A 70,708-nucleotide genomic window follows, 5' to 3' on the forward strand; every position below is an offset into this window, starting at 1 on the left:
ACAAACAAAACCAAAGGCTCGGAAAACATAGAAGTCTGGGGCCATTTAGTGCAGGGCAAGCTGTCTTACAGGCTTCTGTGGGCACCCCGATTTTCACACGTCAGTGAAATATGGCAAATGGTAACAACTATGACTTACTGCCAGATACCACCCCACGTGCTCCGGGTACGGCTCCCAGCCACCCTGCGCGACTCGAAGTTCCCCACCCTGCAGCTGGAGGACGGCCCCCTAGCAATGCAGCCTCATGGCAGCCCCCAACCCCCCGCTGGCTGGTGTCAGGTCAGAATTTGAGCCCAGGTCGATCTCTTTTTCCACCTGTCCCCAAAGGGATGTCCATGGTTATAAACCAAAGGCACATGAGAGTTGGCAGGGAGACCCTCATTTGGCAGAGGAGGAAATGAAAGGGAATGTCTCTCCAAATATGCACAACTATATTTATTAAGGGTATTTGCTTAAAAAGGCAAAGAAGGGTGTTACATTTCGGATGAATTTCCACCATATATGGTCCCCATAACACTGTCACGGGCTGGGTCCCTGGGGCACAGAGCCTGAGACAGGCTCTTGGGGTCTATGACTTGTTAAAAGGAGTGTTCTTCAGGGGGTGCCTGGATGGCTCAGTCAGGGAAGCATCCGCCTTTGGCTCAGGTCATGATCCTGGGGTCCTGGGATTGAGACCCTGCAGCGGGCTCCGTGCTTAGGAGGAAGTCTGCCTCTCCCTCTGCTCCTCCCCCTGCTCCGGCTCTCTCTCTCAAATAAATAAATAAAATCTTGAAAAAAAGAAAAAAGAAGGGTTCTTCAGAGGTTGCCTGGGTGGCTCAGTTGAGTGGCCAACTCCTGGTTTTGGCTTAGGTCGTGAACCCAGGGTTGTAGGATCAAGCCTTGCCCTGGGCTCTGGGCTTGGTGCCCAATCTGCTTGTCCCTCTCCCTCTGCTCCTCCCCCCACCACTCGCTTTCTCTCTCTCAAATAAATAAATAAAATCTTAAAAAAAAAAAAAAAAAGAAGAATCTCTCCCCACCTCTCCCTCTGCCCCTCCCCTCTCTAAAAAGAAAAAAGAAGTGTTCTTCGGAAAGACCTGTAATGCTCCGAAGCAGGATAAAGGGAAAGAGCCACATGGAGCTTTGGTCCCAGGCAAATTGGAGCCCTGGCTGGATTCACGGTAGAGGGGTGGGCAGGCAGGGTCCTCTGGATCGTAAATAACATTGCAGAGTCACCTGGGTGGCTCAGTCATTGAGTGTCTGCCCTTGACTAGGGTCGTGATCCCAGGGTCCTGGGATGGAACCCTACCTCGGGCTTCCTGCTTGGCGGAAAGTCTGCTTTGCCTCTCCCGCTTCTCCTGCTTATGTTCCTGCTCTCGCTGTCTCTCTCTCTGTTAAATAAATAAGTAAAATCTTAAAAATGGATACAAAAATAACATTGCAGAGTTGTCCTCTCCCCATCTTGATGTCAAGGGGCTGCCCGTTCATTTATCTGTATCAGTTAGTCTTTGGCTGTGGGCTGCTCAAGGGGGGTATAAACTGAGCAGGAGAAGTGGCCCTTAGCCGCTGAGGATGACTCTCAGAAAGAGGGGTCCTCCACGAGCTTTTGCAGCCAACCCGCACAGCAGGGCTGGGTACGCTGGGCCAGGGAAAGAAATCTGGGCAGAGCGCCAAAACAGCGTCCACGGACATACTCTGGACAAGGTGTAAGCCTCGGTCTGTGTCTTTGCTTTCCCTGCTGGATTGTCTGCTTTTGTGTCATCAGATCGCAGTTCCCAGCACAGGCCTGGGCACCTGATAGGCTCTCTGTAAAGATCAACAGAATGATTCACAGGAGGAAAATTGCCACTGCTTTCAAAGAAGCAAACTCTAGTGGTCTGGAAAAAACTGCCAGCTAGGTGAGGTATCACTGGGGTTAGGGCCACGCTGGAGCTCAAGAGAGACTCATTGAATACGGGGGCCACAAACTCCCCTCGGCGGCCGGGTTTGCTGAGAATGCAGGTCTTTTCATCAAAGCAATACGGCTTTCCCACTTTGGGAGAGCATATCCCATCAAAAAGAACCTTTTGATGGCTTCTCACAAGCAGGAGACATATGTGCTGTCACTGAGAATTAATTGTCGAAAGCCTAGCCTAAGGAAATGCCCAATTTTCTCCTTTTTGCTACCAGATTTGGTATAAGCAAGAAGTAGACTGGCAGATGATTACTGATGTGTTCTCTACACCTCTCCAAATGGCCTACTTTTGCAAGCAACATCCCACCTTTAAATAAAGCTGCTAGCAAATGCAGAAAGCTGTCTATGTTCTCTTGCCAAGTTGCAGTATTGGAGTTATAAGTGAAATACAGGAAACCTCTAGAATCCACAAGGCTGCTGCCACTCTGATAAGGAAAAATCCCTCAACCCCGGGGATCTTACATACTGGGATGTACTCTCGTTTTCCACGCTTGTCCAAAATGAAGAAGGAAGCACAATGTTGTCTGACCTCTGGACACGGATACAGGAACGGAGACCAGATACAGTGGGGAAGTGGACTGGTTTCAAAACAAAACCCGGGGGATGGAAGGCATCACATGAGACGGGGCTGTTAAAGAGCTATTTCACTAGGCCTCCATTAAAACCAAACAAAATAATGGTAAGCATTAGTGGAACTTGGGGGGGAGAAAGTGACTTTGGGGCTAGAAAATGCATATGAGCACCACAGATCCCAGATGGGCTCTACTAGAACCACCCCAAGGTTGATGTCCACACACCCACCTGTTACAGTACCTACACAGACCCTTCCTGTTACAGTACCTATGTGGACCCTTCCTGTTCTGGCACATTCTGGTGGGGTTCCCACGGGCACAACGTGGAAAGTCGAGGGCTTATCCAGATTCAGTTCATCTGGGGTGGGATGCTGGCAAGGAAAGAAGAAAAGGACAGCCATTGTGATACAAAGCAGCATTTACACAGAGGGAGAACACTGGAGGTCTGGAAGCGGAATGTAAACTGTGGATGTATTTTGTTTGGCCCAGAGGGTTTTTTTTTTTTTAATGTTTTTTACAAATTTTGAGTCAGTTGCCAATTTGAAGAATTCAGAGATTTCACCCAAACATCCAGAATTTTTGCTTTTCTGGAAGAATCTACCCACATGACTACTCAGGGAACGTCCTGGTTGGGCTGGGGAGCTCCTGCCCCCTCTGGTGTACCGTGCGCCCTGCAAGTCGCTGGGCTCGTGCCTCCTTTACACTAGCCTTGCATGGCCCTTGCGAGTGTGTGAGTTTGAGACCCCCTGATGCTGTAAGCAAATGCTGTGCATAATTGTTTGGTTTCTTTTTTTTTTTTAAGTGTAATAAAAGGTACACAGAATTTACCATTTTAACCATTTTTCAGTGTACAGTTCCATGACGAAGCACACTCACGCTACTGTGCCACCATTGGCACTGTTCGTCTCCAGAATGCCCTTCATCCTGCAAAATGGGAACTCCGTGTCTCTTCAACCCTCCACGCCCCTGTCGGCAACCAGCATTCTACTTTCTGTCTCTCGGATTCGGCCTCTTCTAGGTCTCTCGTAGCAGGGAAGTCCTACAGCACGTGTTCTTTTACGACAGGCTCGCTTCACCTAGCACAATGTCTTCAAGACTCCTCATGGCTTTGTTTCTGACTCAGAATTCTGGGGCTGAGTTTACGGATGAAACTGAGACCCCAAGAAAGTCCTCCATTCCTATAAGCATCAAAGGGCCCAGTTGGAATGGGGACCTGGATCCTCTCAGTCCCTGCTCAGGGCACTTTCCTCCTTGTCACTCTTCTTCCTTCTCTTTCTCCTTCTTCTTCTTCTTTAAAGATTTTACTTATTTGAGAGAGAAAGAGAGAGCACAAGCAGGGAAAGCAGCAGAGGGAAAGGGCTCAGTCCCAGGCCCCTGGGATCAGAACCTGAGCAGAAGGCAGCTGCCTAACCCGCTGAGCTGCCCAGTCGCCCCACGCTGCTCTTCTTAGACCAGATTTCGACTCCGCAGCAGGATAAGTAGGAAAGACGTGTTCTTCACAGCAGCAGAGTCATCCTTGTTCATAAGGGTCGTGAACCTGCCCTTCTCCTGGTCGGCCCCTTGGAGGGGTTGCCCAACATCAGTCTCATGAAAGGGGAAAGAGGTGCCCTCGGAGGAGGACGGTCATGCACATTAATAACGTTTTCCCCTCCTAAGGGCCCAAACACAGTTGCAACCAAAAAAAAAGACAAAAGACAAAACTCACTCTGTCCTCTCCACATACTTTTAGTGAATCCTTGAACTCCAAAGAGGATTTTAACAATGGCTCTCTAGGAAATTGTAGCTGTCACACCGTTCTTATTGCCAGGAAATGAAGAGAGCCGCCCTCATTCATGTCTGAGTGTTTCTAGAATAACCCCCTTCTGGCTCTTCTGGGATTGATTCGCAAGGTTACATACCCCCCACCCCCCCACACATGAGAATGTTTGCAGGAACCATTATATGGCAGTGAATGTGGTCATTGAAGGCTGAGAAGGAGCTTGCGGTAACCAGGCTGATGAGCACGCACATGTCCTCCCTGCTGCCCCCCGGTACCCCCTCACCACCCCCATCTGCCCCTGCTCGGCACCCACCCACCTGCTTTGCCAGAACGCCCCAGAAGGACGTGGGAGCGGGCTGCCTACCCAGGCGGGCAGGGGAGCCAGGGGTGACAGCGGCGCTGGCATTCTGTACTCTCTTAACGGGTTCATTCCTTCTGGAGCAAGCTTGTTAAAAGTTAGAGGGGCTTCACACCAGCTAACTGGCTCGCGTCTCATTTTCTGCCACGCTGGTTTCTACGGGAGTCTTTCTCCCGAAGCACGGGCTACGGTTGTTACGCACTTTCTCATTTTAGCCTTGAGATCATTTCTTGCTTCAGGCAAGAGTGAAGTTTAATTTTACTCCACGTCAGCCCCTTCCCATTACTCTAATCAACAAGGCTTTTCTTGGCTGGGGGTGGGGGTGGGGTTTGGGGAGAGAAGGAAAAAGGGAGGAAAAAAAAAGGCAAGAAAAGGCAACCTCCCCAACGTCAATAATCCTTTTCCTTGAGTGAAGAATAATCATCAGCTACTATAGATATGAATAATGTGGTCTAGCACTTCTTTATTTATGACTGTGGCAATGAAAATAACTTGGTACTTAACCAATTATTTTTAAGAGGCGGTAGCACAGTGTTTCTTTGAATGTTAAAAACCAGAAATAGAGCCTTTAAGAATTTCTCCCATCTGCCAGCCTGGATGTTGGCTGGGTAGAGATTTTAACAGCACACATGTGATAGGCCGGGCCTTCTCGCCCCCTATGTAGAACACAGGCCCATGAAACCCAGCGCCCCTCTGTGACACGCAATTAGCTGAAGTCCGCTTCGCCAGCCAGTGCTCCACCAACTGAACCGTTGGGCAATCGGGGGAGACAGAGCCCCCGTCTGGGTGGCAGGTCCTCCCCGGAGGTAAGTAGTGACATTTACGGGAATGAACGCTGTGCTGCTCTGGGAATGACAGCCTGTTACCAGGGTAAACACTGCATAATGAGGTTGATTGGGAATGCCTTTCGGCAGTGCCTTGCTCATTTCAGGAACTTCTCCTCACAGGGATGAAAAGGAGGCAAAATCTGGGGTATTGGTTTTGTGGTTTCGCATGTGTATTTGGGTTGGAATCCACTTAAAAATGAAGTGGGCTCATTCTGCATAGAGGGAAGCCGGCGCTTTGAGAAGAGATCCAGACACGATGAAGATCCAGTCCCCAAGCCAAGGAGCTCCAGGAGTTGTAGGGGAAGGCAGATGAGTAGTTAGTACTGGAAAAATACCACAGCCTGATGGCTGGGAGTTTGCTCTGGACAAGAGGAGAATAAACCTCTATACAGATTCTCTTTCTATTACTGAGACTAGTGGGAGAGGGAGCCCTGCCTGGAAATTTGATTTGGCCCAAGGTAAGAAAATCTCAGTGTCATGGCTTCTGCCCGATCGGTGTGGAGCCGGAGGTGGAGTGGGGGCGGGTAGGGGACTCTTTGGGAAGACCACCCAAATAGGCTCGTTCTCTCCTGCCCACGTTTTAGCTTCTTTGTTATGTCTGAGATTTCAGAAAAGTGTCTTCTGCAGCTCGTGTTATACTGTGAAGAATTAGGGCAGTGGCGGAAGTGGCCTCCTCTCCTCCGGCCCTCTGTTGAGGTCAGCTGGGTTACCTCACCTTGGCGGCCGTTTCCTATGGAGGACGCTGCTCTTGGGGTGGAGGGGACAGTCAGCCCCACTCCCCACACACACTTTCCCCACTTGACGTGGGGAGGGAGAGCCCTGGAAGAGAGGCTCCTGGAATACTTGGGTCCAACCCACATCACCAATATTCACACAACAGGACAAGTGCATTTTGGGGGCGTTTAACGGTTTCCTTTCATCCCCCACCCTATTTGCTCTGGACAACCGTGGCCAGTCCTCCTCTCCCTGGGCGACCTGGGGAGGTGCCCCAAGGCCGCTCTTCCAGTGGATGTCTTCTCTGCCACCCTGGTTCTCACCGCGTTGCTGCATTTGCCGGCACACACGATGGAGAGTGTGTCACGGTGCGCTGCCTCCCATAAGTGCTGGGCTCCCGCTCCTGTGGCTGCAGGGCTCGACACACCAAGAACTGCGGTGCCCTCCCAACATCCCTGGGGGATTTGACCAATGACTCCTTTGGTTTGACAGCTCTTTAAGAAGCCTTCTCTGCCTTGCTCTCCTGGGAAGCCAGGGAAGCCGCGAGAACCAACAGAGAAGACAATAAGGGAGGCAGGGAATGTTAGCTCTTTTTCTCTTTTTTTAAAAAGATTTTACCTATTTATTTGACACACACAGAGAGAGAGAGAGAGGCAGGCAGAGGGAGAGGGAGAAGCAGGCTCCCCGCTGAGCACAGAGACCGTGGGTTCATAACCAGAGCCCAGGGCAGATGCCCAACCCACTGAGCCACCCAGGCGCCCTGGGAAGGTTAGTTCTTAGAGGTGTTCCTCTTCTCAAGTTTCTGCCTCTGAATCAAGTTCAGACTCCTTAACCTGGTTCCTAAGACCGTGATCTGAATCCTGCCTTCCTTCTGGCCCCATTTCTCACCACTTCCCCTTCCTTTTCCCTTGCGGTTCCCCAAACGTGCCTGCTAGCTCTCATATACTCATCTCCATAAATACTGTGCCCTTGACCTGAAGATGGTTCCCATAGCCTCATCCACTTTTCTCCCCCTTCTTTTGACTGCCTCCTGCTCATCATGCGGGATTTCGCGATGATAATTTCTCCCACGTGTGCTCCCAACACCTGTGAAAGTTGTCCTCTTCTGCGCTCCCAGAACACCCTGTCCTACCATCTCAAAGGTACCGCTGAACACTGTGATGTCTGTTGGCATCCCTATCTCCCTGCTCAGATGGCATAGTCCTTGAGAACAGGGACTATACTTTATATAGATTTTATTTGATTAATCTGATTGATTTGATTTGAATATCTGATTTGTTTGATTTGAATTAAATCATTCGATGAGTATTTCATTTGAAAATCTGATTTATTTGATTACATCAAAAATATTGATTTTATTTGCTCTTCTTTTGAGAGTGTGCAGGAGGTATTAAATAATTTATTGGATGAGTGAATAGTGAAACATTTCCTGGAATCAAACCTGTATGCTTGAGTCTCTTCCTTTTAGATATGTTTTTCCCAAAGGGGGACCCTTTCTGCAGAGTTCATAGACTCCGATGGACCTACCCCATTGGTCCTCTGGCCTGACTCTGGATCAGCCTGGCTGAGGCTTGAGCTAGGACTCTTCCTACATAAGCATCTGATGGTGGCGGGCTGCTCAGGGCTTTTTAAACCTTAGTATGTGTGGACATCCTGGGGTCCCGTGAAAGGCAGGTTCCAGCCTAGTCGATGAGGGTAGGTCCTGAGACGTTAATGCTGCCGGCTGGGGACTCACACTTGGAGTGGAAAGGCACTGACCAGGTGCCTGTGCAGTCGCTTTCACTGATTCCAAGATTCCAATTTATAAAAATTAATTGGCAAAAGTAGAAAGTACTGAAGCAGCCTTTCTAGGAGACACTTGGGTTTTTCAATTCTTAATTATATTAAGAACAGAAGTGTCCTTTTTAAAGAACATGTAATCATCGCTGTAGGTTGCTTCCTCCTATTCTTATACCAAACCTTCTTCTCCCTTGTCTGTCTCAGACAGAGATTGCTAAAGCGCAAATGCTCACATCCCCAGTCTCCCTTAAACTGTTCTTTTTTTTTTGTAAGATTTTATTTATTTTGACAGAGAAAGAGAGAGAGAGAGAGAGAGAGCACAAGCAGGGGGAGCAGCAGAGGGAGAGGGAGAAGCAGGCTCTCTGATGAGCAGGGAGCCTAATGCGGGGCTCAATCCCAGGACTCTGGGATCACGACCCAAGCCAAAGGGAGATGCTTAACCGAAGCGCCCCTCTTCCTACTGTTCTTGTGGAAAGGGATGTGGTTAGCCCTTGTGTTCTGCCTTAAATGCTAATGTGCTAGCCTGAGCTGCAGCACTAATTTCAGCAGTTCAAAGAAAACAGGCTAGAGTCTTTGTGATTCTCTCAGCCTTTCTCATATGCTTTTTACCTCATGGTCACAGAATAGCTGCTGCTGCTCACTAAGATCTAACATCTCTCTCTCTCCTTTTAAGGAATCTCTACACCCAGTCTGGGGCTCAAACTCATGACCCTAAAATCAAGGGTTACATGGTCTACCATCTGAGCCAACCAGGAAGCCTCCAACATCTCTTATTATCACTGAGTATCTAGTCCAGATTTTTTTTATCTTAATTTTTTCTACAGCTGACTTACTTGAATCATTATGTTTGGTTATTTTTACCAATGTTATATGTCTTAACCTCCAAATTTCTTATGAGATAAAAATAAATTCTTACTTAAGTTCCCTTATCAGAGTTTTATGTTTCTTACAGTCAAACTGTAATACAGTATTACCATTTTTAATATTAAAATGTATTCTCTCTCATTAGCAAATTAACATACACTGCTTATAGAAATCTTTAAAAATGTGGAAAAGTAGGAACAAGGAAAAGAAAATTAGGGAATCTCATCATGGAAGTACTATTAACATTTTTGTGTATTTTCTTCTGGTGTTGCTTGTACAGTTGGGATAACATATTTTAAAAATACCATTTTTGGGGTGCCTGGGTGGCTCAGTGGGTTAAAGCCTCTGCCTTTGCCTCCGGTCATGATCCCAGGGTCCTGGGATCTAGCCCTGCATCGGGCTCTCTGCTCGGCAGGGAGCCTCAAGTAACACTGCTTGAGTATTTCTCGAAGGCTTACTCCCCATCAGGTGGGGACCAGGCTAAGTAGTTTGCATGGATTATTTCTTCAAATTCTTCATCCCCTAAGAGGTCTATTCTATCTCTAATTTTCAGAAGTTGAAACTGACACACAGAGAACAAGGATTCCCCCCCCAAAGCCCGAGGAGCCAGGCGACTCCCCAGCTCTGCCTACTCCCAGAGTCCACGATGCCAACATTCCCTCATCAGGCACTAATTTATTCAAACCTTCTAGTTTCAAAGGCAAAATTGCTATCTTGCTCTGAATTGCTTCCCTTTCACTACTGGTGATGCTGGATATGGCTTTGTGTTTGCTGAACTAGACACATTCCTTTTTTGTTAATTACGGGTCGGGGGCCTTTCCCATAGTTGACTCTACCACTGGAAGAGGGAATAAAGTGGGACCTACGGGCTTAGCCCTGTAGTTCAAAAGAAAAACGCAAGGCACGGTTTTCTTTTTGGAAGTATGCTCAAATGTGGTGGTGGTTTTATTGATGGCCAGCACGACCCAGGGGACTCCTTATGCCCAAGCTCCTCGACAGGAGTGCCCCGTTCTGACCCTCGTTTCTGCCACAGTGGATGTTGGTTTTTGTTCATTTCGACTTTTGGCATTGTCCTCTACCTCCCCAGCGTAGTTCCTTATTCTGAAACACGAGTGGTGAACCAGACAGCACGTAAGTCCCCTTCGGCTTTGAAATCCTGAGCCTGGGTACAGATTTGTGAGAGCCGCAGCACATTGGAAAGCAACCTGGCTGTGGGGCTGGGCGTCTGGTTGGAGCAGTCTTTCTGTTCTTTCCTGCAGCTGGAGGGCTTCGAGCTGCGCTCAGCTGCTCCCTCCCTGCTCTGTTCCTAAAGCACTTAGCCGAAGAACGGCTTCCTTTCCACCGTTAGGTAGACAAAGAGGACAATGATGAAGATACCAAGCACAGCGAGCTTCAAGCCCACGGGAAGAATTTCTAGGTTCCCGTACTCAAAACTCCTGTTCACGGGGCAGTTGTCAGTCTCTCGGGTGCTCCGTCCTCTGCATCTGGTGTTTGATGCTCTCGTGGGTAACCTGTGAAAACATTAGTGGTTCTTAGGGCTGTGGACAGCTATGACTTGAGCACCCCTTTAACGTATGTGGACCTTGGGCCCCAAGGGAGCAACCGACGTGAGGCTACAATTTAGGGAGCAGCCCTCTACTGGTTTAAAACCTATGCTGATTTCAACAAGTGAGACTAACTAGGGATCACAGGGATGTGAGATCCCTAAAATCCCCAAAGGCATTTTTTAGGAGTACCACCCACTTGCACACCGTCTCCCTATGTTGGCCCAAGGCCTGCCGCAGGGACCCGCACACCCGTCAGCCCCCATTGGAAACGGGCCCAGGTGGATGGGGGATGCCAGGACCCACACTCTCTCCTTTCTCCCTCCACATGTGTGAGTAAGGACTGCCCCTCAGGAGTAGGATGGGAAGTGCTTTCGAAATCTGCTAATGTTGATTTAAAAGGACAAGTGGGTACGGTCTGAAATCTCTTAGTGAGAGTTTATGTATGGACCCACTTGTCTAATCCTGGAAATCTGCCTAACTTTATTCAGAAGTTCTGGAATTTTCCGGAAGACTTTTCTTTCTGAACAACAACAAAAAGATGGCCTGTCTTGAGCTCTTATTTCAACTACCTGCTCCTTCCCACCCCCTCCCTATTTTCCAGGACATAAATAGGAATAAATATCTTCAAAGACTACAGATCAAGACACACGGATTCTAGTCTCAGTTTGTAGTGACTTTCAGTATCCAGCCTCTCCGGCCTATTTCCTTATCTCCAAACTTAAGTGGTGAACTAGATAGTTCACGCAAAGTCCCTTCAGTCTTGAAATGATGAGCTACAGGGATGCCTGGGTGGCTCCGTGGATTAAGCGTCTGCCTTTGGCTCAGGTCATGATCCTGGTGTCCTGGGATTGAGCCCCACATCGGGCTCCTTGCTTAGTGGGGAGCCTGCTTCTCCCTCCGCCTGCTGCCTCCCTGCTGGTGCTCTCTTTCTCTCCCTCTCTGACAAATACATCAAAACTTAAAAAAGAAAAAGAAATGATGAGATACGATGAATCTTTTCTTTCTCAACAGATTCTTTTCAGCCTCAAGCCCTTCACAGAAATTTGAATAACAAATTTGTCCCCAGGAGTTATATAAGACAACAATATCCTCTCACATGCTAAGAAAAGCATTACCTTATTCCCTCGGAATGCTTATAAACCAGGCAGTTGATATCTAGGGCTTTTGGTTTGGTGATGGAAGTCTCGAGTCTCTAATGAACAGAAAGAAAAGAATTTATTGTTTCGCAGGTCTGGTACAAAGGACTTTATTTTTTTTATTCTAGAAAAAGCCATATACTCTGAGGACTGATCGATGTTTCTGGTACATCAGGTCTTTAGCCACCTCATAACACAAACTTCCAGTTTGCCTTTACTCAATAATTAGCAAAAACTTTCCCATGTCATGGAGTAATATTTTACTGCAGTGACTCATGCCTTAACAATAGACACTCTGGTAATGAACTCTTTATTTTGCTCTTCTTTGTGCCTTATTGCTTGGAGGTTTTTTTTTGGTTTTTTTTTTGAGCAGGCATCATTTGTTTATAAGTTATTGCAGTCAGTTGAGCGACCGACCCTTGGTTTTGGTTCAGGTCATGGTCTCAGGGTCGTGAGATCGAGCCCCGCGCGGGGCTTCATGCTCAGAGGGAAATCTGCTTGAGGATTCCCTGTCCCTCGGCACCCAACCCCACCCCAATTTGCTCACTCATGTACACGCTCTCTCTCTCTCTCACTCTCAAGAAATAAAGAACTCTTTTAAAAATTAAATAAATTAATTAATAATAAAAATAAAAATAAAATGAAAAGCAAGCTGGCCATGGACAAAAACTGGAAAGTATGGGGTGCCTGGGTTGCTCAGTCATTAAGCATCTGCCTTGGGCTCAGGTCATGATCCCAGGGTCCTGGGATTGTGCCCCGTATCAGGCTCCCTGCTCAGTAGAAGCTGCCTCTCCTTCTGACTCCCCACCCCCATTCCCACCCCCCAACCCACTTGTGTTCCCTCTCTCTCTCCCTATGTCTCTCTCTGTCAAATAAAAAAATAAAATCTTAAAAACAAAACAAAACAGAAAAGTAATTTCAGAAAATGAAAATGCTGTCCTGTAAAAGGTATAGAAGTCAGGACAATCACATTTTCTGTTCTTTTCCCAAAACTTCCTTTCATTTTGTTATTTTTCCAATAAAGTGAAAAGGTACAGCTCTCTATGCTTTTGTTTCCTCCCTGTGAAATAGAGTTGTAAAGATGGAGCGACTTACCATATGCAAAGTGAGGGGCCCCTGGGTGGCTCAATCAGTTAAGCAACTGCCTTCAGCTCAGGTCATGATCCTAGGGTCCTGGGATCGAGCCCCACATTGGGCTCCCTGCTTAGTAGGGAGTGTGCTTCTCCCTCTACCCCTCCCCCTGCTCATGTGTGCTCTCTATCTCTCCTCTTTCTCTCTGAAATAAAGTCTAAAATATATATATATATATATATATATATATATATATATATATGCAAAATGATTAAAACATCTCCTGGCCCATAGTCAGCATTCAATGCACGTTAGCAATAATAATTGTGATTCTGATCATTATTATTAATTGCATGTTGCTGTTTTTCCTCATGCGTCTAGTTCAGCTGACTGTCCATTCATGGTTATGATGTGGGCCTCATCATCCTCAAACATCTGCAATGTCCCAGTCAGGTGTTGTGTCTGCAGGACCGATGGTCTCAGCCCAAGGTAGGCTGGGGGGAGAGCATGGCTTGGTGTACCATCATTTATGACTGGTCACCCCCTTCCCGGTACTGGCCATGGATGCCCAAGCAGCCTCCCCTTCTCACTTCCACTCCCTTGCCTTGCCTTCTTAAAGAAGATTTTTTTTTTTTTAATTTGACAGACAGAGATCACAAGTAGGCAGAGAGGCAAACAGAGAGAGAGGAAGGGAAGCAGGCTCCCCGCTGAGCAGAGAGCCCCATTGGGGCTTGATCCCAGGACACTGGCATCATGACCTGAGCTGAAGGTAGAGGCTTTAACCCACTGAGCCACCCAGGCGCCCCAGAGAGGTTCTTAACAATTGCTTAGTGATACCCAAGCCAGGCCTCTGCTGATGATGGGAAGCTATGCCCAGCACAGGAAGGGCACATCAAGAAAGCAGCCCAGTGCAGACACTACACATGTGCACACACCTACGATTTCCCAGAAGAGGGGGACACTTGCAGAAAACGGACTTTGAAAATCCTCAAGGATCCACATGGGCTAGTGGTGGTTTGCTACCGAGAGACGCTTCAAACTCTTTCCAAGGGTGTAGGAAAAATCGTTTATAAGCACATTTTTTTTCAACCTTTTTAATTACAGAAAGTTTCAAGCAGACACAAAAGTAGACAACAGGATAATGAGCCTCCACGTACCCATCACATGCAACTTCTTTTAAATTCTCCTGCATGCAAAAATAGGTCTGCTCAACAGAACATTGGGGGTAGAAGTCTTTTGCACAATCAAATTATAGGATTTCACAGCTCTTAGGCGATCCAGTACTCCCTCCCTCCTCTTCCCTCCTGCCACAAGGAGGTTTAGGTCTTTGATTGCCTCTCCTTTTCTCATTTCTGTCCTTGACTATCATTCACACGTAGCGTTCCCCCTATAGCATATGAAATGTGGACATTTGGGTTTTCAAAAAAGGAGTAATTATGGCTTATCAACTTGACTGTTCAGCCATCAATAATAATAATGATTATAAAGTCAGGGTTATTGATCATGGCAAACAGAGTAGAGAATTGTACACACACAGTGATGACAACTGGCTAAACTTTCACCATGCGGTGCCCATAAACAACAGCTAGAGGGAAACAGAAACAATGAAACGGTTTTTGTGTCAGGTGGCGTGTTTAGAGTTGATTCATTTTTCATTTAAAAAAAAATTCCTTTAATGTTGTTAAAATACGGTTTTCACTATAAATGCCATTTGCAATGGAACTAAAAAATATTGGTGTTCATTAAAGCAATGGTTTAGTGAGGATGAAATCGCCCCCCTGGGGGAGTGTAATGCTCCTTTCTCCCTATGCCCGGAGCTAAAATTTGAAAAAAAAGGAAAAAAAGTCTGGCTGTTTTCAAAGCATTCACAGCTAAAGTTGTGGCCGCCTCTGCTTCCCCACCCTCTTCATTAACCCCCTGGCATTCAAGTCAGAAAATGTCACCCAGGGGCGCCTGGGTGGTTCAGTGGGTTAAAGCTTCTGCCTTCAGTTCAGATCATGATCCCAGGGTCCTGGGATCGAGCCCCACATTGGGCTCTCGGCTCAGCAGGGAGCCTGCTTCCCTTCCTCTCTCTCTGCCTGCCTCTCTGCCTACTTGTGATCTCTGTCTGTCAAATAAATAAATAAAATCTTTAAAAAAAATAATATCTGTAAAAAAAGAAAATGTCACCCATCCACATGTTATTGATCACAGCTGTAGTGACAGATGTAATTATCCTGAGATATGCCAATTCAATAAACGAGTGTCTTAATATAATCTTGACACCTATGTAGTTATTTCCTGTGTGCCAAGCACCACTCTAAGCATCTTACATAAATAAATCCATTTAATTCTCAATACCAACACCCTGTGAGGAAGTTGCTTTTATGGTGCCCATTTCACAGACGACAAAACCGAGGCACGGAGAGTTTAAATCGCGTGCCCTTGGCCACACAGCTGGTGAGATGGCAGAGCCAGGAGTTAACCCAGGTGGCGTAGTCTCAGAGCCCCTGCAATGCTCACTCTGCTATCCTGCAGAAGATGGATAGTGAGGCTTTACTAGAAGAGAATTAGAAATATCATGTTTTGAGCATCCGTTGTCTTGGGCATTCAACATGCCCCCAGCCACATATTCTTTCTAATAACTCTGTAGTGGCCATTTTATTTTATTTTATCTTAAAGATTATATTTATTTATTTGACAGAGAGAGACAGCCAGAGAGGAAACACAAGCAGGGGAGTGGGAGAGGGAGAAGCAGGCTTCCTGCAGGAAGCCCTGTGCAGGGTTTAATTCCGAGAACTTGGGATCACAACCTGAGCCAAAGGCAGATGCTTAGTGACTGAGCCACCCAGACGCCCCATGTAGTGGCCATTTTATAAATGAGAAAATTGAGGTTTACAGGATTGAAACTATTTGCCTGGGTTACATGATTAGGAGAAAGCACAACTGTAACCGAACCCCCATATTCTGGACCCAGTGCTTTGTGTTCTTGTTTTGTAATATTTCTATTGGGGAAACTCATCATGAAAAACAGAGCAGAACATGTTTGTAAAAACCGTTCTCACTAACTGATAAATGATCAAATCATTAATTCATTTCCCATAGAAATGAAACTTGTAGCCATCTGATTTCTTCTTAATTATCTTCGATGAGTTGTTCTTTTTTTAAGGAAGAATTTTCTAGATAAACTAATTTTGTGCTAATTCTGGCTTACTTACTATATCCATGGAATCCGCAACCACAGTGTGTATGAGATATTATGTCCTACTGTATTATAGGGAACTACAAAATCCTGGGCTAATATCCAGAACTAGATGAAAAAGAATCATTTTGTTTTCCTCATTCAATCCTTACTCATCAAAAAATGTATTTGATTTTTGAAAATGATCTACTGTGACTTAAAACAATTCATTTTGGGGAATGAGGAAATAGAAGTATGTTTGCAAATCCACGAGACATGTATTTGACAAGGTAGACCCTCCAAACCTAGCCAGAGATGTCATACCCTGACCCCTGCAGTTACAGGCAATCAAGGGAGGGGGTGAGGGCACCGCGTCTAACTGTGCCAACTTCTTCCCCGCTCCTTTCTCTTACTCTCCCAGGACAACAACGGCGATTACTACTGCTACTTCTTTCTAAGATTTTATTTATTCATTTAGCGGAGTGAGAGAGAGAGAGAGCACAAGCAGGGGGAGAGGCAGGCAGAGGGAGAAGCAGACTCCCCGCTGAGCGAGGAGCCCAGTGCGGGACTCGATCGCAGGACCCTGAGATCATGACCTGAGCTGAAAGGCAGATGCTCAACCAACCGAGCCCCCCAGGTGCCCCTTACCCAGGATTTCTTACTGCTGGCCTCTGGGCGTGTCAGGAGGCGGTGCTAGTCCAGGGTCGGGGATGAAACCCTTTCCTAACTACAATGTGTTATACTTTCCAATCACACTAGTTCATGGATGGCAGTTTTTCAAAAACAACTTATACTATAAAACCAGACATTTTTACCAATAGCTTGACAAACTGGCCGTTGTGAACCTGCTCCCAGCCAGGAAAAAACCTTTTGATTTAGAGCTCTTTAATATTGAGTTAACCTCAAAGTCCTTTATTGACTAAAAATGATTCCATTAATAACAGATCCTACAGTAATTTCAGACTTTTACTTCATTGTTTTTACCTCAGCCCTGATTTAATAAAGCTCTCATTTTCAACACTGTGCTCTGTTAACCTAAGTCATGATTTTGAATTAATTAAAATCCTTCTAAAATAATCTCTACCACATTAAACAAAGAAAGGTTGAAAACATTATGATCGTCATGATTCCTGGTTTGTTTATTTTTTTAAAGGGACTCTTCTAGCAAACCAGGAATAGAACAGGAACTTCTTTAACTTGACAAAAAGTGTCTTCCAATACCTACACCAAAAAATCATCTCAAAGGCAAAATGCTAAATGTATTTCCTTTTTTTTTTAAATGATTTTATTTATTTATTTGACAGACAGAGATCACAAGTAGGCAGAGAGGGAGGCAGAAAAGAGAGGAGGAAGCAGGATCCCTGCGGACCAGAGAGCCCAATATGGGGTTTGATCCCAGAACTCTGAGATAATGACCTGAGCCAAAGGCAGAGAGAGGCTTTAACCCACTGAGCCACCCAGCGCTCCTGTATTTCCTTTAAAATCAGAACCAAGGAAAGAATTTTTATTACCATTCTTATTTAATGATGTAACAAAGGAGACTTAGCCAGTCCAGTAAAACAAACAAATAAACAAAGAAAGATATACAAACTGCACCAAAAAAAATCTACAGAAAAATTATAATTGCAGAGGGTCATTGTTATAAGATCAATACGCAAAAGTCAATTCTATTTCTATAAACTAGCAACAAACCATTTAAACATGATTTTTAAAAGAGCAACAAAAATTAAAAACCTAAAACAGCTACCTGCTAAATCTAATAAAAGATGAACATGATCTACACTGAGAAAATTATAAAATCTTACTAAAGGACATTAGAGAAAATTTAAATTAATGTAAAGAACAGGAACAGGAAGAGTCAACAAACAGAATAAAGATTTTGCTCTTTCCAAATTAATTCATAAAGTCAATAAAATTTCAATCAAAATTCTAGTCTGAATTTTTCATGGAACTTGATAAGCTTATTCTAAAATCTTTATGGAAGGACAAAAGGACAAATCAAATAGAGAATCTAATTTAAAACAAAAAGGAGGATGGGGGCTTGTTAAGGTAATTAAAACATTCTGCTGTTGGCACAGGCCAGACAAACTGATGAGAATAGAGACCCTGTTGAATTAATCACAGCTTTTGTTATCTGTGGTTTATGATGCTTTGACATCTTGAATCTTGCTAATCCTAGAGAGAAGGCATGTGAGCAAGCCTTTCAGAGGCAAGTCAACCAACCCCAAACCCATATCCCCAACTACCTCCTTTGCCTTTCATACACCAAGCCAATATTTCCCCTGCTATAATTCAGCCCGGGGCCAGATACTGGCCAATTAGGAACCAGTCCTGTGGCCTGGAGTCCACTGAAATTGTTAAAACTAGCCAATTCTAAAATGCTTACCTTACCTGACCAATTTCTTCCTACAAAAACCACGATGAATTCGGTGCCCATATCTTTCTCTCACTGCCCCCAGCCCCCATCCCCCACCACATCCATTGACCCTAGTCCTTCCCCACGTGGCCCTGCGTGCCACAAACCCTTTCAATGGCCGCTCTCTCCACGTCTGTCCCCTTACCATGCGTGGTTAAAACAAATCCTGGGTACATTTTGAAACAACCATGTATGTATGGAAATTTGATATAGGACAAAAGCTAACAGTGCAGATCAGAAGAAAAAGGGCAGACTTCAGAAATGGGATTGGGAACAAGATGGGATAGATATGCTTTTCTCAATTTCTTCTACTGAGTATTGCTCCTGGACATTACATATAAAGCAAATATAAGATGCTGAAAGGTGGACAGAAGCAGAGGGACTAGGGACCTCGGTACCTAGGAATGACACAGGGTCAGTGTCCTGAGTTGTGCTTTTACCCCCAGAGGGAGTACTGGAGAAGGGCAACCTGAAAACCATAATGGGTGCAAATGGAAAAGCCCCCAGAAAAGCCAAAGGACAGGAAGGGAGAAAGGGGCAACCAAGCATGATGGAAGACTTTTTGACAATCACTGTCATAGCCCAGCCACAGAGCCCACCCCCGTCCCCACCAGCCAAGGTGCAGGGGGGAAGCTTGGACCACCAGCCCCAGGTGTCAAATCCTCCCCCTCCCCACAGGGGTGGGGTCAATGGAGGCCACACAGGAGCCCCCACCCCAACAGTAGCCCAGCAACAAGGTGCCCCCCACCCAGACCAGGGTGGCACTGGAGGCCCGGAGGGGGACCTGGATATATTCTTTTTTTTTTTTTTTTTTTCCCAAAGATTCCATTCATCCATTTGACAGGCAGAGATTCCAAGCAGGCAGAGGCAGACAGAGAGAGAGATGAGGAAGTAGGCTCCCCGCCGAGCAGAGAGCCTGATGCGGGGCCCAATCCCAGGACCCTGAGATCATGACCTGAGCTGAAGGCAGAGGCTTTAACCCGCTGAGACACCCAGGCACCCCGGGACCTGGACTTCTATCCCCACCTGACAGCAAAGAGCTGGGGCCCCTCTTCCCCCACTTCCCCACAGTTCTTCAGTGTGGAGTCTGAGGAGGCCTGCTGAAACAAAAGATTTAACTGAGATCCGGAGTCTCATAAACATCAGCCGATGGAGATGACACAGATGTTGGAATTATCTGATCAGGATTTTAAAGCGGCCACCATAAAATGCTTTTCATAGGCAATATGAGCAATAGGAAATGTTTTGTAACAAAAAAAAAATTAACTCCTTGCAAAAAAGTAGAATATATATACAGAAGAGCCCCATGTAAATTTAGAAGTGAAAAAAAAATGCAACCACCGAAATTAAAAACTCACTAGATGGGCTTGACAGAAGAATGAGGAACACAGAGGAAAGAATCAATCTACGTGAAGATAGAACTGTATAAATCACCCACAACAAAACACAGAGAGAAAACAGGAAAAGAAATAAAAGCACACACACACACACACACACACACACACACACACAAAACCCCCCAGATAAATAGAGTCTAGGGGGATTACTATAGAAGACTGAGCATTTGTGTCATCAGAGTCCCTGAAGGAGAGGAGAATGAGGTCAGGCTGAAAAAGATATTTGAAGAAATAATGGCTGAAAATGTCCCAAATTTGGCCAAAGACATAAATGTACAGATTCAAGAAACTTAGTGAATTTCTGAGGACAGAGCAGACACAAAGAAATCTATACCGAATACACATCATAATCAAACTTCTGAAGACCTTTGAGACATCACCAAGAAAATAAAAAGGCAACCCACAGAATGGGAAAAAATATTTGCAAATCTTTTCTCTGATAACAGTCTGGCTTTCAGAATATATAGGAACTCTTATAACTCAACAATAAAAAGACAAGCAACCTAATTAAAAAACAGACAAAGGGCTGGACTAGACATTTATCCGAAGAAGATATATGAATGGCCAATAAGCATGTGAAAAGATGCTCAACATCATTAGTCATTAGGAAAATGCAAATCCAAACTCACTGAGATACCATTTCACATCCTCCAGGATGGCTACTGAAAACACGTCGGCATAGAACGACAGGTGTTGTGAAGGGTATGGTAACCCTGGGTCCTCAGATATTAGTGTGAATGTAAAATGCTGCAGCTAATGTGGAAATTGATTTAGCCTCTACTAAAAACATTAAGCACAGAAATACCACATGACCCAGCAATTCCACTCCTAGGTGTATATCTGAAAGAATTGAAAACAGAATTTGAATGGAAATTCAAATTCTTGTCCTTGGGTTTTTACAGTATCACTTTTCCCAAGAGGTGGAAGAGGTGGGAAAGACCTAAATGTCCATCAGCAGACGAATGAGGAGGCAAACGTGGTCTATTCTTGTAACGGAACGTTATTCTCTCAGGCGCTGATACAAATGCAGGCTGTGATGTGGATGAACCTTGCAAACCGTTAGGTGGGTGAAAGAAGCCAGTTGCAAAATGTCACAGACTGACTATTCCATTCATATGAACCTGTTGGGAAGGACCTGCTTAACGAGTATTGAGTTTTATTTTGAGGTCATGAAAACCTTTTGAGACGAGATAGAGGTGATGGTTTCACAGCACTATGAATGCCCCCAAATGTCAGTGAATTGTGCGCTTTAAAGTAGTAAATTGTATGTCAATTTAATCCTAGTAGAAAAATTTTGGGGGCATCGGGGTGGCTCAGTCGGTTAAGCATCTGCCTTCGGCTCAGGTCATAATTCCAGGGTCCTGGGATGGAGCCCCGTAGCATGGTAGCATCGGGCTCCCTGCTCAGTGGGGAGTCTGCTTCTCCCTCTTCTCTCTGCCTGCTGCTCCCTCTGCCTGTGCTCTCTCACTCATGCTCACTCTTGAAGAAATAAATAAAATCTTTAGAAAAAAAGAGAAATTTCTGATTCTTGTCACTGTAGTGTGAATATCTTTATGTCTTCAGTCTAAGGAAATATACACCGAAGTTTTGGGGATGGCATAAAAGATCACGATGTTTACAATTTAGTCCAAGAAAAGAACAGATAAAATGATAAAACAAATATGGCAAAATGGTAAAAACCAGTAAACCTGGGTGAAGACCATAGAAGAATTATTTGTTAGAAACTTTTTGTAAGTTGAAATTATTTTTTTCATTACTTTTTTTTTTAAGTCACTGAGGAAAGAGTGAAAAAACAGGTCCCAAGCGGGGGATGGTAAAAGGGAAGACTATGCATGTATGGGAGCAGGGAGTAGATAAGAAATCTCTGCACCTTCCTCTCAATTTTGCTGTGAACCCAAAACTCCTATTAAAAAAAAAAAAAGATAAGCCCAGACTACTAGAAGATACGTGCTACACTTATGACTGACAATGTATTAGTATCCAAAATACACAAAGAGATCCTGTACCTTAACAAGAAAAAGATAACCTAATAGAAAAATGGGCAAAAGACACAAACCGGCACTTCATAGATGAGAAAACACAAGTGATCAAAAACATGTAAGATGCTCAACCTTATAAGCAATAATAAGCAAATTGTCATTATACTGAAATACAATCTTATACCCACTACTTCGATAAACATTAAGTGAGGCGATATGAAATTTTGAAGATTAAGAATGACAGAGCTCTTCATATATTGCTGGTAGAAATGGAAAATGATGCAAGTCACTTTGTAGGGTTACTTAACATGTCTCTAAAGTTGAAGAGGTCTGTGTCCCTGGTTATCCAGTAATTCCACTCCTAGGTGTATTCACTCAATCAGAAAAAAATTCTTGCACATGTATACAATGAGTCACATATCACAATGTTTGTAGCACCATTGCTCGTATTAGAAAAACCTGGAAACAATCCAAATGTCCAATAAATAAGGAATGGATACTATATTTTTACAATAACTATATAGCAGTACAATGAATGAACCAGCACTATAAATATTGGAAGAAACCCATGGCATAATGCTGAATAATAATTAGAAGTTACAGAAAATATTTATATGATGCTGTTATTTATTTATTGAGTGAGTGAATGAGTGAGTGAGAGAAGGTGGGAGGGAGGGCAGAGGGAAAGAGACAGAGAGAATCCCAAGCAGGCTCCATGCCTTGTGTAGAGTGTGACTCGGGGCTCGATCTCATGATCCTGAGATCACGACCTGAGCCTAACTAAATCAAGAGAGGGACTCCTGATCAAATGAGCCACCCAGGTGCCCTATGATGATGTCATCTAAATAAAATCTAAAATCAGGAGACACTAAAGTTTGTGGGTACTATAAAGGAAAGGAAAAGTAGCAGATTCTGGATAGTGGTTACCTTGCGGAGAAGGAAGGAAGAGGAAGGAATATGATCAAGAAGGGCTCCACTGGTCGTCAACAGAACGGATTTATTTTTTTAATCTCTGGGGTGGGAATCTACCTGCTCATTAAAGAATTTTTTATATCTTTTTTAGATACCTAAGATCTATCATAAAACGTCAAAAATATTTTCAGGTTTGAATTTTTTTCTGTCCCCTTGGGCAAATGCCAGCTGCCTACCTGCATATATGCCAGCCCATTTGAACAGTGTTCATTTCTGAACCAGGGCTTCTGCGTTTGAGTGGAAGGAGCACGGAAGAGTGCCTCCTAAGGGCTCTCATTACAAAGCGATCTCCAGACCAGAAGCGGCACCCCCACCCCCCCACGGCTTCCACAGGTGAACTCCTGTCCGGGAAGCCTTCTGCGATATCCTGGAAAGAGACACTGGGGGGCGCTGTTTCACTACTCAGGTGCCTGGTTGCCGTTCCTCCCCTTTTGGCAGCCTGCTCTAAAGGAAAGGGCAATAGAATGGAAATTAGGAGGCTGGAAATCTATTTCTGATTCTTCTGCTACCTCTCCGTGTGGTCTTGGGTGAGTCATAATCCCTCTTGGCCCGTTTCTTCATCCTTCATCTGAAAGAGGCCACAGAGCCTCCTTCGAGAAGCCTTTCAAGTAGGAAATTCCATGATCAATAATGACAAAAAAAATCACGCCTGGACTTATGAATAGTGATGAACAGGGTCTGCTGCTTACAAAACCTTGAAAGTCCCAAGAGAGCAGTATAATCTGGGGTTCTCATATAGGAGGTACAATGGGGAAACTCCTCTCCCTAAATTGATACATAGAACCATAGACCTGTAATGCAGAGGATAAATTCGCCAAAGTCAGGTTATATTCGGAGGTGAAAAGGAGAAGCTGCATTTTCTAAACTCATCTTTTTCTATAGGAAGAGAACACCGCCACTCATAATTCAGTTTTACGAAAATAATTTTACCTTTATTAACATGTTATCACTGTAATCAGAGTTTGGTCTTACTATTGCTTCCTGCTACGCTTGTATTTCAAAAACTGGGTTCTATTACACAGAAAGAATCAACATGTCCTCAATAAGATAAAGACATATTGATCATTAAGCATATTTAAGTATATCTGCCAGGAGGTTAGTATTTTTGTAGGGAGAATGTTAAATTACATTCCTTGTAAAGACAGTATTTAGCTCCCATTAGCACGTTACAGGTAAGAAGAGAGGGCTTATTAAGTAGTTATAGAATATGTAATTTACTCTTCACTTTGACCCAAGTGGAATATACAACTGCTACTGGGAATAAGGATGTTTTTCAATTGATTAAGAAACGGTTACAGCGATGTTTAACATGGGGTCTCCTAAAACCTTTTCTTGCAACTCAGCTCAAACTGCATACTTAAGTAGTCCTTTAACACATACTCCCTTGGCACATCGGGCCTCCCGAGGGCAGCATTCGGGGTAGTCAATGCACGTGCTAATTACAGGCCAACATGGTAACTTATCATCAGTAATAGGAGAGTAAAAATCCTATTAGAGTTTTGGCACAAAGATATGGAAAAAGACTTCAGAATTGGAAGAAAAAAGAGACATGAGCTTTCCTTCCCTTCCTTTCCTTCCCCTGGGAGTCAGTGTGGGAAGAGGGGACATGGGTGCTGAGGGTCAGCATGTCCAGAGGCCAAAGAGATGGAGGGCAGGGGCCTGTGTATATGGAGGGGGACATTGGGGTCCCTCATGGTTGAAGAAGGAGAGGAAGAGACAGCACCAAGGCATTTGTGTGCCCTGTGTCCAAGGAAGAGGGATGGCGAGAGAATGGCCATGTGGAGGGGTTGGCACGTCCAGTGGCAGAGGAGGGGGTCATGGGAGTTTTGTAGAAGAGGCAGTAGCTGTTTTGGTGGGAGACTTGTTACACTGACAAAAATTTTTAAATTGACCAAAAATATAATGGGGATAACAGAAGCCAGTTTTCTCACTGTCGTAGGAAGGGGAAAGGGTAGAAGGAACATTGAAATATTGGATCGAAACTGGAGATCAACATGGACCCATGGCTTTTAACTTTATGTAGAGAGAGACAGAATCGTTACAGATATTTAGGTATATGTGTACATATGCAGACATTTATTTTTTAGCTCTATTCACTCAGAGGGCCTGGAAGCCACGACTCCCCAGGAGCAAGGAGTTCCCTAAATGCCTAGATTTTGGTTTCCAAATACCACCCTGCAATGAAAGGAACCAAGGCTCCCAGGGCAGGCAAAGCACAAGAAGGGACTGAAACTTCTTGCGCCGGAAATTAAGAAAATCCTCAAGGAATAATGAGGACATATTAAAAGGACACAGTACACGTTTTGAAGGAGGTTCCCACAGGCCAAAATGAAACAATCTGAGCATTAAAATGATATCAGTGAATACAACCTATGGGTCAAAAGGAATCAACAAGCCCATGCTAATATACATGAATGAATGAATGAGAAGGGGAGCTCTTCTTTATGGTAGAATGTCAACTAAAAAATACAGAAGGAAGGATAGAAATAGAAAATCTTTTTATCCTTATTTTTAATTTTTTTTTTTTTTTGAGTAATCTCTCTGCCCGCCATGGGGCTTGAACTCACAACCCTGAGGTCAAGAGTCACATGTTTTATCAACTGAACCAGCCAGGTGCCCCCGGATATAACAAATCTTAATGGGCCATCATAATGGAGGTGGAATCAGGCAGTCATCCATGGGTGCTGGGGACAATGGATGAGGTTTGATGAGGAACACTATGTTGGTATCATTTCAGAATAATTCCCCACAAAAGCCGGATCGGTTACAAAGGGGAGAAGGACGGTTTTATGGAGCAATCTGACCGATGCCAACTTTCCCAGGTGATTTAGGTTGGCGTCACCGGCAGTGGGACAGGATGACATCGTTCCCTGGTGTGATGCTTGAGAAGAGCACAGCGCCCCGTCTGAGGTATTTCTGCCCAGAATGCAAAGCCTCTATGAATAGTCAAAAGGAAAAATCAGACAGAATGAAAGGCCTGTACTTTCTAAAACAGTCAAGGATAAGGATGACAGGAAAAGATTGAGGCACCGTTCCTCCAGACTGAAGAAGGCTGCCGAGAGGCAAAGTGTGTCCCTGGACTGGTCGTGGACCAGAAAGCAGAAAGACATTTTGGGGACAGTTGGTGAAATCTGAATGGGGTCTGATTATTAGACAGCAGCATTGAATCCATGTGAATGTCTCTCTTCGGAGCACCACATGGTGGTTATGGAGGATGGTGTCCTTTGGGGGTAGCAGAAGACGTGCAGGGGAGCTGAGAGACTTCCTGTCTACAGTGGACCCTCAAACAGTTCAAAGACACAATAGTAGGGCATGTGCGTGGACATGTACATGTACGTGCGTGTACACGCGCACAGAGTGAAGGCGGTAAAAGCTAACCACTGGATAATCTGGGGGAGAGCAATCTAGCATTTCTTTATACCAATCTTGCCACTGTCCCTCAGTTTGAAGTTCTTTCAAAAATAAATTATTTGGGGGTGCCTGGGTGGCTCAGTGGTTTAAGCCTCTGCCTTTGGCTCAGGTCATGATCTAAGTGTCCTTGGATCAAGCCCCACAATGGGCTCTCTGCTCAGTAGGGAACCTATTTCTCCCTCTCAGTCTGCCTGCCTCTCTGCCTACTTGTGATTTCTCTCTCTGTCAAATAAATAAATAAAATCTTTTAAAAGTAAATAAGGAAATAATTTTTTCAATGTTTCAAAAAGCAGGGGAAGGATTTAGCATAGATTAAGAAGGCATCCTTACATACAAGGAGGGCACATATGACATTTTTTTTAAAGGTTGTTCTGCCCCATTCAACACACAGCACTGATATAGAGAATAATCTTTAATTACATCTGTATATTTAATTCGATAAATATACCTGCGGGCACGCTGAGAAACCCTTCTCTGTAGCACTTAGGAGTTTAATACTGACGTTTAGTTACCATCATATTATTTTCCACTAAGTAGTTTGCTTTATTTTGTAGATAATTAAATATCATGCTTTTTCTATAATCGTACTAATGATATTACTAGCTATTAGTGTACCTATGTGACTCTTACGGTGTGGCATCTGTACTCTGTTTCACATATTTTAACTTCATTCTCGCGACGCTCTATGACGTTGAGACCATTTATGAGCCTGATTTATAGATGAGGAAATGAAGACAGGGAGGTCAGGTGTCCTGTCTAGGTCAATGGCAGAGCTGGGATTTGAATCCAGGCAGTCTGACTCTAGAGTTCAGATTTTTTTTTTTAAAGATTTTATTTATTTGACAGACAGAGATCACAAGTAGGCAGAGAGAGAGGAAGGGAAGCAGGCTCCCTGCTGAGCAGAGAGCCCAACATGGGGCTCTATCCCAGGACCCTGGGATCATGACCTGAGCTGAAGGCAGAGGCTTTAACCCATTGAGCCACTCAGGCGTCCCTAGAGTCCAGATTTTTAATACACACATTCTTTGTTTCCAGAGCTCGTTTTTAAGCTCCTCCAGGGCAAGAACCATGGCTCCTCGCGCACCTATTTTCTTCCGCAGAAAGTTCTAGCACAAGGCCCAGAATAGGTAATTAACTGTTAATTCACAGGCTGAGACCCAGGGGTGGAAAATCTCTTGCAACCATTCCCTGGGTGGTCATCAATTCACAGGGCCCTAAGCATTGTGCCTCAGGAGAAAACGTTAAGGTATGTCTAAGAGACAAAAGAGATGGTACAGAATGGGAAGTCAGAGAAAGGGAGATGGTCCACACCACTATAGGGAAAAGGTTTCCTTGGGTTCAGCCAACAAAGACTGAGTAGCTCAAAGACTGAGTAGCCCCCTCCCCCGCTCCCCGTAGGCCCAGCACCGGGTTCAATGCAGAGCATTCAAAGACTGTAGGTTTCCGTGCTCAGGGTTTTACAACCTGAAGCCGAAGCTCTTAGGCAGAGGGTGGGAGTCGGGGAGGACAGAAAGGGCAGACTGAGAGGCCCAGACCCATGGAACTCATTTTTAGAAGCTCCCAGTGGAATGTGTAGCATAGGTGGCCAGATGGAACAGAGAGTTTTCTGCGCTGGGAGAACAGTGAACCGGGATGCTGGCAGCGCTGAGCATGCGTGTCTGGGAGGGACCAAGGAGACACGGAAGGGGCCAAGGAGCGCTGCAGAGCACACAGCTCCCAGGCCCAGCAGCCCTCTGGGGGTTTGACAAGCAGCTGCCCAGAGTTGGGAGTACACGTGCAGATACCCTCCTCCCCCCACCCCTGGAACCACTCCTAAGCCCAGGGTGCCCAGATGCCCCAGTTTGCCAGGACCGTCCTGCTGGATTCCCGTTATTCCGGCGTCCCTTCTAGAAGTGTCCCCTTTCGTCTCAAAAGCATCCTGTGCAGGGTGTAAATGACAGGGTCACCTTAGTCCGAGGCCACTCTAGGCAGCCTGATGTGGCAGATCATTCTGCTTCCCCAGCATCCCAAATCCCATTTTGCCCTCTTTGGTGGGCGGGACTTAGAGCTTGCATTACACACATTGGCTTTCCTGCCTTTTCCATCACGGGAGGCACACGCTGTGCCCCGAGTTCATGTGATGAAAAAATCCCCAATTAAAAAAATACATTGGCCTGACTTACTGAGGGGTCTGAATCGCCAAAGCAGGGGGCTGCACATGTGGTCTGATAAAACACAGGCACGTGCAGGGTTACAAAGCGACCGGAAACGGGCATAAGCCAAATCTCAAAGCGGTTTGTATCCGCTAGAAACCCTACTAGGATAAGAGAGAAACAGGTGCTCGTTGGTGTTTCAAAGGCGCGAATTTCAGAGGCGCAAATTCTGCCTCTCCATCTACTCACAGGACAGTTAGGTACACACCACTGCTCTTACGTCGTTGAAGTCTATAGTGTTAGACAAGGGACTCCATAAACACACTTTTTACCACCTTTTACATGGAAATTTAAATGCTTATTTACATTTACTTCAGAATTTAAAGTTGAACAGATGTCTTGAGGCCCATCTGAGAATCAGAATGGCTTCTATATATCCTTCAGATGCAAACATTTGGGGCCTCACAAACTTTCTATTGAGTTCTCTTGCCAATTCAAAGTATCGATGTGGTTTTATTTCAGGTTTACGGAAGGCAAAGACCCAAGGGCGCCGGTCCCACCCCCATGCACCGCAAATACTCAGGTTGGTTTTTTTCTCCCCTCTGTGTCTGTGCAGGAACTAGACAAAGGGGTGTTCTGCCGACGAGGTTTTCTGAATGGGAAGGATCCCTCTGATGAGCCGTTTGGAAGATTTAAAAAATTCTTTTAGAATGTTTGATAAGCTATCAGAAATACTTCATCAGATCCAAATTCTCTCCAAATGGGAAACCAAAGCTACAGGAATGTGTACTTCACGTTTCCTTCTCATTTACTGAAACTCAGTGAGGAGTCCTCAGTACTGGGCTATGCTGGCAAACTAACCTGTTTGTCGCTAGAGCTGTTTGGTAGATGCGCTGGGGTGAGCTCTGGGCTCCTACTCTGTGCCAGGGCCCGCGACAGCTGTTGAAGGGGATGGATGGCAATTTTAAGGGAATGCACAGGCATGGCCTTGGAGTCGGGTCCTTAAACAATCACAAGATTTTAACCAGAAGAAAAATGGGCAGGGGATGGAGTGGGGGGTTGGAGGCTGAAAAGAATGCCAGGCATAAGGAGCAGTTGAGGCAAAAGCACATGGGGAGGAAGTGAGAGAGGTGGGAAAGCAGGGAAGAATTTGTAGGAGGATGTGGGAGATACGGGGGTCTCCTCGTGCTGTATGGCAAGTTTGCACCTTGTTTCCAGACGAGTGAATGACTCGGCCCAAACACTGCTCATATATGTCAGATGGAATCAGGGAACGTTAGAGGCGGAGGTCAGTTAGGAGGATGTTACAATCGTTCCAATAAAAAATAAAACGCGTACTATGGGGGCACCTGGGGGGCTCAGTCGGTTAAGCGTCAGACTTGATCTCAGCTCAGGTCTTGATCTCAGGGTTATGAGTAATACAGATGCAAGCTAGGAGAGCAGAAAGGAGATATGGATTTTTAAAAATCATAATTCAAATCCACTGGCAACTCTTTGTATGTGAGGGGCAATGGGTGTTCCAAAATAACTCTGAGACCTTGAGCCCGGACCGCCAGAAGGTGGTGAGAGCATCAAGGTGAACAGAGGCCACAGATGCAGGTTTGGGGTGAGTGAAAATATGCATGGTCCTGGATGTCCTCTGTGGGAGGAGCTGGGAGGTAGAGCTCACCCTGGGGAGAGGAATAAATATGCTTTGTGTAGTCTGTGAAATGTCACAATTATAACTAACATTTGCTGCATGAATGCAGGAAGGAGGGGAGGAAGGAAAGAAAGACAGGAAAGCAAAGGAAAGAGCTCTCTGGGAGGTGGCTGGATGTGAAGGCCTCTGCCTCAGGGGATAGGGCCCGTGTGGAGGCTTCTGTGTGGAAAGAAGACAGGAGGCAAAGGGAAGGAGGTGGGCAATGGAAATGATGCAGAGCAGGAGCAGAGGGGGCCTGAGACAGATCTCCCTGAGGGGCCTGAAGACAGCCAGCATGGAAACTGTCAGAAGGGCAGAATCAGGAACCAAGCCACCACTGTGTCCTCAAAATGGAAAGAGACAGGCGTCTGTAAATACGGAGGGAAAGTGGTCAGAAGACTGGAAAAATCCTTGGGGTTGGCATCTTGGAGTTCATTATGTGAACTAATTACGTGCCTCATTCAGGTGCTTTCCCTTCGCCCCACGCTATGAAGTAGGTCCAGCTATCAAGCCGCATGAGGAGTTGACATCTGTTAAGTGACTTCCCGGAAGCCCCAGGACGAAGCCGGAGGAAGAAGGATTCTAAGCCAGTGAGGCATCATGACAAAACCTGACCTTCACACACTTGGCCATGAGCTTCAACACGGCACTGAGGATAGAAGCCAGAGCTCAGTGTCTGGAAAAGAGACGGAAGCAGGGGGACGCCCGGGTGGCTCAGTCGGTTAAGCAGCTGCCTTTGGCTCAGGTCATAGTCCCAGGGTCCTGGGACTGAGTCCCCATCGGGCTCCTTGCTTGGTGGGGAGCCTGCTTCTCTCTCTCCCTCTGCCTGCCGTTCTGCCTGCTTGCACTCTCTGTCAAATAAATAAATAAAATCTTTTTTAAAAGTCCTTTAAAAAAGAGAGAGAGAGAGAGAGAAGGAAGCAGGAACTCACATTGATTCTCTGATCAAGGTGGGTGCCCAGGCGAATGTGGACCCTGGGGCAGGGAAAGGGGTGGGGGTGGCGGTCGGGGCGGGGAATGGCAGTCGGAGGGAAAAGCAGGGCAGCCGCAAACTCAGGCTCCAGGACAGGGATAGGGGGACGGTGACTCTGGGTCTTGAGCCAGAACATAGCAATAGTTTTACAAAACAGAAACCTGCATTACAGTGAACTATTGTAAACTAGGATTTTCCCGCTGGAACAGAATGCAGTCACTTTTCCGATTTCCTTTCTTAATACATAGGAGGAGTGCTATTTCCTATGTTTAATATACTATGGGTAAAAGTATTCATGCATTAGAATTGTACATACTTTTTTGGGTTCCTTGTTTTTTTCTGATGAGAGAATGATATTTCCTTTCAAAATGATAGTGGCATTAAGCTCTGGATCATGAAAAACAAAAGGAGAATAGGCCATGAGAACATACGAGCTAGAGAAGGAAAATAAACACCAGTCATCGGGGTGCATTCTCCCAATTGTAGGGCAGAAAAATTTCATGAGGGGAAGAAAATTGCTCTACTAAGGGCAAAGGGCATTTCTGCAGTGGCCTTTGTGCAAAGCGCTGTGGCCTTCCCCTGGGAACACAGGGAGGGCTCCTAACAGGAAGGTTGTCCTGTCTGTATGACTCCAGGAGCTCACAGCTGGCCATGCCTCTGGGCAGCTGTTTTCAGTCTAGTTACTGTCCGTTTGAACCAGCTGCAAGACTCACCAGTCCCTGAATGTCAAGGTCGGCGGAGGACTTTCTCCTTCCAGGTCGGAAGAAGCCCCCAGAGGCAGAAAGGTCAGACCTGTCCTAAAGGACTTTACCTCTGGGGACACTGCCAGGGGCAAGAAAAGTAGTTGTTCATCAACCCTTGGCTTCAGCCCGTGGAGAAGCATTTTGATAAACTCACAGCAATCATGACTGTTGCACATGGAGCAGAGCTGCTGGAGGGGATTTTAAAGGAGCCCTCTGACTCAGAAATATCGGGGAAGCTGGAGAAGAGGTTCGACTAAAAGCTATGTCCACTCGGTGCCAAAACAAGGAGTGAACATGAGAAAAAAAATCAAATCCACTCGTTGTCTGGGTTACCTACTGCTTTGCCTCTGAACTGGCCCCTGCCACACGTTCCCCACCGTGACCACCCCCCCCCCGATGAGGTGTTTCTGTGAATCTCCCCAGGACTTTATCAGTCCCGTGGCAACCCCTTCATTCTAATGGCACCGGGGTCTCTGAGGCTCCTCCAATGAGCAGATTTAAATGTCTGATTCAGACCTGACCCGGAGAAAGCAGTCTTTGTGTACCTGACCTAAGCACTGTCCACTGACACCACAGAATTGCATGACAAGGGAGGGACTGACCCAGAGCTTTCACTTCTGACCTGACTGCCTGCACGTATCTGGCACCAGGTGAACACAGTCCGTAAGGTAATGGCAAAGCTTACAAACGGAAGGACCCATTTTTTCGAAGCCTGGGCATGCGTGCCCCTCTGTGGAGGGCTGCGTGCTGGGAAGCAGGAGAGCTTGGTCTGGGACCACCACAGCTTGGCTCTGCAGCTCTGACTTGCCGTCCTGGGCAGCTGTGAGCAGTAAGGACACAAGCCTTCCTCTCTGGAACCTTCCAGCCTGGCCCTCCTTTTCATCAGAGGGCTGGTCTAGTCCCTTCAGCTCCTGTCTAGGGCAGGAAGCACCCGCAGTCCCAGGTCTGGGACAGGACTCTGAACATATCCCCCTTGCAGAAAGGGCCTACGGTATACTCAGGAGCCGGTGGGGTCCAGTCCCCCAGCCCTGCTGCTCTTTCCAATGAGGCTGACCCCGCAGGACTTAGGGAAATCTCTCAGAACTGTGCTCCGGTGATACCAGGCATCACCAGCAGAGTCTTCAAAAGGCCTAAAAAAAAATAATAAAAATAAAAAATAAAAAATAAAAAAAATAAAAATAAATAAAAATAAAAAATAAATAAATAAATAAATAAATTTTTAAAAAAAGGCCCCAGGCACTTATCTTACTTGTTCAACTACTCCCTTGAGCTGTATGAAATTGCTGTTTTTTGGTAGGTCAAACACAGTCAAAAAGGTAATGTCTTCATCCTCAGAGTAGAGGTCATGAGAGCAGTGTAAGGCTTGTGCAAGAGCACAATGATGAGAACCAGACCTGGGTTCAAATCTCAGTTCGGTCACCCTCTTTCAACAAACACATCCTGCATTCCCACTTCGTGCCTGGGAATGTTCCAGGAGCTGGCTGTGTAACGGTGACGGAGACAATGGACCTTGCTGTTCATGGCACATTCTGGGGCCACGTCCTAGCTATTCGATTTTTGGGTTGGTCACTCTGCCTATCGGAACGTCAGCTAAAAGTTTGTGAGAGTTAAATGAGATATTGCACATTAGGCCAGAAGTGCACTGGGGGTGGGGAGGCCTTCCAGGCATGGCAGTTCCTATTACTTTACTGTGCCTCTTAGAGGACTCCTAGTAAATTATTTACTGAATGAAACAGCCTTGGAATGGATTGTAGGAATCTCCGAGCCCACCCCCTACAGGAGAATGGTGCCTGTGGGGGCAGGGGCTAGTGGAACAGAAGCCACCACCACCACCCCCCAGCCAGATCCCAGAGACCACAGCTCTGCACCTACCCGGAAGCTCGGAGGAGACCTGCTGTGGTCAGCTCCCATGAAGCCAGAAGGGCAGTAGGCATAGGACTTCCGGGAGGTACTGTTTGGTTCATCTTTCTGAATGGATTTGAAATCATTTAATCTGAAGAAAATAATTGTCCCATTTATTGACTGAGGCAAAGCAGAGTTTGGGGCCTCAAAGGAGATGTGGAAAACGACCTGTAGGAACTCCTGGTTTTAGAAATCAAACACAGATTTGGCTCTGGCTAGTAAGAGGACCTGCAAATTGACCAGTTCTTTCCCCTCCTCCCTCTTTCCACCCAGTGGAGCTGCTGGCATGAACAAGGCCATGGAATCATGGATTCCTTTTGTGGCCCGGGGACCAATTCTCCGGGCCATAAGGCCAATTCATAGGTCACCCTGCCTAGCATTTCCAGCTGCATAGAGCATCCCAGACCAGGTATGAGTAAGCCTACAGTTGTTATCAACGGCATACCTTTACTGCCGTCATCATCCTGAGCTCCGTTCAGCCCCTCAGGTCCATTCATCACCGGTGGTGTACAGGGAGGTGAGACCAACAGCTGTACTAACTTTTTTTCATACACTTTTCTGGTGGACGCTGAAGAAGGAGGTGGAGAACGGATTAAGTAAGCTATGTCGCTCCTGCAGGGGATCTCACTGCGCTCACGGTATTTCACAAAGGGATCCTTATTCTTGTGCCTTACATGGTTAATTACGGTCTTTACAATCGGGTCCACCCCACAGCTACTCAATGCACTCCTTTCCTTCCACAAGCAATTAAGGTGAGGTCTCCACTGGATATATCCAAAAGTAAGACTGACAAAATTGCACTTCCTATCTACGGGGAATATGAACAATAAGTACATAAAGTTAACATAGTACACGGACTAAAAAAAAAACAAACAAAAACCGAACAGGGTGATAGAAGCAAGAGTAACCGGGTTTCCTCGTTGGAAGAAACCAGTCCTTTCTCTTGGGCACCCTACTTAGTAACCTGTGCACAGAATCTGGGTGTATTTCTCACTCCTTCCTTCTTTATGGTTTTCCGGTTTGTTTGTTTTTTAAATTTATTTTTATTTATTTATTTACTTGACAGAGATCACAAGCAGGCAGAGAGGCAGGCAGAAAGAGAGGAGGAAGCAGGCTCCCCGCTGAGCAGAGAGCCCAATGCGGGGCTCCATCCCAGGACCCTGGGATCATGCCATGAGCGGAAGGCAGAGGCTTTAACCGACTGAGCCACCCAGGCGCCCCGGTTTTCTGCGTTTTAAGAATTTTTTTTTCCATTTCCATGTTAATGTTTTTTAGTTGCGTATGTCCCTTCCACTGTAAATAATTTTAAATCTTGGGAGGTAGTTTGTAAATAATAAACGACAAGTCTCTGATGTTTGCCTCATACGTACGGAGTATTGGTCCAGGTGAGAATCCGAGCTTACTAAGTTCATGCTGTAACTCATAGTCCCTCAGACACTTCACATCCACCATGGTGTGGCGAGGAGTTGGGTCTCTTTCAGACAGTGGAATCTACGAAAGAGGAAAACTGTCAACTCATTAAATCAGCCTTACAGAGAAGAACTAGAACTTTCCCAAAAGTCCACAGAAGGGCTTACAACCCAATCCCTCCACTTTTGGAGATGCGCAGGCAATAACACACCTCCTACCCCAAAACCACCATTCTCTACCATACATCTCTCTTGGGTTGAGGTTGCCTCTACACAAAGCTTTGGGGTGGGTGCTACTTTCCTCAGTGTCTCCGGGGTTGAATTATTTCTAACTTTTCTACCCATCTCATGGGAGAAAATTCTTCTGCCTCAAATGAACACGGGAACAAATACTTCCATGACAGCTTAGGAACTCTGAGTAAGACTGGGGCTCCGAGAAGATAAAAAGTTAATTAAATATGAAAGAGCTGAGAGAGATTTTCTAGTGAGTTAAATAAAAAGTTATTTATCCCTGCCCTCCTTTTGATGAGAGTACAGAGAGTCAAGAGCGTTCGGTTACTGCAAACACTAGTAGTTTTCACACTTGTAATTTAACTCGGAACATAACGAGATGGTAGTTTTTAATTAACCGCCAGCAGACTTTGTAATTGCTGAATTGGCATTTGGAAGAAGAAAAAAAAAGTCAGCTATTCATTCTCTGGCACATAAATTGATTATACAGTCTTACACCAGTCATGATTGGCTTACCCGTCCTACACTAGCCTCAAGTTCCATCAGATCTATGCACCTGATAAATTTATCCCCCCAAAAGGACCCCTCCACCTACCTAACAAAGTCTTGGAAAAGACCCGTTTGTCACACCTTTCAACAGATCTGTAATACAGAAGTGTATGTGTTGTACCTCACTTCTATTATGTTTCCAGGTTTTTTAATATTGCTGTGAAAACCACTGCAAGATGATCACTCAGCGTAAGAGGATCTGGACCAATTTTAAGTAATGACTTTGCCTTTATTGGTGATCAGTCAATGTCCCATTAGGAAGTACGTGGTATACAAGCTAGAAGAAGCTGTGAGTAGTCAGGTATAACAGGGCTGTTGGAGAACGCCTCGCTTTACAGTTCTCCTCTTTAAAGCTGCACTTGGACCACAGTCACATTCTGGCGCACAGTAGGGGCTTAGTAAATGGAAGTTCCCTTCTTTTCTATGTGTCGGGGAAGCTGAATTAACATTTTTGACCCTTAGGAAACAACCTAATATAGAAAGGAAAAGGACAATATACCTCAGATTTTTTTTTTTAATTATTCTTATTATCATTAGAAACTAGCTTGGGCATGCTCCGTGACATTTGTTCTTGAGAACAGCTGTCTGTTGTTTTGCTGCCTTCCCCAAAATAACCTCCAAAAGAACCCTCATTATTTCAAGTGACACTAGGCAATTGCCTAGAGGGAACACACATACGGAAGAAAAAGATTCAAATGGAATCCAACGGGATGATTAATCCACTTACCCCTTTACATGGTTGTCTAAAGTCTATGCAGTTGGGTTGGTTACTAAAGCTGGGGGACTTTCACCCAAGGGTTTCTAGTAACAATCAGTCCCTCTTTGCCTATTAGATATTACGGTAATCATAATCCGGACAGTGTGACATCAGTAACCCCCATAGCAACAGACTGATGTGAAAGCCAGATGATTAATTTAACCTGAGTTCAAACGGAAGGAGAAACTGGTTGACTTTAGAGGCAGCCTGCCGTGATAAAATGTCAAGGGATGCAGAGAAGTTATCATGTATGCACAGGAAGTGAGGGGAAAGACCTGCTACTCAACCAAACAATGCCAGGAAACTGGGAAGATAAAGGAAAAATCAAACAAACTCACAGGTCTCCGCCATCTTCAAAAGACCCATGGTGGTAGGTGGGTAATTTGGCCTTGGACTCTAGGCAGAAGACAAGTTAATTCCTTAACTTGTCAAGGAATTGCTCGTTTAAGAGTAAGAAGATCCTTTAGGTGATCAGCTTGAGTCTTTTTAAAAAGAACGGCTGAGAATTTAGAAATAGTTACACAAGACAAAACCTAAATATGGGAGAACACCCTGCCTTCATTAAATGCCAGGGATAGGAGGGAGTCACCTGAAAGGGTTAAGGGGACAGACAGTGAGCCAGCCCGCTTGGAGGCCATCCTAGCTCTTATTTCTTAGCAGCTGGGTGACATCAGGAAGGTAAGTTACTAACCTGTGTCTCCTTTTCCTCCTCTGTAATGGGGATGACAATAGTACCTATCTGACAGGGCTGTTACTCGGGGGCAATCGGGTTTATAATACACATAAAATGCTTGGCACTTAGTAAGCACTATATATATGTTTCCCATTCTAATTATTCGTGAGCCATATCTTCAAAGCCTCCATGTGTAGTTTCTTCCTAGGAGGCCCCATCCCATTCACACTTGTCCATGGGACTCGACCATTTCAACGCCACCCGGATTCTGGGAAAAGATTAAACATCTTTCTGTGTATCCTCAGGAGGCTCATTGACTGATTCCAGGCTGTGGTTTCAAGGGCTACAGCTCCAGAGTTTCTGAATAGAGCATCAGTTTCCAAACAAACATGTAAGGCAAACATTTGCCAACATCCAAACATTGGATTCCCCAAACAAAGACTTGGAAAATTGACACATTTGTTTCAATGAAAGCAAATAAATGATAGGCTTGGGTTATTAGGATGCATAAGCATTTTGTTTACATTTCCCAGAATTGCTTTCAACAAAAAAGCAACCAGCAGGTGGAACTGCTTGCATTTAAACAGACTATTAGGATGAAACAGGCATTTCTAGAATATTTTCTGAGACCTCAGCGGTTTAAAGGAACTAGGTTGACAAAGGATTCTATGAGACCATCTGACTGGGTTGAGCCTCCTATTATGTGCAAACTATTCTGTCTGAAATTATTTTCCTGAAGATCCCACCAGCCTATCTAGGATTCTGTTCTCAGCATTACTCCGTTTAAGAATTCCTATACTCTGTAGGGCCCGGAAATACTTGATTTTGATGTTTGCAGCTCCCCTTTCCCTCCATTTTATCTGTGCAGTCCTGGGCACTTGTTTGTTTTTTGTTTCTTATTCCCTCCATGGCTGCAAAGATATTTTATTCCATTTCTTGAGGCAAGCAGGTTTTAATTGCCAATCGAGAAGGTATTCAACATGATAAGGTATCTAAACCCTGAGAGCTTCCTCTTTTCATTAAAATGTAGATCCAGTTTCTTTTCCCTTAATGCCACATGCTGTTATTAAGCCGAAATAACGGAAATAGTAAAAGCCAGATGTCACTTCGGTCTCAGGTTTGACGTGGGGCACAATTTCCTCTCCTCAAGTTTAATCTGCTGTTATTTACTAACCCCTTCCTTTGGAAGAATGCACAATTTAAATGTAAATGCAATTTACATAGGGGAGCAGATAGTAGATTTGCGGTTTCAATTGCCAATAACCGTTTGCAAAGGGGGAAATCAGCTGAAGCAAAGATCAGCAGCTGTCAGGCTGAAGTCTGCATCACTTGCCATTATCCTAGACTTTCCTCCTGAAGGCACCTGCCTCTGAGCCTCCGCGAGGCGGGCAAAAGGAAGTGGAGAAGTGAGGCATCTTCCCAGATATTTCGCACTGCATTTACTATTGACTAGGGGAGAGAAGAGGAAGTTTGGGTTTCAAATGGGCAAATTCAGTTGGCATCATCATTGGAGTCATTAACTGACTCTGAGTCTTTCAACGAATATTTATTGATCGTCTCCTATGGGACAGACATCATGCTTGGCCTAAATTAGAGAGTGGTAGAGGAGAATCCGAAGATAGAGTTCTCCCTTGAAGGGGCTCTTTGTCTCCTTTAAGAAAAAGAGAACAAATAATGATGGGGGAATCCGGTAAGCTGTTAACAGAGAGTTATCGGAGCCCAGATTCGGGAGCCTCGAAGTGAAAGATTCATTTAGGCTGAGACTTCCGGAATGAGCTCTATAACAAGGAGGCTGGGGAGAGCCATTCTAGGAGCATAGTGATAGAAGGGAAGTGAGCTGCAGGACAGGCTGACCGCTGATTTGTGAAGGAGCCTGTGGGCCACGTGGAAGTTAACCCTTTACCTCTGGGTACATCTGGAAGTTTGGAAGTGGGATCTGGCAAGATTAAATTTCTCTTTCACACTGGCTGGGGGTTCCATGTTCATGCATGTGATGTAATTTAGGTTTGGTTCTGAGTGGAGACTGAGTCAGTAAATTTCAAAGTCTGGAGGCTACTTGGGGAGTTGTGACAGCAGTCCAGAAAAGAGTTGATTCAGACTTGGACCAGGCCAGGGGTGCGGGGAGGACTGGAGAGGAAGATCCATGATTCGTGAATGATTTAAGAGCTGGAATAGCCAGGACAGGATGTCTGATTGAATGTTTCCTCCTGACTTCACTGGTGCAGGCACGAGCTCCATCTAAATCTTTGGGTGACTCGGCTAAGCATCTGCCTTCAGCTCAGGTCATGATTCCAGGGTCCTGGGATCCCGGGCTCCTTGCTCAGCAGGAAGCCTGCTTCTCCCTCCCCCACTCTCCCTGTTTGTCTTCCTTCTTCTGCTGTATCTATCTCCGTCAAATAAATAAATAAAATCTTTTAAAATAAATAAATCAATCTTTTGTCTCCTCCATGAGTCGCCTTACAGAAGGAACCATATGGAGTGTGGTCTACACAGCACTGACACGGGAAGGCTTCCGTTCTCATCTACTCAGCCCCGGTTTACCCACACTACTTGAAGGCGGCAGCGATGCAGATAATCCCTAACTCTCTCCTATTTGGCTTTGGAATTAATTACACCTTTTAGAGCAAATTTGCCTTCCTAATTAATCTTTCTTAGGCTAATATTAAAATTAACTAATATTCTCTGAGCCTGTAACAGCTGGGCAGGGGAGGGGGAGAGCAGGGAAGGGGAGGGCAGGGTAGCTGCTCAGATTCAGGCTGAGTGGCAGGAGAAAGCCACTTCACGTTAAAATTCGGGGTGAATCATCCACAGGGACCCTGAGCCAGGTCTAGCTCTCCAAGAGGCTGCATACAACCAGAGACTCAGATCCCCTGGGGGTTCAGTCGCTGAGCACCTACTATGTGCCGGGCACCTGTGCACCCGGCTGAGCCTCCAGGCGAACCCCACAGGATCTCTGCTGCCAGGGATCTAGCTGCCTGTTTGACGGGGACAACAGAGGAGTAAACAGATCGTTTAATCCAATGCAGTCAGGCCTCTGGCAGAAGCGTCTTCTCAAGAGAATAAGGCATGAACAAGGTTAATGGAGAAAAAAACAAAACAAATGTGTGTAAAACAAAGGGGAAAATCCGCTTAATTGCTGTTTTACAAACACACCAGCAAATATATTTTTAATAAAATGAGTGCATATAGTTTCCTCTTTTAGTAACTCCAGTATGTAAATTCCTCTTATGTGAAGTAAAATGTGATCCCCACCCCCCATGATTTTTAAGCCATAATACTTTGACCCCAAGATTTCCTCTGAGCTACCAACGAGGGGTGCGGGCACAGAGCCGCCCCACTCAAGGGCAGCAGAGGAACTCTACCCCATCTGGTTTCCATATTGAGCTCTTATGAAGACTGCTTCTATTTGATTGATTGATTGATTGATTGAGAGGGAGAGAGAGAGGGAGCAGGCACGCAAGGGGGGGTGGGGGCAAGTGGCAGAGGAGAAGGGAGAGAGAGGATCTTTCAGCAGTCTCCATGCCCTGAGCGGAGCCTGACTTGGGGCTTGATCTCATGACCCTGGGATCATGACCTGAGCTGAAATCAAGAGGAAGATGCTTAACCGACAGAGCCACCCGGGCATCCCTGAAGCCTATATTTAAAGGAAGAATTTCACTGCTACAAAGTTAGGAAGCCACTCATATAGACCGGTTTCTGAACGGCTTCTTAAAACCAAAATGACATCTAGTCGTGTTATGAAGACAAACCAAACCTTAGATACTGACAAATGATGGTCCTGAGGGCTTCCCTCCTAGTGTTCTGTAAGCCCTGCATATGGAGATTGATTGTGCATAAACCTGCAAGAAATTTTGGATCATCCATGGTGACAGATATCTAAAATGTGCTTTTTGTCCTCACGGGGATTATGTTCTAAATGGAGAAACCAAAAACACACCAGAAAAAGGTAAATCAAATTTCATAATCGAATACCAACACAGTGGTACCCGTGGGTGCCACAGACGTTCAGAAGCAGAAAAAAAAAAAAAATCAGCACGGGTTGGGATGGTAAGTGTTCAGGGAAAGCTCCCCAGAAGAGACGGAATTCAGAGTGTGAGCTAAAGCACGGGCAAGGTCTGGATAGGCAGGAAGCAGGAGGGTGGGCATTCTAGGCAATGACACATCATGAACAAAGGAATGGAGTAGGCTGGCTTCAGCAAAGGATTTGCTTAGAGAAACATGGATACGGTTGAACCAGAGAGTCCTTGGATTTCCTATTAAGGTATAGGCCCCCACGACCATTCTGCCTCTAGGATCCTCCCCTTCTGGGGTGCTCTGATGGCAATGATGGGTCCCCCCTTGAGGCCACTGACAGAGGATGCCCGGTGATGAGAGCAAGGCCATCAGAAAGACCAGCCTGGCAGTGCAGGACAAGATGCATTTCAGAGGAAGAGATACCACTGGGGAGACGCCATGGGTTCCTGACCCTAGTCTCCCCTTGAAATGGTCATGAACAGTCGTGGAGGGAATGCAAAGAGGCTTTGGCCTGCCAGAGCCTTGAGAGGCAAATGCGGAGTGGTCAGGAGCACAAACTCTCAGGTCAGACTGCCTCTGTCTGTATCACGGACCTGCCACTTCCTATAAGCTCTGTGTCCCCAGGCCCTGGCTTTCACAGCTCTACAACGGAAACATAATTGTACATTCTTCATGGAATTACTGACAACCGAATTAATGCATCTTAAGTGCATAGAACACTTAAAAATATATATTTTATTGGGGCACCTGGGTGGCTCGGTAGGTTAAGCCTCTGCCTTCGGCTCAGGTCATGATCTCAGGGTCCTGGGATAAAGCCCCACATCAGCTTCTCTGCTCAGCAGGGAGTCTGCTTCCCCCTCTGTCTCTGCCTGCCTCTTTGCTTGCTTGTGATCTCTCTCTCTGTCAAATAAATAAAATCTTTTTAAAAAAAAAAAGAGACTTCAGGGGCACGTAGGTGGCTCAGTGGGTTAAAGCTTCTGCCTTCGGCTCAGGTCATGATCCCAGGGTCCTGGGATCGAGCCCCACATCCGGATCTCTGCTCGGCAGGGAACCTGCTTCCTCCTCTCTCTCTGCCTGCCTCTCTGCTACTTGTGATCTCTGTCAAATAAATAAAATATTTTTTAAAAAAGATACACACACACATATATGTATTATTAACTTATTTGACAGAGCATGAGAGAGCACAAGTGGGCAGAGAGGTAGGTAGAGGGAGAAGCAGGTTCCCCACTGAGCAGAGAGCCCAGATGTGGCGCTCAATGCCAGGACCCTAGGATCATGACCAGAACCAAAGGCAGACATGTAACCAACTGAGCCACCAGGTGCCCCTAAAACACTATTTCCAGCAAGTGCCCACAGATAAGTGCTCAAAGGTGTGAGTTGTTAGGAAAGCCTCATTTCTATGGTGTGGCATTAGGGACATATCCGAGGGGTGTCCGTGGGGAGGTGACACAGGTGTGACAGTGGCATCTCTCGACCTCAACCCCACCTTTCCTCCTGAAGCCAGGGAAACCAAAAGTAGCTTGTCCTTCTATAAAGAACTGTAAAGCTATTACTCCAAGGAACATTGAGAGAGAGGGACCGCCCTGGGGTGGGGCTGGGCCTCCAGTGCAGTCAAGGGACAGTGTTTGCTCAGCACGAAGAACACTCAGAACACTCACTAAGAAGCGGCCACGTTTGAGAGAAGACTAGACAAAGCAGAGGGAGAGGGCGTGATGGGAGAGCCAGTCTGGTCCTGAAAATCCAGGAGAGGTCAATTCTCATGGCTTAAAGAAGATTCTGCAAGAGTTTAGGACAGCCACGAAAAGATAATCAAGGTGGAAGCAAAAGAAGGAAGAACGAGTAGGAACATGAAACAGAGCCAAGAATGAGCTGAGTGAGAAGGAAACCCTAATGGCCCATATACGCGGTTACTGTACTTGCTGGAGGATTTCCAATTTGACCTAGCTTTCCAGCAACCATACAAAAATCTAGTCCATTCTATACTCATAAAATAAAAACAAAACTATTCCAGAAAATTCGGTCTGTTCCTGGTAATAAGGAGTGTGGATGTTTCCTGGGGAATCCTCTGAGTGTGCAAAGCAATGGGGTGACAGCTAAGGGGCGGAGCCAAACACCGGTGGTGGGTGGGGGATGGGGGCAGCGCTGGGAAGCACAAGGAGCTCTTGACTTTATCCTGAGGACAGTGGGGGATATTTTTTATTTCCATAATTTTTTAAGATTTTTTTTTTTAATTTTTAATCTTTACACCCAACATGGAACTCAAACTCACAACCCCAAAATTAGGAGTTGCGTGTTCCACCGAACTTATGGTGCACCTCCATAATTTTTCAACCCAATTAGCTTTAAACAGTTTCAAGCAGGGGCACCTGGGTGGCTCAGTTGGTTAAGCACCTGCCTTTGGCTCAGGTCATGATTGAGTCCCTCATTGAGCTCCCGCTCTGCGGGGAGCCCGCTTCTCCCTCTCCCTCTCTCTCTTCCTCTGCAGCTCCCCCTGATTGCGCTCTCTCTTTCTGTCAAATGAAAATAAAAAGTTTCAAGCAGAAGGAAATTATAAGCAAGTAAAGTGAAAGTTTAACGAAACTCACACATACCCTTCACTCTGCTTCCACGGTTGTGAACATTTTGTTTGTCAGCAAAGGGCTCTGAGCAAAGGAGTGACCTGATGACATTTGCGTCTGAGAGGGATGCTTCTAGACGCTTCAGAGAGAACGGTAGGAGTGGTGCGCGACTGGACACAGGGTATCATTAGGTTATAGCAAGCCATTCGTTCATTCATTCATTCATCCATTCAACAAATAATTCCTGAGTTCTACCACAAGCCTGACACTGTTCTTAGTGCCGCGAATTTAAGGGCAAAATAATGGGGTTCCTGTCCTCCTAGAGCTCGTGTCCTAGGACGGGAAAAGACAAATGAGCAAATGAAATGAACAAAAATATTTCAGAGTGTGACAGCGAGACAGTCTGATGTGACAGTGAAGGACTCGGGGGGCAGGGGGCTCATTCAGATTGGGTGATCAGGGAGGGTCTAGCTTGAGTGCCCAGAACAAGAAGCCCAGGGGTCCTCAATGGCATCAGCAAGAGCATGGGAGAGAGGAGACCAGAGAAACAAGGCAGGAAGAGGTGATGGCTTGGACTGAGGTAAAGGCGGTGGAGAAGCAGGTAAGCGTATCTGGGGGAGATGCAGGAGGGAGAGCCAACAGGATTTGGGGATGGATCAAATGTCCGGTGGAGAATGGGGTGTCAAGAATGGCTCTCTGGCTTGAATGGAAGGAAGATTTCTGGCTCCAACATCTAGGTGGACAAGGATGCCCTTTACTGAGACAAGAGGGATAATGAGCAGAGCTCAGAGCCCCAGGGCCCGCTCCCTCACAGGCCCTTTCAAAATGAGGACCTGGCAAAATGAAACCACTTCTACCCTCAGCTCCAGTCAAGAAACCAATGACCTACATAGCTCCTGGATCAGACAGTTGCCTGAGGAAATTCCAACCACCACCATCACCCAAACCCTCCAAATCTGGTACTAACCCACTCCACTTCCAATTACATACAGAGTATGGAAGGATGCTTCTGGGTCCAGCTTAATTTGCTTGGGCCGTGGAGGAGATGAAGGAGATGCCACAGCCTCTTGGGGAGGGTGAGAGCATTAAGCTGAATCAGAGGAATATGGTCTCCATGGTGATGTTTTTATCATCATAGCAGGGGTCCTCTGAAGCCACGTCTGTGTCTCATGCCATTTTGGGACTTGGCTTATCTCAGTGTCCTCTGTCCCCATAGTCAGGATGGCTGAAATTCAAAAGGCGTGGGATTTGGCTGGGAAGCAATACGCAGGTCTGGCTAGAGGGAAGCCTCGCATTAGAATTTCAATCCTTTGGCTTTTGCGTGGTGTACAAATTAGGGGGGACATAAAAGGTGGCCTGTGAAGACAGCTGGGGTAGGGAGGAAGATGATGCCCCAAAATGCAGTCTAGACAGAAGACCACGGTGGCTAGGCAGGTATCTGTTTCTGAAAATGACACCTCCAACTCTCCTTCCCCCGATTTTCATCAGTCCTTGCATTTTGCCCTAGAAGGGCATTTCCCCCCCACCCCAGCTGTCTATTTTGATGGGGAGGGCAGGGACGGGCATTCAGAGTCATTGTCTGGGAATGAATCCTGGACAGCAGGAGGCTGCTGCTCTCACTCCTCGTCCCCATCATCTGTCACCCAGCGAGGGCCGCCGGCAGCCAGGCTGCGGACTTCCTAATGAAGACAGAGAGGTGGTTCCGGCTGTGCACAGGTGCCATTTCCCCATTAACAGAGGTGACATTCCGAAACACGACTCATTACAGAGCAGACATTGGACAGGGCTGGGACACATATTGATGGCAGCCGGGCCAGTCAGCGTCTGTCTCAAATCCCACTGCCCCTGAGACAGCAAGCAAGAGCGCCAGAAAGAAGCGTCATAAGGGTCGAACCCACTGGCCCCTCACTTTGCAGAGAAAAATGAATGCTTGCCACTCCGCGGACATTTTAGGGCTAAGTCATTCTCGCCGCTGCCCGCACACCCAAGGGTCGTTATCTTCAGGCTACACCCCCCTCCCCCCGCAACGCTGAAGAATTCCGCTCCCGAAGAATCCTTCAATTCCTTCCCTCCTGTGAAGGGCTTTCGGTGCGGATGGCTGGGTGTGTGGGTGGGGAGGCCGGTCCTCAAAATGGGACGTGGATCTGGACTGGGCCCGCGGTGTCGCTTAGAGCTACGGAGCCAGGCTAAGAGCTTGCAGACTGAGGGCGATCAGGGACGGGGCGCGTGGAGAACCACAGTCGTGGCAGATGCTTTCCACCGGACAGGAGGAGTGGACAGAGCTCCACCTCGGCCAGGATGGGCCTCCGTTCCGCTGGAGCCGGGGACCACCAGGAACTGCAGAGCCAGACGCGGCCGCGAACAAAAGGGCCAAGACCCGGGGCGTAGGCTCCCCGCGGCCAGGACACGCGGCCGGGAGCCCCGGAGCCCCCACGGCACCCCCCACCGCACCCCCCACCGCACCCCCGACGACACTCCCCACCAACGGCGGGCACGCAGGCGCGCTCGGCCCCACCACCCGCCCCCTCGCGCCGCCGCGGGGCGCCCCCGCCCCCGCCCCGCCCGCTTCCCAACCCGCAGCAGACGGAACTCGACTTAAAAATAACTATTTTGACAGTTCAGATGTAAATATGTGAGCGACGCGTGGGGCTGTTTTTCCTCCACACTTCCCCTCTCCCCCTCGCTCCCTACCCCAGCCCCTACTCTGCCGACGCTGAGATGATGGGAGAGCGCCGCCTGCAGGACGCGCCCCCGCATGGAGCTGGGGGAAGTGCGGGTCCGAGAAGGTTCCGCTCCTGGCGCGGGGTGGGGGTCGGGGGAGAATGCGAAGTTAAACGATTCCGAGCTCGCTTCCCCCACGCCACAGGGCGCAGCGCTTAGGGGCCAGCCCGTCTATGCACCATTTCTTAGTTATTACCGGAGAAAGGAGACGTGGTCTAGGACACCTTTGAGCTTACTTAGTAACTCCTGACTTACCCCTAAGCGTCTTCAATTCAGTTTGACCTATGTTTACTGACTCCCTGTCCTATACCCAACACTGTGCCAGAGGCAGTACAAGAGGAGAGATATGCAAAATCTTTTGCCCTGTGTAACTCTTCTTTCTTTTTAATTAAGATTTTATTTATCCATTTGACAGATCACAAGCTGACAGAGAGGCAGGCAGAGAGAGAGGGGGAAGCAGGCTCCCCACCGAGCAGAGAGCCCGATGCGGGGCTCGATTCCAGGACCCTGAGATCATGATCTGAGCCGGAAACAGAGGTCCCAACCCACTGAGCCACCCAGGCGACCCTGTAACTCTTCTTTCAAATGACCCTGTCGGGTAACTCATCTTTAGGCCCTGAGCTAAGGAAGCATTTAAGCACACGCTTTCTTATTTGATAAGATGGGGGGAGGGGCTGGGCATTATCGCCTGCATTTTACATAGGCAAAGCAGAGGTTTGGGGAGATTAAGTGAGTTCTCTGGACTGCCACAGCTAATGAAGAGAACAGATCAGAGGGCAAGTCTGGTACTCTTTCCTCCGTAGCCAATTCAGAGGAAGGGAGCTGGAGGCAGAGACTCACCCATTCTACAAGTAGGGAGGCTGAGGTCCAGACAGACAAAGACACTGGCTGTCTGACCACCTCCAAGCATCTTAGCTGGAGCAGAGCCAGGACAAAAACATTGTGTGTGTGGGGGGGGGGTGGCTTTAGGACTGCCGGCTCCCGCCTCTGTCCTCAACTTCTGGATGCAAGCAGTGCGCCGGGACTTGATGGAACATCATATGATGTCTTTGAGGTTTTCTGACAGTCTCTTTGGAAGGAAGGTAGAGGAAAAGGTAGTTGGTGAGAAAAAGAAGGGGAAGGGAAGAGGAGGGAGGAGGTCTGGAGAATGGAGGAGCAGAAGCCGGCACAGGCGTGCACAGGCCGGCTGGGCAGAGAGAGGAGGTAGAGGTAGTTCCTTGTCACACCTCCCAGCTACACTTTTCTTTGTCCCCCTTTCCCCACCACGTCATCCCCAGTCACATGCCTCTTGATGCTGTCACGCTTTTCCCCTCGTCCTGATGAAACCCGCTTCTGGAGGGCATCTGATGTAGGTGGTGATGCAGTGGGGCAAATGCCTGAAAATCGAGCCTTGTTTGCCTCCCTCCTGGATTACAAACCCAAGGGGACCAAAGCCTAGAGCAAAAGAGAGGAAGCACTAATGAAATTTCAGATATCAGACTCTTTGGGGGAAGAGAGGAATTTGAGAACAATAGGGCCCACCTGTGACGGAAGAGGCTCTGTAACACCTGCTTGCAAGGTTCTGGCTGGCTCTGGCAGGACATCTGACCACAGGCAGATGTCTGTAGACTGGCGAGGAGGAGAGGGGGTCCCAGGATCTGCGCTTTGAATGTTCTGTCCTCTTCATCCTTCAAGGCTCAGCTGAAATTCACCTCTTCTGTGAAGCCTTCCCTGATTCCTCCCCATTTTCCAAACAGTTCTGCTCTCTCAGACCCCTGCAGCTTTGAAACACTTTGCTATATACTCTACCTAAGGCATCTTGCATCCTTCAAGCCCTGGCATATTGCTTTTTTTTTTTTTTTTAATTATGAGTTCCGCAAGGGGAAGAACAATGTCTGATTTCCCTGTTTTTCCTGCAGCGACTCCCACAGAACTTTGCACAGAGTCAGAACTCAAGATCTTGATTGAAGGGCTTGAGCTGACAGCAGTACAGTGCACACCTTTCCCACACAGGGAGGTGAGAACCGGTACTGACAGCCTAAGGGCTAAAGGCGGCGTCCCCGGCTGACTCCCGGAGACTGAAAGTTGGAAGGCTCTGACCTGCCGCAGACCATTTAAAGACACTTACTGAGGGGCAGCTGGGTGGTTCAGCCCGATAAGCACCTGACTCTTGATTTCAGCTCAGGTCATGATCTCCAGGTCTTGGGATTGGCCAGTGTGGGACTCCCCACTCAGCGGAGAGTCTGTCTGGGATTCTCTCTCCCTCTGCCCCTACCCCTGCTCACATTCCCTCTCTCTAAATAAATGGATAAATAAATCCTTAAGAAAAAAACAAACACCGAGTGCTTCTGTGCTAGGCAGCATGGTGGCTGGAGCAGGAGAAGCAGGAAATCCACTATTCTAAACCTTAGATTAGCCTTGTCCTGTCCCAAAACACTCCATGCCTACGGGATGCTGGCTTTGGGGTTAGAACTTTCGGCTCTAGACTCCCAAACTCCTCTCAGGTTCCCCTGTTTCAGGGATAATTTGGAATCTCTGTCCCTCTGATCAAAGTGGAGTCATGGTATAATAATTATTTTTTTTAAAGATTTTATGTTTAAGTAATTTCTACACCCAACGTGAGGCTCGAACTCATGGCGCCGAAATCAAGAGTCCCATGTTCTACTGACTGAGCCGGCAGGCATCCCAAAGAATTTTTTCAAAAAATACTTTTATTGATATGCAATTAACATACCACATAATAATTCTTTATCCTGAATATTATGTAATCTTGTAGCATCTTGCTCTCCTTGTAAGTTTGGAAATTCCCATTTGTTCTGTCAACAGTCCTGAGAAGCCCGACTGAAAGGTCTTTATTCTTTCTGTAAAAAATGAAAGCACTTTTCAGCTTATGCGATTGTATTATAATCTTAAACAACCTTCCCCGCTTCCCAGCCCACCTCCTCCAGCCAGCTTGATCCCACTGTTTCTCTGGGACTCCGAGGAGGTAGGAGCCCTGCCTGCCCTCAATGTATTATAAGTAGCACAAGGGAAGCTTGCAGCTCTAGGGGCTCAGTTCATGTCCCAGAGCCTCCTTCTAAGCCCTGTCACCTAGCTTTATGTCCACGCTCCTGACTTCTTCCTGCTCTTCATGCCCCTTTCTCTCCCCAGCAGAGCTGGTGGAAATAAACGTTGAGCTTCTGCTGCTGGAACGTATCACAGTGTGAAATAAACATGGATACCCCATCTACCCTGACAACATAATTCATTTACTGCAAAGGGATATAATAAAGTCTGTTTATTACAGCAATTAACAGAGAAGCATTTGCCGGCATGCTTTTCAGAGGCAACCAGAAAAGTGCTTACTCCAGGTGCATGGATTCGGGAAACCGTGCAAGTAGAGCCAAAATGAAACCAATTAGAGGCTTAGTACATGCATCCCAGCCACCCTAGACAACTGAGCCATCCCCGAGTCAGTTCAGCTGAGGCGGAACCTCACTGTAAGAGCCCGTCACAGTATGATTGCCACTTTGTTGGGTTAAGACCTGGACCTGTCTCCAGGGTCATGGTCCTGAGGATGTGCCTGAGAGGCTCCTGCCAACCCAGCTGCCCCAGCTGCTGGCTTCAAATCTCACTGACCATCAGAGCATGTAGGTGGGGAACTTTAGCACCATTGACTCTCAGCGTACCACTGTGGGGGAGGTGGGGACATAGGGAGAGGACCAGAGGCTGGGCCAGGCAAAAGGGACAGGTAGGATCAGCCCTAAGAAATCCTTTCATTAGGGGTGGCTGGGTGTCTCAGTGGGTTAAGCCTCTGCCTTCGGCTCAGGTCATGATCCCAGGGTCCTGGGATCAAGCCCCACATCAGGCTCTCTGCTCAGAGGGGAGCCTGCCTCCCTCTCTCTCTGCCCGGTGCTCTGCCTACTTGTGATCTCTTTCTCTCTCTATTCAATAAATAAAATATTTTTTTAAAAAAAGAAATCCTGGGGCTCCTGGGTGGCTCAGTGGGTTAAAGCCTCTGCCTTTGGCTCAGGTCATGATCCCAATGTCCTGGGATCGAGCCCTGCATTGGGCTCTCTGCTCAGCAGGGAGTCTGCTTCCTCCTCTCTCTCTGCCTGCCTCTCTGCCTACTTGTGATCTCTGTCTGTCAAATAAAAAAAAAATAAAATCTTTAAAAAAAAAAAAAGAAATCCTTTCATTAAACCCTGACTTTAGGAGTATTGTCAAAGTTTAAGACCTCGGGGTGCCTGGGTGGCTCAGTGGGTTAAAGCCTCTGCCGTCGGCTCAGGTCATGATTCCAGGGTCCTGTGATCGAGCCCCACATTGGGCTCCTTGCTCAGTGGGGAGCCTGCTTCCTCCTGTCTCTCTGCCTGCCTCTCTGCCTACTTGTGATCTCTGTCAAATAAATAAATAAAATCATTTAAAAAAAAAAGTTTAAGACCTCAATCCTGGGGTGAAGAAACATGGCGGTATGGGGGAGGGGGAGGGTAGGAAGGAGAGGAACTCAGCCTGGAGTGGATATGTGCTAACTTGCTTTGTGCCTAAAGCCTGGATGAAGACACGAAACCCAATTGCTCTGGTTCTTGGGTGGAGGGGCAGAGGAAAGAAGGGAGATACTGGTTTAGAGTTCCCAGGGATGTTAAGTGTATTTGGTTGCTAATTAATCAAACTTTGCTCTCCGTCCCCTTTCAAGGGGCCGGGGCTTGGCTTGTACCAATAAGACATTCTGCAGAACGAGGTCTGACTTTCCCAAGAGGAGCAGCAGCTAACCCCTCACTTCCCCCGAACAACCACCACCAGTGTCACAGCCCTGTGAGAAAGACATCCAGAGTAGCCGCTCTTCCTTTCTTCTCTGGAGCAGCCTCTCAGAGAGAACGTGGGGAGTCTTGATCTCCTTGAAAATATGAAACAGAGCGCCTAAGCCAGCTGGAAAACCAAAGGCTCAAAAGTGCAGAGGCGAACTACCGCCAGGCAGTTCCTCTAGTTGAGGCAAGACCAAGGGTTCCCCTTTCCTCCATTACTCTTTCTCCTTCTCAGGCCTCTGGGAGAAGGTGCTGTGTTGAAGGATGAGGGCAGAAGCCCGCCTGGCCTCTCTGGAACAGAGAAAGTCAGAGCTTTGAGCATCATGAACAACGGGATAAAAATAGCAGCGTTGCCACGGCGACGAAGGCTGGGGAGAGTCCTGAGGACCTGGCTGGGTCCTGCTGTCTCCCCTGCAGCCTTCCTCCCACCTCTGCCTCTCGGGTGGAACACCGGAATGAGACGAGGGTGGGGGGAAGGCTGCCCAAGGACGGGGAGACAGACCAGTACCCACGAAGAAACCCTTGAGCTTCAGAGACTGGAGCGGGGTCTGCCCGCTTTGGGGGATTTCTGGTTTTTGGATCTCCTTCCTCAGTATCCTGAGTTCCTCTAGGGATGCCCGGGGTAGCTCCCCAACCTCAACATCCTGTGGGATGGTCCTGATCTCCTGGCTCCCCTGTGGAGAGCCAAGGTTCCCGTGTCCTCTTTTGTGATCTGTAGCTCTGATCCCACAGGAATTTACAGAAGGGAGCCCAGGCTGGACTGGCCACCACAACCCGACGCAGTAGGCACTGACCTGGGAGTGTGGCAGGGGGGATGGTGGGGGATAGAGGATTCACTCGGGCCAGCCAGCCGCCGGGACCCTGGATTGCGTAGCCACAGTCCAGCGTGCTGTTTGCACTGGGGACAGGGTGATGACAGCCAGCTCATGCTCTTGCTTTTGTGCCAGAGGGATGAAGGGTTCGTTCTTTGGGAACAGATTCTGGTTCTTGGTTCTGATGGGGTTGTCAGTCCCATCCCATGCTGGGCACAGCGGCCGCCTTCAGCGTGAACACCAGGCTTTCTGGACCAGCCTACGAGGAGCCCACCAAGTGCAGCAGTGAGATTTCCTTTGCTGGTGGAAGCCCACCTTCATAATGGTAAACCAAGTATTGTCTCCAAAAGTACAAGCCACATCGAGGCACCTCTGATACAAAGTGCCCTTGTAACCCGTGCCTTCCTGCGGGGTAGGGAGGAAATGGGTCTTGTCCCCACCTTTTAGAGTCTGGGAGAGACGAAGCAAGTGGCTGAGGTCAGGAGGCAGCCTCCGCGGAGTGCTGGGAACTGGGGGCTGCCGCTCTCCGTCCAGACACAGTCCATCTGTCATCAGCCCATCCCACCACCCTCGCTTCCAAACCACATTCTTTCAGGAGACAGGGCAGACGGCAGCCCAAGGCCCCTCCCCTTGCAGAAGGCACGGTGATGAGGCGGGACAGGTCAGGCAGCCTCTGCTGAGATCCCATCCCACCTACCTGCAAAGGCTGGTGTGTGTTGTGGGGTTGGGGGGGTGTGTGCAGGAGGGGACACCTGGGGTGCAGCGACTGGCCTGGCAGTTGGAGGCAGGAGAGGCAGGACTCCGCGGAGCACTGGCACAGGATTCCAGTGGCAGCTCTGGGATCCTGGGCATCCCTCTCACCACTCCCACCCGTTCTCAGATCTCGCATATCGCTTGCATCCGCCCTGCCAGCGCATGGACTGCAGGCCAGGAGTGCGGGGCCCCTGCGACCCTCTTCTTCCACCGCCTGAGCCCACGCCACCGCAGAGCCCTGGCCTCCGGAGGGGGCTCCTTAGAGGACGTTCACGGGAAGAGACTGAGTCCCAGAAGTCAGACAGGATGATGAGGTTCAGGTCACACGGTCACCGGTGTCGAAGCAAGACTAGAACCTGGGAGATCCGGTTCCCAGCCCAACGCCCTTTGCATCCCGCTGCGCTACCTCATGCACATTTCAGTTAAATGATTGCTCTTTTTATTTATTTCTTTCTTTCTTTCTTTTTTTTTTTTTTTTCAAAAATAACACTCTTATATATTTCTAGGGACTCCTGTGCGACACCAAGAAAGCCCTTCCCTGGGAATGGAAAAGGAAATGACATTCTAATTAAAATGCCCTGAGACAAGAACCCCTGAGGGCCAGGCTCCCAGACAACATTCGAGGAACAAGCACCTCTCCCGTTTTTTTATCCCCTACTCAGCGGCCCACAGCACAACAGGGGGAAACTGAGGCCCAGGGAGGCCAAGGTCTCCTGCCCTCATACAAGGACTCAGGGCGACACAGTGAGGAGAGGCCTGCGCCCTCCCAGAATCATCTACTCTCGTGCCCCTTGCTCCCAGCCAGGAGCTCCCAGCCCCCTCCTCAACGTGGAGTCTGGGAGAGAACCCTGGCGTGGAGGGAATCAGAAACAGGAAGGGCAACATGGTCCCACCTGTGCTCTGCGAAGGAGCCTCAACGCAGGGCAGGAAATGAGGTGGCCAGACCTCACTCCCCCAAAAGGAACAGAAGGAAGAGAAGCCTGGTCTACAAGTCAGAGGCCTGGGGGGTATGGTCTGGGGACAATGGGGCCGCTTCTGCCCTTTTGGATTAAACCTCTCGCCTGGGCTCACCCAGGGGCAGAGAGAGAGGGGCGCAGGTGTCCAGACTGGTTCTCAAGAGGCTGAGAAGAGCAAAGTTGCCATTTCCCTGAGAAGGAAGCTGAGAGACAACAGAACGTGGAGGGTGTCTGGCTCAGAACTGCTGGATCAGCACAGGCCCCAGCCTTCACCCTGATGAAGAAGGGGCCACTGGCTTGGGGGCCAAAGGCTGCCATCTGCAGGTATAACTGGGCCTCCACTCAGAGAGGCCTTGACCTTGGGACCACTCCCATGTTCCCATAGCAGGGGCTCCGATATCCAGTATCCCTTTGGAGCCAAAGGAGTTCTCCCCGGGGGGCAAGAAGCTCTCTGAACAGGCTCACCGCCAAACCCCTGCAGCTGAAATTCCTGCCAAGGCCTGAGAGGTGCGCAGGGGCAGAACTCTCCTTCACTTCCCCTCCTGACCTCTCCTCGGGGTGAGCCTCTGTGGTCAGGACCTAACACCCAATCCCTCTGAGGCTCCGGGGGATTCAGTTTCATCCTCCACCGCAAGAGTGACTTTTCTGGGGCTGCAGCCTCGCAGGCGACCGCTAGGGACACACATGCCCTCCAGGCAGGCTCTCCTGCGGCAGGATCAAGGTACCCTTGAAAGCCTTTCTACCCATCTCTGTGCCTCATCCAAGTCCTCTGTGTAAGAGCCCAAAGAATCGGGAAGTTTTTCTTCCATCCCTTGTGACCCCACTGGCCTTTATTGCTGTTTCCTCGAGGGAAGGACTTCTGTTTATAATTCTTTGGATATAAAAGGAACTAACAGATTGCACAAGGCTGGGACTGGATGGTAGAGGCCAAGGAGGGGGTTGGAGGATGGGAGGAAAGAAATCAGCTGTGCTCCGGCTTCACAAAGATGACCCGGATCCCACCAGATCTGCCCAAAACTCTGGAAATCTCCCTGAGCATGGGGCATGAGCTGGACGGACGAAGGTTGCCAGGATTGAATGTGCCTTTGCTTCTTCCAGGTTCTGGATGAACCGGCAGAAGAGGACTTCTGCCCTCCCAGACTGCCCAGAGAGTCACATTCCAAGGGAAAGGGCACCCAGCCCCTTCCTTCTGTCCTGGGACCCTGACCTTCTCTACCCAGGCCACCTGTTAACTCTCAGAAAGGCTATTCCGTCCCTAGATGCTGCAGGGGAATCTGACTTTGTTCCTGGGCTGACCTGCTCCGTAGTGAAGTAGAAGGGGGATTTGCTAAAGCTACAGAGTCTGCTGGAAGCGTCTCTGCCACGGGCCTGCTGTCCATGTGACCCTCTAGCACCTGAGCAGTTCAGGCACAGTGACAGAATGGTAAGTTCTAGCAAATGGGAGGAGAGAGGAAGGAAGGAGATAGATTTTGGTTTGCTTCCTACCGGCTGGAAATAGGCTGGCGGAGGGGAAGAGACTGACCCTGGAAGTCTGAGGGGGGCAGAGAGATGAGGGGAGAAGTCAAGGCAAGTCCTTGAGGGCTCCCTCTGCCCGGTTTCCCCTAAAGGCACAAGCACATGCAAGCCTTTCCCTCCCTATGGCTTCTGAGAAGAGAAAGAGGAGGCAAATGGGCGAGGCAGGGCGAAGGGAGAATATAAAGGGAGGACATGGTCTGGTCCAGGAAAGGGGTCCCACAGTCCGGCCCTGGAAGACAGTTCCTGAGAAGGGGAGTTGGGGCCTGGGGAACGAGCCCCCACGTGTGGGCTGCTGCAAGGAGGCCTGGTGGGAGTGAGAGGGTCCTGGAGGCCAGGGCTGGAAGGAAAGTGGCTTTCCGGTGTGCGGGGGAGAGCGGCTCCGAGGCGACACGCAGCTGGCTTCCTTCCACGAGGACACCGCCTGCCTCTCACTGTTCCGACTCTGCCGTCCGACTCGAAAGCAGGCTGCCCACCTTGGGCCCAGCTGCACCCGACCCAGGAGGACGCGGGGAGGGGACAGGAAAAGACTCCTCTCTCGGGGGCGCTGTGCTGTAGAGGCTGCTGCCTCAGGTCCTGGAGTCCCAGGAGCGACTCCATCCCGGGCTTGGAGGGTCTTGTCTTACGCCTGCACCCTGCCTAGGCTGCCTGCGTCCTCCTCCAGGGTCCGGGCTGCCGGGAGGTCCTCTGGCAGAAAAGCCCGCTTCCGATCCGGAGCAGGGCTCCTAGCCCAAGGCGGTGCATCCCTCCCTCCGGGAGGAGTTGCCCTGAGTGGAGCACCTGGAGCCCTTGGGGGCCGAAAGCAGTTTCACGCCTCAGGCCGCCCCAGGGCTTCTTGGTCTCTGGAGGGCTGGCCAGGTCCTACCAGAAGTGGGTGCCCTCAGGCCTGGCACCTGCTGGAGGCAGCGGGAGACGGGGGCCCGGGTCCTGCTCACACTGCCGTTTCCCGCTGTCTATGAACTTCCTCCTTCTTCCTCTTCATCTTGCAGAAGCCGTGGAGGCCACAGAAGCAGGCGAAAGTGAACTGGGGCATGCCCTAGGCCAGGCTGGGGGGAGCTCACCAGAGAAGATCTGCAGGGAAAGGCAAGGGAGGAAGAGGGACAGGAGGAAAGCGGGAGAGAGAAGCAAGCTGGGGTTAACGTTCCCAGAGCCCTCCGGGGCTGACCAGTCACTGCCACTCCCCGAGGGTGCCCAGGCCCCCGCCAACCCTCTCACCCAAGCCGGGGGGAGGGGCCACCACACAACAGCCTCTGTGAAAGTCAGAGTGTCCTGATCTCTGGGGAGCTGATGTCATCCCTCTGATCGGAGCCTGGGAGAGTCCACGGTAGGCAGGAGAAAGCTACAGCACCTGCTGCCTCTGTTCCCCTCCTGCCTCCTCTGCCTAGCTCCTCACCGCACACCTCTGCTTGGGGGACAGGAAGGAGGAGGCTCAGAGTAAGCTCTGTGCCACCTTACAGGGGTTGGGGGGGTCCACTCGCCCCTTTAGGTCACACAGTCCAGTGATCCCAAGGCAGGACTTTGTGGACCTGTATCCAACACAGCCCTGACCTTGGTACCTGGAACCGAGTGCCGGGGATGATGGGGGGTCCCCCCCTTTCCTAGCAGGCTCGGTTTATTTGATACCCTTAGGGAAATCTGTAGAGAACAGAATGGACTGTCTTTGACTGCTTAGAGCAACACAATTCACGGTTCTCCTCATGCAGAGAACAGACAGCAGAGTTCTTTCAGCCAACAGGCTATTTTATTGAGCACCTACGCTGGACCAAGAGGTTGGGAGGTAAAGGGTGCAGAGAAGAGCCTCTTCGCTGGCACAAAATTCAGTCGAGGCTGGATAGCTGAGCATGTCATTACCCCCCCCACCCCTGCCCCCACTTGCACAGTTCTCAGCCCCCAAGGCAGGGCCCCCTTGTGGCTGTTGGGGCGGTCTGGCTAAGGATGGGAGGGGGCTGCAGGGGACTGGCACTCAATCTGCAGATCCTTCTGGCTCACTTAGCTGCCCTGGCCTCCCTGGGAGGGAGCACACGTGTGTTCAAGCCGGCTCAGCCCTGCGGCCCGGCCCAAAGGGAACACCTTGCATGGAGGTCAGGCTGCTTCCAAGGCCTGCTTTGAATCACATCTCCCTCTAGAAGGGAGACAAGGGGTGCAGCCCAAATGCCGAGAGGAAGGAGGGAGGTGCTGGGCGAGGCTGAAGTCAAGGAAGCACGAGTCCTGACTGTCGTCCAGCCTCTTGGGCGAGATTGCTTCCAATGGCCCAGGCCCCAAAGGCTAACCACACTTCCAAGGGGTTCCATTGTGTTTGAGGAACCTGGCCAGCCCCAGGTGCCAGCCCTCTGGACAGTTCCACAGATCTGGCCAGCCTTGCACCTTTGGACAAACGGCATGTTTCTCCAGGTAGAGCAGAGGCCCAGGTGGCAGGTTCTTGTTGAGCCCAGGGCACCCAGCGGGACCAGGTCCTGTCGGGACCCTCCCCTCCTGTCCCCTCCAAGTGTCCTGTTAACAGAGCTGGTGACTGTAGTGACTGTAATTAATAGGTGCAATGCATTTGCAGCGGCGAGCTGGGTGGGCAGGAGGCCCAGCTTGAGTCAGCACGGGCAGGTAGACAGGTTATTCAATCGCCCACTTTCCAGCATCCTCCATACACCCACTCTCCTGGAGAATCTAGAGAGAGCAGAGAGCCGTCTCCGGGATATATATAGACAGAGCCGAGACACAACTACTATATTTCTAGATCTATCCACGGCAGCTATCTCTGGATCCCTCCTGTGACAAACCTAGAGAGACGGGGATCTAAACTGGGACCTCGATGACCTGGGTTCTCTTCTTGGCTGTGTCACCCTGGCAAGTGGCTGTCCCTCTCTGGGCTTTCATTTCCTCATTTCAGGGTACCACGAGGTGAATCAAGGTTTGACGGCCTCCAAGCCTAAGAGGCTAGCAGGGCGCTGGGGATCCTTGGCTGATCAGGGAGAAAGGAGGGAGGCCAGATGGGCTTCCTTGGAATCGGTAATTTTTTTTTTAAAAGATTTTATTTATTTATTTGACAGACAGAGATCACAAGGAGGCAGAGAGACAGGCAGAGAGAGAGGAGGAAGCAGGCTCCCTGCTGAGCAGAGAGCCCGCTGCGGGGCTCGATCCCAGGACCCCAGGACCCCGGGACCCCGACCTGAGCCGAAGGCAGAGGCCTTAACCCACTGAGCCACCCAGGCGCCCCGTAATCGGTAATTTTAACACCTACACTTTCTTGGCTAGGGGGATGCCTATCAAGGGTACTATCAACAAAGAATTTCCATGATTACAGGAAAAAGACATGGGGAGAAATCGGGAGGCACAACAAAGCTGATCTGGGGAAGGAACTCATAATTAAAACAAGCCAGGAAAAAAAAAAACAAACAAACCAAGCCAGGCCAAGTAGCTCTGGCCATGACCCTCCCACCCCAAGCCTGGGTCTAGGAGCAGCATGGGGTCTCTGGTCCCCCAGGTGTATAGATCCTCTTCCCTCTCCATTCTACTTCCCCTCCAATGTCTGCCTGTTCTACAAAAACAGCAAAGCATGCCCCCTGGCGTAAATATTCCTCCCCAGGGTCCTTTAGGAAAGACGAGACCATCTGGGCTTTTTTGCTCACTGTGGAAAGCGTGGAGGCCAGAGTTTGGAGGCACCAGGACCTTCACTTCAGAGTTTCAGGAAGGTCGAATCAAACTGCCCTAGGACTAGGGGGTGCCTGGGTGGCTCAGTTGGTTAAGCAGCTGCCTTCAGCCCCTGGTCATGATCCTGGGGTCCTGGGATCCAGCCCCACATCGAGCTCCCTGCTCAGCAAGGAGCTGCTTCTCTCTCTCCCTCTGCCCACAACTGCTGTGCTTGTGTTTTCCCTCTCTGTCAAATTTAAAAAAAAAAAAACCACAAAAAACCACAAAACTTTAAAATAAATAAATAAATAAATAAATAAATGGCTCAAGAGCTAGGCTAGAAGCTACAACCTAGTTCCTGAGAGCTATCCGGGGAGCCAACCATCTCCCGGAGATTCCTGGGTTCTGGATCCTGGGTCCTTGCTCCTCGGGCAGAGTCTCGTCTCTGATATAAAGTGCAGGTTTGTGTCCCATCCCCTTCCCTACCAAGGCCTGGAAGCAGTCTGGGTCCTGGGTGTGATGCAGGTCCCTGGGCCAGCCCCTGAAGTGGGGACCTGTGGAGCAGAGAACCCCTTCCCATTTCAGGGTCCCTCCTGCCCTGGGTCCCGCGCATCCTTCAGAATCCCTCTGCTAGCGCGGTGCCTCCGCTCCTCTCTCTGTGCTCCCCCTCCCCTTCATCCCATCATCCTTGGCAGTGTTCCAGCACCAACTGGAGGGCTCCCTGGATGTCAGGTCCTGATGAACCTACTCTTGGTAGGTCTACTTGAAGAGAAAGGGGTTCGAATGTTTAAAACGACGGAGTCCAGAGTTTCCAGAAAGCAAGTGGACCAGCGCGTGGAAGGGACCCCCTCCAATTATCCGTGTTCATGATGGAAATGTCCCCTCCCACCCTGCAGCTTCCCCTCTGACCTCAGCTTTGATGCCTCCAGCCCAGGAGGGGCTAAGGGATAGAAAGCTGGGCCCCAAAAACTCAGAGCAGGAAGGAAAGGAAGGTGGACACTGGACGGACCCCTGCTGGCTCACGGTTGGCTGCATCTGACTGCAAGCTGCTGGCCCAGATTTCTTCCCCGCCCCCCTCTCTGGCCTTTCCCGGCTCAGGGCTGAGATGACCCGGGGTCTGGGGGTGAGAAAGATTGTCCACTTAGCCAGCTTTGTGGGAGCCCAAGCAGAAGAGCCGTCAACCCACAGCTCATGACCCCCAACCGCCAGGGTGTTCCCGGCCTCTCTGGCCTCAACCCCGCTTCTCCAATCTATCCCAGGAACCCTCCCAGGGCCCCCCAGCCCCGGCACCTCCAGACAAAATGGGGCAGTGGGTCAGAGACCGCTTAAACACATGGAGGGATCAAGAGGAACTGGGCTAGGAACTAAGAAAGGGACCAGCCAGGGCTCCACGCTGGCAGACCACGAGCTCTGGGGAGCCTCAAATTTTGGCAGTGTCCTCCATCAAAGTGGACGGCAGTGGGGGGCTGAAGGGTGGGGAGGTATTTACAAGTGTTGGGACTTGCCCGGAATTCTCTAACAAACAAGAAAGGGGGTCTTTTCCCTCCCACCCACCCATCCCCTCAACCTCCCAAAGCAGAAGCAGAGAACTTCCCATGAGGCACCCCCCAAGCTCCACTGTGCCCCACCCCCACCCCAGGTAAAGGGCAAAAGAGAAGTGACCCAGTGAGGAGGGGCGCCTCACGCCTCCAGAACAATGCTGAGCCCTCCTCCCCTCCCCAGCTCCCCTTAGCACCGCGCCTCAGTAATTAAAATATGAATTCACCTTCCCTCCCCGAGCCATTCATCACAGCGAAGGGAAGCAGCTGCGGCTTAGGAGACCGGATTTGGGGGATTAGCTCGGGCGGTGGAGCAGACACACCAGGAGAAAGAATTAAAAAGGAAGGGGGTGAATTGGGTTTTCTCTCCCCACCTCCTCCCTCTCCCTCCCGCTGCCACCAAGCCTCACACCCCACCCCTTCCCCCAAAGCCTGGCCTCTGCAGGTTTCTGGGAACTGTAGTCCCCACGACCGTGTTGACAAACAGGCAGGCCACGGGTGGGTGGTGACACAGACTACAGATCCCAGGACTTCTTCCCGGAGTTGGCAGCCGCAGAGCTGGGCACAGGCCTCCAGTCTGGGAGTAGCCCTCACTCTCCTTGGAGATTAACTCCTTCTTGGCCTGCTGGAGACTGACTTCCAGCCTCTGGTTTACGGAGCTCCTTGGAATCGGGAGCCAAGGTCCTCTCTGCCTCTGATGCTTGTAGGCCATTCCTGCTTATTTCCTCCTTGCCCACCTATGGAGAAAGAGGGGATGTTCTTCCCACCTCTCAAGACTGCAAGGACAAACAGGCAGTTAGCAGTGGTTCTGAGGGACTTGGGGGCCCCAGGGACTGGAAGGGCCAGACCGTGAAGAGTCTTGAAATGTCTTGACGCCCTGATCTCCAGGGCCTTCCGGAGGCCCGCTGCTGGGCAGAGGCTGACCCACCTGAAGAGTCAACCTAAGTGTGTCTAGGGTCGTCAGCCTGACATGCTGGGAGCACAGCAGTCCACGTCCAGACTGTTGGGGCCAGAAGGGCTCCCAGGGGTCAGACGTTAGGGCCATCCCCTTCTAACAATGGGGCAGAGATTTTTTTGAATAGTCTTTGCATTTGAAAGGAGCAGAGTTTCAGCAGTGAAACTCCACTTGCACTAAAAAAATGGGACACACACAACCAGAGAGATCCGCTTGAATCTGTGTTGCTCTACATGCGCCCGCTCTCTCAGGGGAGGCCGTATGCTGGGTATCTCTGAGCACTGTGACCAACACTGAGGTTCGGGGTCGTTTTTTAGGTCTCAGCTGTCTGCAGGCAGGGACCAGGATAGACACGGGCTTCTGATCCGCGAATCCTCCAGGGAGAAAGGGCAGGAGGCCAGCTTGCCTATTCAATCCGGTTGAACAATTATGTGAAATATATAATTACGTACCTCCTCCAGGCTAGCAACACCGGCAGTGACCAAGAGACAAAGAACAGAGAGAATCCACAAACTTGTAACCCCAGAGGCGCCCTGAGCCCAGTTCCAGCAAGGCCACCTTGCTCTGTGTCCCCCTTCTCCGGGCTCACAATTCATTTAACCAACATTTACCCAGCAACCCCCTGCTCAGAGCCTTGCCTTGCTGGAGCTTTAGAGAAGCAAAAGCTGGCCTGGTCGTCTGTTCTCTTCGTCCAGGCCCAGCCTGGGGCTGCGGGGGCCCTTCCCAGCAAACTGTGCACCGGGATTCATGTTAGAGAACCCGCTGCAGAGGCAGGAAGGGGGCGCTGCTCCCACCTGACTTGTCAATGAGATCCGGGAGCAATGGGCAGTAAACTTGTTTGTCCTCTGAGCAGAGGCTCATTCTGCGCTGGGGGCTGCTGGACAGGGAGGGAGGTGGGGGAAGTTTCTAGCCACCTCTGAACTCTGGGCAAGAGAACCGAGGGGGAGAGTGACAACACCTGCCAATTCTCATCCTTGTTCCTCACACCACCCAGGCTGGGGCAAGTCGGGGGAAGGGGCTTGGAGCAGCCCCGGCAGAAAGCAGCTGGCTGGCCCTTTCTTTGCTTCTTCAATTGTTTTGATTTTTTTTTTTTTTTGCCCCTGTGGTCTTCTTGCTGGAAAAGGAAAACCAGCGATGGACAAAGGGTGATTAGAGTTGGGCCACAGAGCCAGTTTGTGGACGTGCATGCAGCAATTTCCAGCTTCCAGAGTGGTTCTCCATGGGCTGCCTTGTTGGCTTTCCCTGCACCAGCATGATGGGGTTTAAGAGCCAGGTTCAAATCCCAGCTCTGTCCCTTACTAGCCACATGAACTTGGGCCCGTTTCTTAGTTCCCGTGTGCCTCAGATTTCCCAAAGTAAAAAGGGATAATAATAGTAATTTTTATCTTAGGGTCGTTTCCAGGATTAAACGAGTATAGGTCAGATGGATAGAATCTTGTCTGCTACCTAGCAGACACTAGATAAATGTTGGTCAGGGAGATTAAGGGCTCGGAGACATTGTAAGTAACTTGCCTTCTGATTCTCAATACCAAATATAGTACTCTCTGATTCCTCTTCAGTGGTCTTAGACAGACTGGGCGCTGAAAGGGGAGGGGACTTCCTCTCCTTCTCCAGCCAGACTGCCTGCCTTATTTCCATCTGCTGAAACATTCCAGGATGGCTGGGATGGAGTTAGGTAGATTTGCATGGGCTGGGACGGTAGGGCAGGAACGTGAGTGAGAACGGGCACGGGCAGTCAGGCAAGATGAGTGACAGGCCGTGGGAAATAAGAACAGGTCCCATTCCGCCTGGGTGGCTCAGTTGGTTAAGCAGCTGCCTTCGGCTCAGGTCATGATCCCAGCGTCCTGGGATCGAGTCCCACATCGGGCTCCTTGCTCGGCAGGGAGCCTGCTTCTCCCTCTGCCTCTGCCTGCCTCTCTGTCTGCCTGTGCTCGCTCTCTCTCCCTCTCTCTCTGACAAATAAATAAATAAAATTAAAAAAAAAATTAAAAAAAAAAAAAAGAACAGGTCCCATTCATAGACCCGGGGAGAGGGAGACCAGTGCCAGGGCAGGGTGGCTGACCAGGAGCTAGGAACCTCCCACTCCCCCTTGCAGGCCCTTGCAGCAGGAGGCTGTCTTCCTAGTTTCCCTCTGAGGAACTTCCTCTCCCTAAGTGGCCGGCCTGAGCTCTCCCGTTTCAGCCACTGACAAGTCTCGAGATCTCTCTTACACAGAGAAGGCTGTGTATTCGAGCAGGCCACAGAGAAGTGAGTGAGGCCAAGAAGCATGGACTGTTCGGGGGCCACTGAAGGAAGGCCTGAGTGCTGTGTGGCCCCAGGCCTCTGACTCCGGCCCCCAAACCTCGGAGCATGGGCCAGTCCTCAATAACTTGGCAAGGGGTAGGAGACTTACAGACCTCAGCACCCCTCGAATGTGTCTCCATCTGCAGAGGGAACTTCCTCTAGAATCACCAGTACAGCCTCCTCATTTCAGAGCTAGGGCTCAGGCCCAGACAGGGAGAGTGACTTGGCTAAGGTCACACAGCCTAGCCCCAGACCCTCCATTACCAGATCCCCTGGATAACCCCATCCCCAAGTGGAAGGCCCTCCCGATACCCCCTTTGTGGCTGGCTCCCAGCCTGGTCCTCTGGGGAGGGAAGTGCAGATCTCAGGAGAAGGAGTACGCCCCTCACTGTAGCCCATGGCTTTTAGCCCTACATGAATTAGAAACAGCAATCACATAGGAATGAAAAGCCATAGGCCACAGCAGAGCTGAGGGGGTCCAGCGGTGGGAATCTCAAAAGGAAGCAGGGAGCCCTCCCCACCAACCCTCCCCACCCGCCCTGCCACCCTCGAGGTATGGGCCAGGTCACATTCTCTCACATCCCCCACCACCTGCCCTGGCTCCAGCATTAAAGCCTTCCCAGTAATGAGTTTCCAGTTCTGGCCCCACAAAGTCCCCACACAATGGGCCTCCCTCCGGGTACGAGGAGGGGTAGCTTCCTGGCCATAAAGGACCTCCTCAAATTCCCTTAATTAGCCTCCAGCCCCCTGCTCAGGGTCCTTAACTCCCCCCCCCAACCCCCACCAAGAGTAAGGCCGTAGTTTTCAATGGTGCTGCTGCCAGGGAGGGCCCAGGGCCGGGCCCCATATTAGCTGCTCTCCTTACAAAACTTAACCCTTCCTAGTCCAGCCACGGGAAGCAGAGGGCAAAGGAGGGTCTGGGCAAAGGAAGGCTGAGATGAGGGCCTGAGTGTGGGATTTGGGGGAGGGGGGCCTGGGGATGTGGACAAGGAGAACCGGAGGTCCTATTCTTTAGAGGAGTGAATGCGTTTCCGGAGCACCCGGGAGGTTGGGGGCTGGCCCACACTTCCTAGACTGTCAGGGGGCCGCCAGCTATAGACCAACTCTACCGGTGCTCCTGTGGTTTAGAGGAAAGCGGGACCTTGTTTTCAGCCCCAGGTGGAGGCAGGAAGGGGCCTGAGCTTGACATCCCCGGCTGAGGGCAGCGAGCTTCGGACCCACCCCTGGGTGATGCTGTGGGAGGGGTGCTTGCTGCTCGCTCTCTGGCAAGGTATGGTGGTTGGCACAGGCATCTCTAGGACTCGGGGAGTTGCTGAGCGGAGGGGAACCAAGGTCTCAGAACCCTGGAAAAGATGTGTTCCAAACACAAGGACTGTCTCCTCCTCTGCTCTGATGGGTCGCTTGTGGGCAAGCACCAGCCTCGGAGGACAGGAGTTCAGGGAACCCAGGTTGAGGGAAGCCGCAGGGGCTGCGGACCCTGGCAGGAAAGCGAGAGACCTTCGGCTCAGACCAGGTCCCGCAGTCTGCCAGGGAGCAGTGGCAGCCCTCACCTCAGGGCGCAGGCTCACCGGTTCTCTTCAGGACCCTGGCTGCACCGACCTTCCTAGACTGGGCTTCCCACACTGCAGGAACAACAGGGCACACACACAACATACCACACACCACACACACCCACGCGCGCGTCCTTTCCAACCTGCAGGCAAAATTGCTGGACATCTTCCAACTTCCCACCTGAACTTCTGGGCATCTGCCCCAACCCCAGCAGCCTCTCGTTCTCCCTTGGCTCCCTCTCCCGTGGGTCCCCATATCCCAGACTGAGGACCCGCGGAAACCCGTGACCTCCAAGCAGAACCCCGTGGCCTTCAAGCTGAATGCCCTCAGTCCCCTTCCAAGGGACACTGGAGTCAGGGGCTGGGGTCCCAGGGAGGGCTCACCTGGTGGGCCCCCTGGCCCTGGAAGTCTCCTCAGAATTCCCGCAGAGCCACTTCCTGCCTTCCTGGCAGCCACTCACTCCCCCACTTACCCCCAGAAGCTCCACGCCCAGCGAGGGCAGGCCTCCTCCCTCTTCCCGCCCACCAGCCTGGTCTGAGCTGTGCCCAACTCAACTTGACTCATTGAGCAGTCCTGGCCTGCCCCTCCCCCAGCCCGGTGGCCGGTGGGGTGGGGGTGGGGGTGGGGGTGGGCTGGGCAGGCGGAGGAGGTCAGGTATTCCTTCAACCCTGACTTGGGCCTGGGTAACAAAGGTCTCATTGAGCCTCTGGCTGTCTGGTTGGTGAAGCACAAACCTCTTGTATCTACTCGCTTTTGATCTCACTCCCTCTGAACCAGCCGTGTATTACTCACGTCCCCCTGCCGGGCTATTGGTGTGGAGGGACTGTTCCTCCCCTCCCTTCCTCCCCATCGCCTTTCTCTCCTTCCTTCCCCTGCTGCTCCCGTCCAGCTTTTTTATGGTTCAATTTTTGGCAGGAGACCTGAGGCGGCTCCCTAGAGGCCACCCTCTCCTGCCTGGCTGGCTCCTCCCATCTCTGTGCGCCCACCCTGTGTCCCTCCACGTCCTCTGCCCCTGCACTCGTCGATCCTTCTAGTTGGAAGATCCACACACCCATCTGGGCCCCCCATCCCCCCTCACCTGGTGGTTCCTTCAGATTCCTGGCCCCGGGCACAGGAAAGCCCCTGCCCCACCGGCCCCAGCCCACCTGACAAGCCCCCAGGGAAGCACCATAAAGAGCAGTGTCTGAGGTGTTTCTGGGGCCAGAAACGGGGTGGGGAGGGAACATCTGTCAGGCAATGGCTCATCCAGACCTCGCTGGCAGGTGGAGGAAGGGGACACAGGTCAGCTCTCTGCTTCCTCCAATCCTGAGAATCTGCTTTCTAGTGAAAGGTCACTACTTGGTGAGGGCCCAAAGGGCTCGTCCTCCTCAAGCTGGGACTACCCCCACCACTCCTGTTGCCTCTGTGGTCACCCCCCCGAACCTTCAGCAACTCTGCTGGTACTGAAAGCTGGGGCCCAGGCTGCCCACTGGCACCTTCTTTCTATGGCCTCCCTGGCTCTGTCCCCACAGAGAGACAGTCACCTTTGAGCTCTGAGCTCTCCCCAGAAATGCCACCAGATGCTAAGAATCCTTCCCCATGGTGGCTGGCTCCAGGGAGCTCTGCCAGCTTCCCCCCACCCCCACCCCGTGCCTACCACCTGTGGCCTCTCCCCCCACTCCACCCCCCACCCCGCCCTCAGGTACTCCCATTCAGCCAAACTGAGGATTGGGGAAAGTTCTCTTGTCCCGACAGAGGCCCCATTCTTCCTGCTGCTGGCTCTCATTGTCCCTCATGACTCCACACATTCTTGAGCCTCTAATGAGAAGCCAAGACAGCCACCTTCCCGCCCTGTCTTGTGGTCGGCACAGCCTGGGCCCTGCCACGGACAGGGGCAGGAGGTGGGGGAGGGGAGGGGCAACCGGGAGGCAGTGAAAGGAGATGGGGGACAAAACAGAAGGAGGGGCAGGAACGGAGGAAACAGCAAATGCTGAAGGAGACCGTGACAGGGGGCAGAACGGTGATGCAAGAGGAAATCAGAGAGGAGAAATCGAAAGGGAGAAAGGGACAGAGACTAATATTTGAGGGAAAGATGTATGTCATGCGGGCGCTCGGTCTCTGTTGATTAATTATAACCATTCAGGACCGCAAACCCTAATATTCTCATTCCCATTTAGCAGATGAGAAAACGGAGGCTTACAGAGGTGGGTGGGTATAGCCAATGCCCCTGTGCCCTTGCCCTGTGCCTCCCTCTCCAGTGCTAGTGCCACTGAGCCCACGTGAACTGGAGAGTGGAGGGTGAGCCTGGACACCGAAGCCTCTTCCCTCGGACAACAGGCTGCAGCAACTCCCTTTTTTAGGAGCCTCCGGTCCTACCATTCCCTGCAAGGGCACACAGTCACCCTGAACCTCAGGCTCAGTCTGGTCTCACTGGGGTTGGAGGCAGTTGGAGCTGAGGATAAGCCAGATGGGGAAGCAATCCTCTACAAGAAGAGGAGTGAGGGTGTTTCTGGGGGGCTCAGTTGTTAAGTGTCTGCCTTGGGCTCAGGTCATGATCCCAGGGTCCTGGGATGGAGCCCCGCATCGCATCGGGTTCCCTGCCTAGCAGGAAGCCTGCTTCTCCCTCTCACACTCCCCCTGCTTGTGTTCCCTCTCTCACTGTTTCTCTCTGTCAAATAAATAAATAAAATCTTAAAAGAAGAAGAAGAAGAAGAAGTAGAAGGAGGGTTGTGAGGCTGGGGCTAGCAAGCCATTTACCCTGCCCTCCATTGGAGAGAAAGCCACAGATGGAGGGGGAGAGGAACCCGGAGATAGAAGGGGCAAGGGGCTCAGACTGGGCTCTGCTCTAGAAAGGAGCAGCAGAAGAGGACCTAGAACGGCTCCAAAAGGAGCCACTGTGCTCCCTGCCTCCAGAGGAAGTCAAACACCGGGGACACAACCACGTCTCAGAACCACTGCCAGGCACAAAGTAGGTGTCCAGTAAATGGTCTACTAGTGTAGAAGGGAGACCCTTGCACTTGGCAGTTGGCTAGATAGATCCAATCCAAGGTCCCATCAACTCCAAGATTTAATGAGTCTACGTTGGAGCCAACTTCTCCTCTCAGAACTTTTCATACTTATGTACTTTCTGGGGCAGCCTGGAGCCCGGCAACCCTGCATCTTTGCCCCTGGTGGGCAGGAAACCAGGCTGCTGGGAAAAATCTGAATAGGAGGAGGTTCTCACCCCCCACACTAACCTGGAAGGGATTAAGCTGGAAGTATACCAGATTCTTCTAAAGATGCAGGCTGAATGATGGAGGTATCCATTTGCCGAATGAATGAGTGGACGGCTGGTGAGCCTGGAAGAAGGAGACATCTAGGCTCTCCCACGTTCCAGGTTTAGTGTGTCTGGGGCTCCCCCATGCCTCCGCTCTCTGGGAGGAGCATCCTGTGCTGCACCTTGGCATCCGACTCCCCTCGCCGGGAGAAGGGAGGCACGTCTGAAACTTCAGAGGAGCCTCAGGGATTTGCCTCTGCTGCTTCTGCCCCAAACAGATGTCTGGCTTTGGAGTTGTAATCAGGATGATCAACGGGTACAGTCCCTGGCCCAGAACGGACTCAGGAGAAGACTAGTTCCAGATGGATCTGCCAGTCTCCCTTACGTGGTCCTCCAGACCCAAACCGGACCAGCAGCGTGCTTGTCGCTAAAACAGGCCGAGCACCTTATTTCTGAACCCTCCGGTAGCCTTCCCTGTGCCTCAGACTCCCATGACTCCTCCCTCCATCTCTACTCCAGAGCTTGGTCAGTTCAGGTCCCCTCTCGGTCCCTGGCTCCACCGAGTAAGAAAGCAGAAACGTCAGGCATGAATTTTCTTTTTCCCCAGGACTTTTGTGTTGTCTCAGGAGGGCTCACCTCTGAGCCCTCCCAGACCAACAGGAAGCTCCCAGCCCCTGGGCTCTCAGGGAAGGGGAGAGAAAGGAGACCTCGGACAGTCTCAGGTAATCAAGGCAGAGAGAGACCAAGGGGAAGGAGAATGTAAAGACAGAAGCTGGGGGGGACGAGGGGGTGGAGGGGGGGTGATCTTTCCAGCCTTGATACTTGCTACCCCTGCATTTCTACAAAGCTCCAGAACTGGGGTCTGGGAGGGAGAAGAACCCAGGGAAGTGCTTGTGTCACCAGAATCCAGCCTCCCCAAACACAGGACCCAGGCCACAGTTCAGCCCTTCAGAGCAGTTACGCTGTTAAAGAAAAATACAATAACGGATCATTGGCAAACTCAATGCATTTCAACCTGAGCAATTCATGAATACCAAAATATTCTGATGTTCTGCCCAGGCCTAATTCTTCCCCCACTCCTTTCCTCCCCTGAGCCCCCAAACCCACAAAGGGCAGGCAGTGGCAGCCTAGTCTAAAGAATTACACAGCTGGGCTCTCCCAAGTCTTAAAGAGTGCCTCTCAGAGGAAGAGGCAGGTGGCAATCAGGGTGGGGAGAAGGCCCTGGGGGCAGCCACTCACTTAGCAAACAAAGGTCACCGAGCACACATACTGGGACGGGCACAGTGCTAAGCACTTGGTAAGGCCTGGCCACCAAGCAGGCAGTCCTGTGGGAAGATGCGCCCATATACATATGACTGCATTCCGAGCCCTCCTACAACCTGATCCCTGTCTCCTCCACCAGCTAAAGCCACCACACCACCTCCTGGGGGTTACAATGAACTTGCTTCTCCCTATTTGAGGGTTCCTCCTTCCTCTTAATGCCTTTAAGAGTGGCCGCAGCTGGATATACACTTCTTCCTCTGTGTGTGTGTGTGCACGCACGGCCCATGTGTAAGAGATGTTCCTCTTTCTCCTGATTGTGATAGGCCCCGGTGGGGTGATGGGGAGCTGAAACAGAGTGTCAGAAGCTGTTCCCAGTGCCAAACCTCAGCTTTATCCTCCTAGAGGATGCAAGCAGGGTTTTAAGGCCTCCACCCCCCCCCCAAAGGGGGCTTCTTAGAAGACAACCAATACATAGCTCTGTGATCCCAGGACTCCCATCCCAGCCTCAAAAGAGCTGAATTTCCCTCTGAAGTTACCCCTTCTTAAGGCTTAAGTCTGGCCAAGTTGTTCACTGGCAGATGAAGGTACGCTGGAAAAATCACCAGGACAGAGTAAAATCAGACCTGAAGAGGAATTTCTTAATGAGGGTTGAGGGGAGGAGGGCAGGATACTACGGTTTCAAAGGGAGACTATGGAATGTCGGTCAGGAAGGGCGGGCTCTCCCTTGCGCACCCAGGCGCCCTCTCCTGACAGGTCTGGTAGAGCCAGGGGCTGGTAGCCAGCCCGGTTCCCTAGGGGCACCCAGTCATGGACCCTTTCTCAGCAAAGGGAGCAGCTCTCCTCTCCAGAGCGGCCTCCCCCGCCCCCACCCAGGCCAAGGCTTCAGCTCCCGGGCGGGCCTCCAGCTCCAGCCCCTCTTCCGTGTGCGAGGGCGCCAGGGGCGAGGAGGGAGGTGGGCGGAGGACCCCGGGCCAAGAGTTGGTGGTTTTGCTTCTAGAAATCGCTTCTCTCGGTCACCTCAGCTGGGGTCACCTGAAGACCCCGTCCCAGGGGTACCGGACACCTCTGCTTTTCCCTTCTTAGTGCTAGACAAATGCACAGGTGTCACAAAGTCCTGATCCTTGCCTCATTCATAGCCCCTTCCCCAACCCGCGCCATACCATGGGGTAAGGGAAGGGGGGGGCACCCAAAACGGGTTTCTCTCTCTAGCTCCCTCTCCTACTCCCCCTTGAATCTT

At 49.5% G+C, this 70,708-nt stretch overlaps 1 protein-coding gene and 1 long non-coding RNA gene across 4 annotated transcripts; one reads left to right on the top strand and one right to left on the bottom strand.

Moving 5' to 3' along the window:
• Positions 1–5,608: 5,608 nt before the first annotated feature.
• Positions 5,609–30,431, top strand: LOC122918199. 3 transcript variants are annotated; one of them, XR_006386570.1, is made up of 4 exons: positions 5,609–5,904; positions 25,219–25,391; positions 28,547–28,607; positions 30,168–30,431. It is a non-coding gene; the product is annotated as an uncharacterized LOC122918199 (long non-coding RNA). The 3 variants fall into 3 exon arrangements; XR_006386572.1 differs by having other exon boundaries at positions 25,304–25,391; XR_006386573.1 differs by lacking the exon at positions 5,609–5,904 and adding an exon at positions 13,012–13,046 and having other exon boundaries at positions 25,304–25,391.
• On the bottom strand, positions 10,119–34,772 carry LEMD1 (LEM domain containing 1). Its single transcript, XM_044266351.1, has 5 exons — positions 34,691–34,772; positions 33,766–33,888; positions 30,992–31,062; positions 11,466–11,542; positions 10,119–10,314 (listed from the first exon to the last, which is right to left on the bottom strand). Exons 1-5 carry the CDS (start codon positions 34,770–34,772, stop codon positions 10,119–10,121), a joined length of 549 nt encoding a protein of 182 aa, XP_044122286.1.
• Positions 34,773–70,708: the final 35,936 nt, after the last annotated feature.

This window comes from Neovison vison, chromosome 10 (genome assembly GCF_020171115.1).
Source record: "Neovison vison isolate M4711 chromosome 10, ASM_NN_V1, whole genome shotgun sequence".
NCBI lineage: Eukaryota > Metazoa > Chordata > Mammalia > Carnivora > Mustelidae > Neogale > Neogale vison.

Coding starts and splice junctions, on each gene's coding strand:
- LEMD1 (XM_044266351.1), bottom strand. CDS start 34,772: ATGGTGGATGTGAAGTGTCTGAGGGACTATGAGTTACAGCATGAACTT. Junction 33,889..34,690: donor CTCACCTGGACCAATACTCC/GTACGTATGAGG, acceptor CTCCTTCTTCAG/CGTCCACCAGAAAAGTGTAT. Junction 10,315..11,465: donor AAGCATTCCGAGGGAATAAG/GTAATGCTTTTC, acceptor ATGTTTTCACAG/GTTACCCACGAGAGCATCAA.